This window comes from Miscanthus floridulus, chromosome 17 (assembly GCF_019320115.1).
Source record: "Miscanthus floridulus cultivar M001 chromosome 17, ASM1932011v1, whole genome shotgun sequence".
In the NCBI taxonomy this organism is placed as follows: domain Eukaryota; kingdom Viridiplantae; phylum Streptophyta; class Magnoliopsida; order Poales; family Poaceae; genus Miscanthus; species Miscanthus floridulus.
In genome coordinates this window covers 102,428,290-102,499,083 of record NC_089596.1, presented here as the reverse complement: position 1 = coordinate 102,499,083, position 70,794 = coordinate 102,428,290, and the positions used below count along the sequence as shown (strand labels likewise).

The 70,794-nt window shown below is 45.0% G+C and overlaps 5 protein-coding genes and 1 pseudogene across 5 annotated transcripts; 3 read left to right on the top strand and 3 right to left on the bottom strand.

Annotated features, from left to right (window-relative positions):
* The first annotated feature begins 4,228 nt into the window (after nucleotides 1-4,228).
* Nucleotides 4,229-7,678, top strand: LOC136516589 (probable ribosome biogenesis protein RLP24). Its single transcript, XM_066510026.1, has 4 exons — nucleotides 4,229-4,495; nucleotides 6,787-6,900; nucleotides 6,998-7,134; nucleotides 7,216-7,678. The coding sequence occupies exons 1-4, from the start codon at nucleotides 4,415-4,417 to the stop codon at nucleotides 7,382-7,384; spliced, it is 501 nt and encodes a 166-aa protein (XP_066366123.1). The 5' UTR covers nucleotides 4,229-4,414; the 3' UTR covers nucleotides 7,385-7,678.
* A 3,078-nt stretch (nucleotides 7,679-10,756) lies between these two features.
* LOC136514972 (E3 SUMO-protein ligase MMS21-like) lies at nucleotides 10,757-13,549 on the top strand (annotated as a pseudogene).
* A 1,077-nt stretch (nucleotides 13,550-14,626) lies between these two features.
* LOC136514971 (auxin response factor 15-like) lies at nucleotides 14,627-20,242 on the bottom strand. The gene is given in 15 exon segments (XM_066508669.1): nucleotides 14,627-14,930; nucleotides 15,048-15,142; nucleotides 15,216-15,332; nucleotides 15,334-15,639; nucleotides 15,641-16,083; nucleotides 16,191-16,341; nucleotides 17,410-17,482; nucleotides 17,557-17,676; nucleotides 18,245-18,409; nucleotides 18,486-18,576; nucleotides 19,095-19,131; nucleotides 19,133-19,180; nucleotides 19,276-19,467; nucleotides 19,593-19,649; nucleotides 19,772-20,242. Coding segments are annotated over 14 exon segments (2,187 nt in total). The 5' UTR covers nucleotides 20,093-20,242; the 3' UTR covers nucleotides 14,627-14,930; nucleotides 15,048-15,076.
* Nucleotides 20,243-45,597: 25,355 nt separating this feature from the next.
* Nucleotides 45,598-52,871, top strand: LOC136517425 (uncharacterized). The gene is made up of 14 exons (XM_066510986.1): nucleotides 45,598-45,974; nucleotides 47,649-47,810; nucleotides 48,082-48,147; nucleotides 48,275-48,418; nucleotides 48,591-48,704; nucleotides 48,802-48,903; nucleotides 49,444-49,629; nucleotides 49,746-49,835; nucleotides 49,916-50,050; nucleotides 50,213-50,335; nucleotides 50,436-50,521; nucleotides 50,622-51,234; nucleotides 51,404-51,481; nucleotides 51,554-52,871. The coding sequence occupies exons 1-14, from the start codon at nucleotides 45,723-45,725 to the stop codon at nucleotides 52,556-52,558; spliced, it is 3,156 nt and encodes a 1,051-aa protein (XP_066367083.1). The 5' UTR covers nucleotides 45,598-45,722; the 3' UTR covers nucleotides 52,559-52,871.
* A 504-nt stretch (nucleotides 52,872-53,375) lies between these two features.
* Nucleotides 53,376-54,984, bottom strand: LOC136517249 (NAC domain-containing protein 73-like). Its single transcript, XM_066510786.1, has 3 exons — nucleotides 54,769-54,984; nucleotides 54,472-54,667; nucleotides 53,376-54,338 (listed from the first exon to the last, which is right to left on the bottom strand). Exons 1-3 carry the CDS (start codon nucleotides 54,919-54,921, stop codon nucleotides 53,716-53,718), a joined length of 972 nt encoding a protein of 323 aa, XP_066366883.1. The 5' UTR covers nucleotides 54,922-54,984; the 3' UTR covers nucleotides 53,376-53,715.
* A 12,170-nt stretch (nucleotides 54,985-67,154) lies between these two features.
* LOC136516107 (uncharacterized) lies at nucleotides 67,155-67,580 on the bottom strand. The gene has a single exon (XM_066509501.1). It carries the CDS (start codon nucleotides 67,578-67,580, stop codon nucleotides 67,155-67,157), a length of 426 nt encoding a protein of 141 aa, XP_066365598.1.
* Nucleotides 67,581-70,794: the final 3,214 nt, after the last annotated feature.

The following is a 70,794-nucleotide window of genomic DNA, read 5'->3' as shown; positions in this document are numbered from 1 at the left end:
CATGTTGAAGGCTGTTTTCGATTTTTCTATTTCATTTGTGATGGCACTTGTTTCATATTGTCTCAAATATCATTTAAAGCCCAGACTGAAATGCATTCTTTTGTGGCCTTTCTATGCATTTTATAACATTGAGACTATTTTTTTTTGGGTGATTACTTATTTGATTTAACTTTTTGTGGCGGCCATACGTGACTACTTTTGTATAGCTTTTTCTTATACTCAAAACCACAAAAATGTTTGCGCTCAGGTTTTGAGCATAGAAAACAATATTACATGACAATGTGTTGTAAATTTCATTGGTATTTATGTGAACCAAAAAGATGAAAATCTTGATCAACCTATACAGTGGTAGGTAGGTTCGCGCAACAACATAAAAATATCAATATTAATCCCATTTATTTTCACCTTTTTGTTTTTCATTTTTTTCCCTTCCCCGTTGTACTTGTTCTTATGATCTAGCATCTAAAATGTTTTGAGCTCGGCCTAATAAATTGACAACAGGCTCTGGCATCGAATTAACCTTTTTAATTGCTTACTCATTGCTACTTGGTTCTCATGTGATGATCACGACATGATTGTCTAATAGCCATGACAACACCTAGATGTGATGCATGTGTCGCCTATGAATAGGAAGGTCCACATATGCATGTTTCTTTGTAACATTTGGACTGTAACATTATTTTGTGTTGCTCCCTGGCATATATTTGTAACACATCTTATATGTTCCATTTATGTGTTACAACATAGTACACTTTTGTAACATTTTGCTTATAACATTAATTCTGTGTTACTATAATTATTGTTAGTAACACATTTTTATAAAAAAAATGTTTTGTGTTACAACCGAAATATGTAACACACTATTTTGTGTTACTATGAAATTTCACTGGAACATATTGATGAATATGTTACAAGAAAGTGCTATAATATTCTTGTTTTGTAGTAGTGAAATGCTGACATGTCACATGAGGTTGTGGATGGGCACGCGAATTGCATGCAAAGGCATGGTGGTTCATCCATCCGCCGACGGCAGGCTGGATGGAAGTCGCCTTGTGCGATGTCATGGAGGCATGGAGACCCCACGGCATGTTCCCCAGTAGAAGACCCACTGTCCTAGCTGTGCAGTGCAGCTTGATCCATATATATGCCTTCAATTCAAGCCATGTACGTACGTCCAGGCTTGCGGCGAGAAGGATCAGGTGGTCGGTCACATGAACGCCACGTCAGCTCTGGACGTTCAGATCCAGTGCTCAGCATTTCTCGGGACGGGCCTGACATAGCATATGGTCATGTCTAGCCACCCTTGACCGGTTACAGCCGCGTGATTAGTTAGACCTGAGCAAAAGTTAGGCCACGGCGTGTTTGGGTGAAGCCTACAAAAAGGCCAACTGGGCAGCAATCTAGCCGACTGCAAGTGAAAGTTACACTCCACTGCTCAGGTCTACTTGTGATATGAGTTTCGAGGAAACGAACATCTGAGAAAAGCCCAAGCGACCTTTGTACGTAACGTAAATCCTACCCGCGGCCATGAGTTGCTTTCCACTCTACGAGCATCTCCAAGAGTTTTGGAAACCCACCTCCAATCTTGATTTTTTTAGCAAGATTAAATAAAAACACTGCTTCCCAAGAACTCCCTGTTTCATCTCCCGATCTTTATGCACTCGGAAAATCAAACGATCGCGCGGAAATATACACACGGTTATTAATTGGCCAAATTGGAGGTAGAAGAACGTGGAGAAGAATAAAGAGTAGAACAGAGTTTCCAATGCAAATGTGTAAGGTAGAAAATATAAAAGTGATTAGGCTGATTTTGGAAATAGTTCAGGATTCTAAATGCAAAATTGCATCTATATTTAAGGAGCAAGATTTTAGAAACAATCGGAAAAACAAAATGTGCTACCAATTTTTAAGCGAGATGGAAAACACATTGATTTACAACGATTTTTCCAGGAATTATTAGACATGCTCCGGTCTAAGCTAGCCTCACGCAGCCTATGTTTTGTGGCTCCTTACTTAGGGTTCACCATATATTTCCGGCCTTACCTAGGGATGCAAATCGCCAAATTGAACTATGGTTAGAATTACCTAAATAATTAATTAAACTAAACATATTTAATAAAAAATATTTAAATTAGTCATATGTTCGTTTAAAATTATACTCCCTCTGTCATAGAAAATAGAGACCTTATAATTCAGTTAAAGTCAAATTATTGTAAATTTGATTAAATTTATAGAAAATATATCGGCATTTATGATATCAAATCGATACAATTCAATTTACCATGTAATATAGTTTCATATATCTAACTTGTGTAATAAACATTGGTATTATTCTCTATAAATTCATTCTTTATTCAACTCTGACTAAACTGGTAAACTGTTCGGTGGTCCGCTTTCGGTACCTTTAAGGGCGTGTTTGGTTTGCATCTTCTAAAGTTTAGTCATCTAAATCAGCTCCTAAACTTTAGGCTGTGTTTTTTTCTCTGAGCAAAAGTTTAGCTCTGTCACATCGAATCTTTGATACCAATTAGGAGTATTAAACATATACTAATTACAAAACTAATTACATAGATTGAGGCTAATTTGCGAGACAAATCTATTAAGTCTAATTAGTCCATGGTTTGACAATGTTGTGCTACGATAAACATTTGCTATTTATGGGTTACTTAGGCTTAATATACTTGTCTCGCTAATTAGTCTACTCCTGTGCAATTAGTTTTATAGTTAGCTCATGTTTAGTCCTCCTAGTTAGCATCCGAACTTCCGATATGACACGACTAAACTTTAGCCCCTGACACAAACCTAGTCACCATCTATTTGGTTTGATGGACTAAAAGAGAGTAAAAGAGGTCTTTTAGTCCCTTTTAATCAGGGTGTTAGGCTCCAAAGTGACTAAAATGTGAGACAGCTTGAGTAAAAGGTGAGGTTTAGTCCTATTTAACAACATTTGAGTGACTAGTTAGCTAAAGCTTATTTAGTCCTATTTAGTTAAAATATTTGTGTAGAAAATGATTAAATGAGACTTGATTTAGGAGGTGAAGAGTGACCTCAACACCCGTAAGCATTAGCCTACGCTACTACTGTTTTTTTTAGAAAAGGGTTGGATTTTTATTAATATAGGAAAAGAACTAATACATCCAGCACCCATAAAGGGCACCCCTCAAGAAAATAAAAATTACAGCTAAGTCCTCTGGAGCACCCCGCAGCCTTCGCCGTCGCCGACCGATGTTGCAGCAAGCCGGTCCTTCTCCACCTCCCGCAATGAAGAAGACACGGAATGAAGCTCATGGCCGAATTCCGGATCGACGAAGAATCTTCATCAAAGTTTAAGGAGCCCATAAAAAACACGCCGAAGGCGTGCTGTTGATTCGTTGAACGCACCGGCCAAAGGCAAGCTGCCATCTCCTCGTCGTTGCCGGGATCTGACGCCAATTGCCTCACCATCCAACCCCAGACGACGACCAGCAAACCCACGAGGGGGATCTGAATACACCAACCCGAACACACAGGAAGGTGGATAGCTAACCTCACGAGGAAACTTCTGACGCGACCACCAGAATTTCCTTGAGGGACAAAAGATGGATGGATGACACCCCACCCCCATCGATACGTCCACCAAAACTCCTCCACGTACCCGCCGCCATACAATGGCTTACGAGACCAGCATCGACGATGAAGGCATGGGCATCGCCGACACAGAGGAATCGAACACCAACGCAAAGGAATACATCGATGGCATACCCGTCACTGTCGAATCCCCTGCAAAAGATGCTGGCGCCGAGCACCACGCACCCACCAGCCACCACCGAGACTCGCTCACCATGGAAGGAGACGAAAGCAGAGAAGCTGAGGAAGAACCAAAAGAGACCCGACGATTTTCTCACCTGGACAAAACCCAACCCTAAACTACCCTAATAAGAGGGGATATGTACACTGCCCGTCGGATCCGCAGGCCCCCCAGCTCACCGGTGCCACCGAGGCCGCCGGAGGCAAGGGAAAGCCGGCCAATCCGGCGGCAGAACCGCAAACTCCTCGGAGTCGCCCTTGCGAAGAGTCGGGAAGAGACGAGAGGTATCTGGAGCCTAGCGAATGCCTACGCTACTACTGCTCAATCAGCGGCATTTCCTTCCAAGTTCCTCCTGGCCCAGCCCCACGTTGCGGTATCGGCCTGGCCCAAAGGGGCAGCCCAAAGTTTCGGCCCACCATGCGAGCAACATAAGCCACGCTCTCCAGCGCCGTCACGCAAACCCTAGCGGCCGCAGTCGGCCAGTTGCGCGTGCTCTCCGCCGCTCACCAACCGCCGGCTCCCCCAACGCCGCTCGTCGCCCGCCCGCCTGCAGTCGCGTATCACCAAACCTCCTGTTTTCGCTGCCGATCGGGGGGCCCGTAAGACGTTACCAAGGAAGGCGGCATCATGAGGTTGGAGAAGTGCTGGTTCTGCTCCTCCACTATCTACCCCGGCCATGGAATCCAGTTCGTCCGCAACGATGCCAAGGTGCTTCTCTTCTTCTTGTTTCCTCGTAGGTTTCCTTGATTGATTGACACAAGGAGCGCGCCCTGGGTTTCATTTATTTCTTGGAATTCAATTACTTTGTACAACTTCATACATGCTTTGTTTGGTGGTGTCATGTAACCATTACTGAGTCCAAACTGTTAGCTGCTTGTGTTGAATCAATTTCTTGCCTGGGTTATATTTGGGAGACCGTGTTAGTTTCTGTTGCCCAATCGCATATTTTAGTTTCTGGCTCACGACGTTGGATGGACCATGCCCCTGACTTTGTATCAGTCTGGGGATATATCCGGCACTACAGGTTAAATGGAAATATGGTTCCTATAAAAATCTTACTGTATGTCTTTGATTGGTGAGCTGATGTAAGAAGTTATTACTTAACAGTGTAAATATATAAATAATGGATTGCTGTGTCTTCCTGTCAAGAACTGGCTCCTTAGCATTTCCTTATCTGCTGTAGAACTGCTAAGCAAGTTCGAGAACCTTTTGCCCTTTTCTTTTTCCAGTTCATCATTATGAAGCGAACCTTCTATTAAAAACGAAATTTAGGGATGAACTGATAATGGTGATCATTTTGTTTGTGCGGGAGTCAAACAGAAAATTAGGCAAATGGTGCCTGTCCCTCTTCAGAGAATTGATAGTTTGATACTGTCACCTGGTTAGATATGTTAGTAGAAAAATTTTAACGGTGCTAATTAGATGTAAATGGAAATCACGTGGCATGGCATTTCTTGATGCATAGGATTGCCTTGTTGTAAGCACTGAACACTGCATAAAAGATGTTAGAACCAAAATCTGGTCTTCACTTGAGGAACTTGGCCTAATTATTTGGCTTAGAAGCTGCAGCTTACATGCATGGTAACTGCAGCATTGATTTGTGGTTTTAGCTATTCCCTCCACTTCATTTTATAAAGGCTCATGTGCATTAAATTCAGCGCAAGCTTGTGCGCATTAAGCCGGACTTTGTAATCTTCAACCAACAATTAGCCTCAACAGATTTTCATTTTGTTGGTGTGAAAATGATATAATTGGATTCACGTTTTACTGCATTTTCTTATGGTTATAATTTTGTTTCTGCAAGCACCGCATTATAAGAAATTAAGAGTCGATATCTAGTTTTCGAGACCATGCCTCGAAGTCTATCAATGCCTTAAGTTTTGCAATGTAGGGACTACCAGCTATAACTCCTTAGTTACCTGCTTTGTTTGTGAGACAGTTCGGCATAAGAGTTCTTTGCTCCTTGTCCAGTGGGGTTTTCCATACTCCTGTTGTTGTTTCTTGATGGATGTAGTCAGTGAATTTAGTACTGTATAGTGACAAACAGAGCACTAGACTGTATTTTTATCTGTTTAATTTCAGATTTAGAATCTACTAGAAGATATGCAATTGTGGCATAATGCTTACAATAACTCAATGTTCTGTAGACTAGGTAACTTAATTTTACTTTAAAGAAAACTAAGATCTAACTAAATAGTATCTTTTGTACTGTTCCAGCATGCGTAGTTCTGTTTTCTATATCATTTTGCATGTAATTTCTAGTTAATTCATTGTGTTATCCTGGATTCCTGGTTATTCAGTAATGCTTATTCGTACTGTTTCTGATTCCCATAAATGTTATTATTGTATTCTGTGAACGGTGGCCTCCTTGATGAATTCAAGGAAAATATAAAATACCGCATTGCTTGGTCTGCAATAGAAGAACATGTAGGCTTGCTTGTTAGATCTTTGTAATGTGTATCTGTTAGGAGCGGCCAGTGTTCTTTAAGGAACAATATGGTATTTTGGTACATGCGACAACACACCTTTGAAAATTTTATTGGCCTAGAATGTAAAGTTGGATCTTTTGTCTTCTGGCTATATGTAAATGAAACTGCTTCATTTTATATACTTTACAAATATTCTTCGTTAGCCGTGTTTAAATATGACCCATCAGTTGTACATTCTTTTGTTGATTGATGATTATCCTTATTAAGATGTTTAGGGGTTCTATTTTTCTTCTAGATTAAAATTGATAGGTAAAATATGTCGCTGTAATTTTCTTTTGACTGATATGTTATGTCTGCCCCCCATGAATTACGATTTTTAGTTTTAAATGTTCAAATTTATCTTCTTTCTAGACTGTTAAAGTGTTTATTGCGAATATTGGTTTGCATGAATACTTCAGAGCAATATAAGGCAATGCATATGCTTTTCTTGCCTTTAAAGTAATTTTTGTAGTTTCTATTTTGTATCTTGTTGGTACCCTGTAAGAGTGATTGGGTAATTCTTCTTGCCAGATCTTCCGCTTTTGCCGGTCAAAGTGTCATAAAAATTTTAAGATGAAGAGAAATCCTCGTAAGGTTAAGTGGACAAAAGCATACAGGCAATTGCATGGCAAAGACATGACAAAGGTTAGTAAGCACTTTGTTGTTTCTGATATCATGTAATAATCAGAGGTCATATTTCTTCCTATTGAAACCATGACTGGTATTCTTTGAAATTTACCAGGATACAACCTTTGAGTTTGAGAGGAAGAGGAACAGGCCTGAGCGCTATGACCGCAATTTGACGGAGCAAACTCTGAAGGCCATCCCACTTATTACAAAGATTAGGCATGACCGCCTGGAGAAGCACATTTCTAACAGGTTCGTTCTTGTACTCCAACTTGTCGTCTGTGTAATTTTGCAAGGATTTTCATGTCTGACATGGAGTACATCTTTTGACAGACATAAACCTGGTAAACGCAAGGAGATGGAGAAAGATTCTAAGGAGCTGGATCAGGACATCGGCATGCTTCCGAAGAAGCTTATTAGCAACGAGCTCGCAGCCGAGAAAACAAAGGTCAAGGTCAAAGTTGTTCAGCAGCAGACAGAAGATAATGCTATGGAAGAGTAGTGCGTGGCATTGTGTCGCCTGTGTTCTTGCCCGATGCAGATCTTTTTGTATTTACCTATTATGAAGTTGATGAAAGATGTTTAGACAATATATGCATGGAGTGAGTATCAGCAAGTTTTCCGTGTGGTTCCTGATACCTACACTGGAGTTGGTATGTGAGATAAATTTTGATAGGAGTCTTCTGTCTTCCAGCTCGGTCTAAACTCTGTAACTGTACCTGCTCATGACATTTACCTATTATAGGTGTAACTTTGTTCGAGAAAAAAAAAACTTATTGGTGAAACTTTAAGTAAACGAATACTCTTCTTGCAAAAACACGTTCTGACCTATTTTTGTCAGCCTAGGATTTCAACCTTTGTTGGGCCCCGAGAAGTTGTTTAATCACCCGAGGTTGTTTGCATTCTTGCTTCTACTTTTGTAATTTCAGGTTATTTGAAAAACACTGAAGGCAAGACACGCTGCATCATCACAAATCAGATCAGAGGCTCTTTCTGCTTCACTCGATCAACTAGTGGAAGAGTAAAATGCTTTGGTAGGAGCTATGATAGTGGAAGAGTAAAAACAGCTCGTGAAATAGTTTTTTATTCGTTTCAGCACCGATGCTTCTACATGCCAGAGTTTTCTGGCTCTAGCATCAATGTGTTGCATCGATGCTGAATTCTTCTCTCTCTTCGTTTCAACATTTGATACACTGTCCTTGTTTCAGCATCGATATTTGATACTGTGGGTAATCTTACAGTGGTTGGCGGAGGGAAGCTGGTACTTCGGCTGTCTTTGGCAGGGCTCTTGCCGAGCGGCTCCGGCTCTGTCTCCCCTGCCCGCGCGCTACTGTGCAGGCTCCGGCTTCGTGTAGCATGAGAGGAGAGCCGGAGGAGCACAACAGTGCCGGAGCGGGAGCCGGCCAGAGCCCCGCCAAACACGGCCTTCAAGGTACATTTACTTGTGAAATTTTCTGGCCATTGATCTGTGGAAGGTAATTAGTCAATAGAATTTATTTAATCAAGGCATATTAGTAATCGCAAACTTTGCGTCCGTAATTTGTTTACAGCCGAATTCTCCCATTAATCAGCCCGCACAATTTACTCTTTCAATTACAGTATCTACACTGCCACCGCGCTCGGATCGGCATGCTGAGGCCGCCTCTGTTGCCGCTTGCTTACCTCGACACCACTGCCACCTCCGGTCTTGGTGTTGAAGGCCTCCTTCGGGTTAGGCCCCGTGGATGATCTGATGCTGAACTAGCGTGGAGTGCAGACCGATAGGAAGGCAACTGATTCGCGTAGTGTTATGACCGGACGACAGTACTCTACGCGGTCGAAGCCAGGCCAGGATGTGGCGTGCGGCGAGCTCGGCCAGGTCATGATTCGCATAGTTTGTTAGGATTAAGATTGTTTTATTAGCAGTAGATCAGGTTGTTAGCAGTTGGTCTATTTATTTGGAGGATTATTGTGATGAGAAGTCAAGGAATAGATTGATCTTCTTTACCCTCGCTCTCTATCCCATTAATTCTCTCTTTCTCTTTCCCCAAACCGTTAAATGAATAAGTGATAATTCATCACCAAACCATTAAATGAATATTAGTACTCCCTCCATGTTCCTAAAAAAAGTTGTATTGAGGTTGTCTTAAGTCAAATATTTTAAACTTTGACTACAAATACATTCTTTTGGGTTGATTTTGAAAATATGAAAGTGATGTAAGTAGATTTATCTCGAAATGTAGTTTTTATAAAAGTATATATATTGACTATATTCTATAAATATTTTATAGCAAAAAGTAATGGTCAAAGTTGTTGTTTTTTAAGATTGTGTCGATGTATTCAACACGATTTTTTTTCAATATTAAAAGGTTCATTCCCTTTCTTGAAATTAAGTAAATCATATAAGTTGTTAATGCTCATTCCCTTTCTGAACACTTGCATGAAAGGGTCAAATTTTCAATACTCTAGCTCTTCTACAAGTTCAGCATCGCATATATTTAGGTTCGTACGAAACTATATTATATGGCAATGAGAAGTTTGAGTCCACTAGTCCAGTATCACGTTTCATATTAGCTATAAACTGTTGGTACTTTCAGCTTGTTCTTACCAACATCTAAAGAGTATCACTGCATCCTATTAACTATGGTATATAAAACATAGTGTTGTACCTGTGAACCGATGAGTACAACCTATTTTCTCCATGTTATACTGAAATAGTCTCTCCGAACATCCCATTGGTGAAACAGATTTGCATGCAGCTAGAGACATTGTTGGGCAAGAAATCGAGGATGGCATAGGAAAACTCAACATATGCCAGTGAAAACTGCATCCTGATGTTGTCTCGTTGGATGGCAGACAACATGGAAGACAATGAATCTGAAGAAGACAGCAACCTCATCTATGCTGAAAAAGTTTTGCCCGTGGCTGAAGAAAATTCAGCAGACGAACGCCACCACCCTGTCCTCTCTAGGCCTGAATCCCTGATGGGCAGCCGGGGCGAAGAATCATCACCCAAATGCAGCAATTTTCATAATGCCTCAAAGCCAGATGCATGAGCATCTTGTTCACAAAAAAAAAAGATGCATGAGCATCTGAGTTAGCTTGACGTGTGTGACTTTACCGTCTTGCATGGCCCTATTTAGTTTCCAAAAATTTTCACCCTAAAATGTCACATCGAATCTTGCGACACATGCATGGAGTACTAAATATAGACGAAAAAAAACTAATTGCATAGTTCTCGGCAAAATCGCGAGACGAATCTTTTAAGCCTAATTAGTCCATAAAAAGCCTTAAGTGCTACAGTAACCCACATGTGCTAATGACCGATTAATTAATATCATTAGATTCGTCTCTTAGTTTCCTGATGGGGTAATTTGTTTTTTATTAGTATCCAAAAACCCCTCCTGACATCCTTCCGACACATCGATGTGACACAAAAAAAAAAAAAAAATTCATTTCACGAACTAAACATCCAGATACCGAGCAGTAACGTAAATGGAAACAAGTACCACCGCTACCTGTTGCATGCAATGGAAAACGTTAATTTGTTTGGCTGGTTATAAGATATCCTTGATCCATTCCCGTTGCTCGGCGTAAACAGTTAAGGCCTAGAGGTGGGCGGTAACGACGTTTCACGTATCCAGATTCGATTCCTCCGTGAACGGCTCCGCTGCTGCTGAAACAAACACGTAGCAACAGGAACTAATAGCAGCGCAAACAGTTACCGGGTGGAAAACGTCGAAACAAACAGCACCGGAGTCCAGAGGTTAATCCATGGAAAAATGACAAACACCGACGGTGACACAAGTGACCTGCAACTGATGGAACTTGACATAGGTCATCATTGAGCTGATCCGCAATTGTTGTCGCGTGATAAGCTTAATTCACCTGCTATTTGCGGCGAATCCTAGATAGAAAAAAAAAATCTCAGGCTGAGCCTGGCTAAGACTCAGGTGTGGGCGTGCGGCTTGTATACACGCCGACACCGCACAACGGGCCACAGCCCACAGCCCAACTCACGCCTATGCGGCCCAACGCGACGCACACTTGTCCTCTGTCTTCCAGCTCGGTCTAAACTCTGTAGCGTAGCTTCTTCCGAGCCGCGCTCTCCTTGAACGGAAGTTCGAAAGACATTGCCGGAGATGTCGTCGATGGCCACCAAGCTCGTCAACACCGCCGAGGTCGCCTCGTCGGACGCGCAAACCCTAGTCGCGGTAAACCCCTCCGCCACCCACCTCTCTTCCCCCCTTCCCCGCTTCCGCCGCCCGCAAAACCCTAACCCTCCGTCGTCGATTCCCCGCAGGACATGCGGAAGGCAATCAGCACCATGAAGTCCCTCGCCGTAGACTTCGAGAGGGACGGCAAGTCCGACAAGGCAAGCGAACGCCACTGTTTAATCCCCATCCGACCTCGCCTCTAAACCCCCCTAACACCCCCAACGGCACGGGCATTTTTCATTTCAGGTGAAGAAGCTTGAGGAGATGGTTCTGGAGATGGTGGCTGCGTACGAGGACTGCGCGGCCATGGCCCAGGCGATTAAGGCGGTGCCTGGAGTGTATCAGCCGTCTGATCAGGTGGGGTGCTGCCTGCCGTCCGGATTCAAGCGATTTAGGGCCTTTGAAATTGGAGTAATTTTGTCTGACTCTTCTTGGCCTTGTTGTTTTGATTCCGTCTCCACTCGAAGCCAACGGATTTCAAAACATTGATCGAGGTGGAGGTTAGCAAGATTAAGGGAGCGTCATCAGCATCACAACAGAACCACCCACTCTTTCGGCAGTTCAGGGAGACTGTCTGGGTATGTGTTACAGAGTAGCGTGCTAATGGTCATTTGATGATCTTCAGGATTATGCATTCTAAATGTGCTCCCTGCATTAGCTAGTTGCTCCCATATGATTACAATAGCTAGAATGTGAATTTGGGAACAGAAATGATATGTTTGTGTAATTTTGCAAAATGTCTTATCTTCTGATGTCTTGTGTTGTTTTGTGCAGAATGTTCACCATGCTGGTCAACCTATGCCTGGTGAGGAACAGGAGGACATTGTCATGACAAGCACTCAGATGAGCATCTTAAATGTCACATGCCCATTAACAGGAAAGCCTGTGATTGAATTGATAGATCCAGTTCGCTGGTATGAGTATAATTCTATTCTGTACTTCTGTATCTCATTGAACATTCTTCGTGGGGTTTTCTAACTCAATAAGTGAAGGTTGAGCGTAACACTTTTCAACCTGGCAAAATTGACGGAATATTTTATGCACTGTCATGCTAAAAGAGAATGATCATTCACAATATTATTTTCAACCGATGAAGATAGAGCGGAAATTGTAGATACAAGAAACATGTTTCAACAGCTCTTTGAATTATGTTTGTTGAGTACTATATTTGGTCCTGTATCCTTTCGGTGACTTGCTGAAATCTGGATTTTCCTGGTCTCATTTGATATGGTATTCATGTCAGTAGAATGATTTGTTCTCAGCTCCCTGTCTCCCTGATGGAGCTACTAGTTTGCCATTGTCAATAGTGTAACAGTCTTCTACACCAGATATCTGGTGCTACATATACAACCCTTTCTGGCAACCTGATGTACTTTGAGACAGTCGAAAAGTAATAATTTCCTTTCTGTCACCATGGAGTACTATGATACAACCATGTGCCATTTTTGGCTGATAAATCCCCAAGTGGTTATTACTCCATGACATACTTGTTTCTTTAGTATAAAGATTTGACTGACAATTTATACATTGGTTTTTCATTTATGTGATAAAGAATCATAAAATTTCTTATATGAATATAATAAGATCAATTTTGTGTCACAAAAGTTATGTGTTAATAACATTTTTTTTTGTCAAAGGCTTGCCATATTAAAAAGAAATATACCTTGTAAAGATAAACAGATGGAATAGAGGGGATTGCTAGTTACTACTTCCTCTATTACAAATTATAGTTCACTTTAGCTTTGTCCTAAATCAAACGTATCTAACTTTGACCAAGTTTTAAAAAAGCATTAACATCTGCAACGTCAAATTAGTTTCATTAAGTTCTCCATGTAATATTTCTTGATAATGCATTTATGTGAATTTGTAAATGATATACTGTATTTTTCTAAAAATTGAGTCAAATTTATAGAATTATAGTTTGAAATGGGGTAGTACTTAGGCATTTGAATGTTATCTGTTAGTATAGATGTAGATATAATTCATTGTCCTGAACTGATGATAATTTCCTATGCAGTGTGGATTGCAAGCACATATATGAAAAGGACCCGAGTAATGCAATATATAAGGACCAAAAAAACCACCACAGTGCCCTATTGCAGGTATATCATTGCTCCCTGGCCATTCCTTGGTGCTTCCTTTTCATGAGGTGCTCACTTTGTTTTTTCTTCATCAATCAGGCTGTCCTAGAGTCCTAGAAAGAGGGAAGGTTATCTGTGATCCCCTCCTCCGTATTGAAATCGAAGAGCTGCGTTCATCAGAGACCGGTGCTCCAAATGCTACAAACATAGACGATTTGACCGATCGAATTGACGATGACGAGGAGTGAGGAGAAGGCCTGTTAGAGGGGTGTTGACAGACTTATTGTTTAGGAGGATAGGGTTTAGTATGTTTAGGAATCAGGATACACTGTCTTGTTGGATTCTGTAGGTTGATGGGTTTTAGTATGCTCAGGTTGCACTCTTTTGTCTTGTTCGGGTTCTGCATCTGATCACTTTGATATGTTCCATGGCGAATGTGACTTTAGTGTTTGGGTGAAGTAACCTAACTTTGCAGTTATGGAAGTGGTATAACGCTGGCAGACTATTCTGCACTTTATGGCAATATATTCTCCTGTATCAAACTGCCTTTTGTCCTATTGGGTTGATTGCCACCAGGAAATGCGCACGTTGCCTTCCGGACGTGATGAGTAACATGTAACATGATCAGCGACCAGGGAAGAGGAAGACCGATTGTTATCCTTTTGGGTTGACAAACTCTTTTCTAGGTGAAACCTTGTAGCAGATTTTGATTATATTTTTTGTTAAACATGTTCATTCAGTCTTCATTAGTTTTCCAACCCATGATTATGTTTTTATAGTGACACACCTCGCTCGAAATTTCAGGTATTCGGAGGAAAGATGAAACAGAAGCCACCACGGAGGTCAAGGTTCGCAGGCGACACTACATAACATAATCGTAAAGAGGCGGTGTCGCGACGGCAACTCTCGTGCGAAGAGAAACAGGTGTTGGCGAGGAAGTGCGGCATGCTTTCAGAGCGGCGGTGGTTTGGCGGACCTCGGGCGCAAGGCACGGTCACGGGCGGACGACCAAAGTCCAAGACGTTGGCACCGACAGAGACAACTATGTCTATGCAAGGACGTGCAGAATCTGCACAACTGTCTGGGCTTCTCGTCGAGAACTACGACTCGACTTGCAAACACGCGCTCGCTGCGGACACATCACCGAGCTGAAGGCCTGCCTCACCAGGCTGGGACCTGAAAGGTGCTCCCTGTCCGACCTATTTCAGTTTTCACAACCATATTTTATGTCCTGGGATTTTGCTACCACTCTCGCTATAGGAGGATGGCTATGAACCGCACTTGTTCTAACAAGATAACAAATCAAGTGCCGACATGTACATGACAAATGAGCTGGCAGACTGCTCTAAACATGACATCTAGGACTAGTAGCACAACTAACCTCTCAGATCATTGGCACCGCCGTTAATCTGTTGCCAGCATACAGCCTACTTTGATCGACATGCCAACTTGAATGTCAGAACGATATGGGGGTGGGGCAGAGGCGTCAAGCGGCCCCAAGAAATTTGTTCTCATAATAATACTTTATAGTCTAGAACTGTGCCAATGCAAACAAACCCTCTATAAATGGGTTTGCCATAGCATACGGCTTATAAACATAGAGGCAAGTTGTAAGCAGCAACAAATGCTGAAAACACGGAGCACTGACGGTTGTCATACAAAGTGCTCTAACAACTACAACTAGGATACAAGTTTGGTCAGCATCCTCGATCCATCCACCTTCATGATACCGAATCAACCACCTGAGACTATCCACACTACGCAACACAGCCTGCAAAAATACAACGCAAAAATACAACGCAACAATAAGCGCATGAGGACAAGAACAGTCAACTTATATGCTTTGAGTGTCACTAACATGAAGACAAAGGTACTAGTATATCTTCACCTCCAGGACAAGGCAATTTTACTAACAGATCAGATCATCATATCCACTGTTGAAACATCAATCACCCTACCAACAACAGGCCTCTGCTCATGAATCTGCAGGATTTTATAGTTCAAAAGGAAGGTAACTCTAGAATGACATCAAGGTTACAGGGTGTAGAGTACTCACAGTGGCACAACTGTTGCCCAGCGATTTCGGCACTTGTTGCTTCAAAGACAGGAAGGAGGATGGATAGTTGGTATCACCACAGTCCTTCTCTTTGATTGCTGGAACCTTCTCAGTCAAAGGATATGCCAAATATTTTGCAACTATTTTTACTAACTTCCCTGTTATCTGATCCGTCTTTTCCAACAGCAATAGTGGGGTGAAATTTCTCGATGGTCACATCTCTATTTCCCATTCCTCCAGAAACATGAGCCTGGAGCATCATCGTTCGCTCAGTTCCTCCAATACCTCCAGCATGGCCAAACATTTCACGTCTATCCTCATTCTTATCCAAGTGACAATGCGCAAATTCAAACGGGGACAACTTTGGATTATCTCGTTGAAACATTAGGACAGATGGTGGAGATGAGGATTGAGATGGAATAGCCTGGTGCTTGTGGCCCACGAAAAGCACATCCATGAAGCTGTGGATGCCACTTACTCGCTTGAGTAGGCACATGAGAACCACCTTGCTGATGAAAGCCGCTATTTATCAAACTTGCATCGACTAGAGTTCCTCTGTAGGGATGAAATACTTCTTGACCTTGCAAGACCTTTTGGAATCTTGGAGACTCCCCAAAGCCTGAGCAATGGTAGGAAAACCTAGGGTTTCCTAGTGGTGTTCTGACACCAATTCTCGGAACCCCTGGGATACTGTTACTCACATTATTGGAGCAACTTCGCTCATCAATGTGCTGCATGTTCCTTGCTTCACATGGCTGAGAAGTTGCAACAGCAGCATTATCATGAGTTCTATAACCCAATAATTCTTGACCTTGCAAGACCTTGTGGAATTGGGCAGATTCCGCAAAATCAGGACAACCACTTCCATCTACCAAAATGAAAATATTACTCATGAAGGAAGATAACAACATAACCATTAAGTGGGCAGTTTTATTATTATTCTTTTTGGGGGCTGGGGGGGGAGAACAGACATACTTGGAACTAGGTAGTCTGGGGGAAGACATGGTTTCAGTCTCTTTGCATTTGGTGCAGACATATGGGATCCTGAAACTGAACTAGTCAGCTCAATCTCCCAAGGAGAAATCCTGTTCGGTCGACGAAAATCTACATCATCATCCCATCGGACCTGCAAAAACGAATAACTGGTTAATATAAACCTGGCTTACTAAGTCAAGAGAGAGTATTAAGTGCCCCCGCAATGTGCACTCAGGGTAATAAGAAACCAAAATGAAATAAACTTATTTATGTTGTGAAATAAGTGCCTCTTCAAGATGCCTCTACAAATAGACACCTCTTCATGAGAGATCTCATCAAAAGATTAGAGTAGGCACTAGTAAGTGTATTAGGTGGTTACCATAGCCACCAAAGGGCATGTCCTTTGGCACAGAGAGTGGAAATGGTTGCCATATCCTATCGAGACAAGACACCCTTTCACCAGACTACTTCACCATGTATATATTTCCATGATCAGATCAATGCAAAACAAGTTCTACCAATTTTATCATTCCACTTACATTTCATACTTTAACGATTTACTTAGAAGTGCCCTGATCAAGGAAACCAGGCTGGCACAAGGCAAGCCTCTTCTTTAGATATAGACACAACATGCCTCTAAACTGATGCTCATCAAAGAATGTGCTCTGGAGAAAACTTACGTAAAAAAATAATGTCATTTTCGATCAGCCTTCTACATCAAACAGAGAGCACAGGATGCATAGTAGGCAGCAAATTGCAATCCTCAACATTGGATGTGCATTGTATTACTGAATAGATGTGGAAGATTGCTTATTGGCTTATTAGCAAGCAAATAGTGCAAATAGGTGGCAAAGGCAACTACACGATGCAAATGCTTAGTGTCCTGTATAAAGATACAGGTTATATTCTATATGTATCTGTAAGAGAGAAGAACTAGAGAGAATCACTCAACTTCCATTACTTTCAGACGAGGTACATATACATGAACCAGAGCTTAGGCCAACCAACGTGACTAGCAGCCGATCCTACAATCTAGGCGTCATGGGAACGTTGAGGCCGTTGGCCCATTCAGTTACAACAGATAGAAACAAACTCTGAAGAATCTTCCTAGGCTATGTCGCTGGCAGTATCTAACACGGATTATTTTCATATGTAACTAAACTTTACCACCAGAAAAGTTATACAGAAAGTGAAGCATTAAAACTTAAGGCAACATTACCATCAAACATTTCCACTTCGAACCACGCCACATGGGGTCAGCATCACCAATTCCTGCTATGATCCCTGTGCATCTGCATAGAACTCTGATGTGTCAAACCATAATAAATCCGTGTAAAGATGAGAACAACTTTTGGAGCACACCAACCTTCTTTCAGAAGCATCATCACTCTCATATCTCATTTTGAACCTCAAACCGGCAGAAAATTGTTGACTGAAGCTCTTCATAAACTTCGAATATGGTATAATGAATTCAGATTGGCTTAATCTGTAAGGTTTTTGGAAAGCAGTAATTGCCATCAGGGCCATAATTGTTGGTAGACAAAAAGGCAAGGCTTGCAGCAAAGCTCATGTATATTTCCATTTTTTAGAGAATATTTACACTTTCTAATTTACCACATCAGGATCCAAGAAGGTAAAAATGCACATGAGATACATAAGAACCAAAGGTCACTCACTACTTGTGTACTTGTCATAATATCAAAAAAAAGATTTGTGGAACTAGATTTTTGATTGAAAGGGTCCAAATGCAGGTGGCAACATCAATTCAAAGAGCAATAATATCACTTAATGTTGGATTCCAGTAAGAGTCTTGAATTACTAGATGAATTATGTCATGGTAAATGGGTAGCACTTGGAACTAATGTAATGGGACTTGCTGTGCTACATGAAACAGCTCAGGAAATGATATCACACATGATTTCAAATCCTCGTCAACCAGCAATAAATAGTTATTGCATTGTAGCTAAAAATCACATTTTAGTTCATATTATCTAAGATCAGCATCAACATGAACATGCAAAGCATTAAACAGAAACAGCTATATTCATCATCACCTGGGGTTGTAGTAGATGTGGAACACACTTTTTGTGGCCACAGCATGTGCTATGTTAGCTAGTGAACCAAGATTTGAACACTGATCATAAAGAGCTGGAAAAGCAGATCCATTTTTTAGCTGAGCTGCACGGCGCACTCCAAGTCTTAGCTCCCCATCATCACCCCTGAAAATTATGAGGAATCCTCAGAAAGGACCAACACCAACATGTGATAATTATCTCCATGTTCGCGGTGGCCTACCTCAAAAATAGTACGGCGTCCCCTGAGACAAGCTTCTTCTTATTGACAAATGCACTCCATCCAGTGGTTAAAAGGTGCCTGCGGGGCTGGCCTGCATCACATTCAGGTGCAGATTCATCAGAAATCAAGGACCACACACATGACATATAACTTCTCATGTTTGTCCTTTACATCCCTTAAAATGGGACCATAACTTTCCGAACAAAAAATCAGATGATTTTCATGAGCAAAACCGGTAAATTTTAAGTACAACTGCAATAACTAACCAATGACATGAGAAATGCAGAGCATAGCACACAAGATAGCAATGCAGAGAGCAGGAAGCATTGGCATAGTTTGTACAACCCACAACATGTAATCATTACTAGTTCTGATCATAATGGTGACATATATAGCCAAAGGGTGACTGAGGAATCATGGCTTCAAATCCTGGACTACGTGAACAGAGATGAACATTTCCACTGTGCTCAATCCAAACAAGAAATGCAAGTCATATAAAACACTAATCACCGATTGAAGTGCAACCATTCAACATCATTCACAGATACTGAATGATTCAGGGTCAACAAGTACAGAAGCCTGCTGATATCTCAGTATTTGTTCATGTACCTCGATAAATGTGGCGGAACCTCCACTCTGTTCCGTAGCAAATCCTTGGCGAAAAGCTCCTGCGAGGGCCGCTGCTGGCTGTGGTCCTGCACGCCCCAAGAGCAGATGATTCAGAATCGCAGTTGAGAGCACCAACCGGGCACCGAAAAGGTCGAAGCTTTCCAAGGCAGCGCAAGCGAACCAGAGGCGGGAAGCAGTCCTCGGCGGCGCGGCGCGGCACGGAGAAGCCGCCGTGCGTGCTGGTATCGGAGGCCGTGAGCGTCTTGCAGAACATGTGCGGCATCCGCGAGAACCGCTGCTTCACGGTCTCCCCGTCGTCGCCGTCCCCGGCGCTCCCGTCCTCGGACCCTCCGCGCAGCCGCCTCGCGACATCCTGCACGACGCGCCGGAAGTAAGCGCCCCAAGAAACACAAATCAGACCAAAATCCCGTCTTAATGGACGCAACAGAGAAATCAATCCGAATCCAATGCCGCTGGTGCACTGTAGCTTCCGCGAACCTCGTTCTCGGCGAGGAGGGCGAGCTGGGCGTACACCTCGTCCGTGGACGCGTCCGCCTGCAACGAGCGCAAGAGGAGGACAAGTCAATGGATGCCGCACCGGCACGGGCAACCCACGCACGCAGGCACACACACACACACATTGAGGAGCTCGCGGAGGCAGGAACCGGCGCACGCACATGGAGAGTGACGTCGACGACGCGGCAGAAGACGTGGGGCGGCAGGGCGGCGGGTGCCGGCGCGCCTCCGCCGGCGGCGTCGCCGAGGTGCTCGAGGTGTCCCTGAGGGAGGTACACCACGACGCTCCCTTTCCGCGGCAGCGGCGCGACGGGACCCGCGCAGGCGTGCCACAGCTCGAGGCACACCGCGGCGCCCGGCCTCGGCTGGGGCGGCGGGGGCGTGGCCGCGGAGCTGGTCCGGCTCTGCTGGGAGCAGGCGTTGCCGGGCTCCGCCTCCTCCTCGTCCTCCTCCACGGTGTCGTTGAGGTCGATCCCCGCCATGGCGGCTGCGGGCGAGGCACGGGCTTGGAGCACGAGAAGGGGAGCGGCACGCAGGGAGCAGGAAGGAGGCAGGGAGCTAGCAAGTGATTAATGAGGAGGGTGGGGGCGGAGGCTGCAGGGCAAGAAGGCGAAGAAAGAACCACCAGGGAGAGGGAGGGAGAGGGGGAGGGGTTAGCAGGGAGGCAGCATCGGAGAGGGCGGTGTGGTGGGGCGACACATCGTGGTAGGGGGGGGGGGGTATGGAGGCCGAGGCTATAGGCAGCTACAACCAAGCTACCCTCCTACTCCTCCCCACAGACCACCTATCCAGCTATAGCTAGGAGGGAGGGTAGAGGGAGACGAGGACAGAGAGGGCGGGGGTTGCGTGGCTGTCACTGTAGCTGTGAGCCCAGCCAGCCAGCACCGGCTGCAACCGGAAAAGACGCAGGGTGCGTGAGGGGGGCGCCCGTGCCCGTGCCCGTGCCCGTGCCCGTGCCGTGTGTGCCAGTAGAAATCAACACTTGTTGGAGTATACCCTGCAGTCCTGCTCCACTGCCGCGCTGCGTTGAGTTCTTCGAGACGTTCGGCTGTAATGCTTCCCGTTTATTTCAGCTTATTTTAGCTTATCTTCTCTCACAGAATACTATTCAACCATTCGAAATATTCCAAAATTCACTATTCCACCTTCCAGCGAACGCCCTTCTTGCCTTTGGCGACCGTGGAGTGGTAGTACTGTAGTAAAAAAATGGGGAGAGCGCCGGAGCGGTGTGGTGGTCACTGGTCAGCTGCCGGCCTGCCGCTGCAGCTGTTAAGAGAGATGGGCCGGGAAGGTTGAAAGAAGAGAGCGGACGATGCGGGAGGCGCGCACAGTGATGGCTGGCGGCAGAGGAGAGAGACGTGCATGGATGCGGACAGTAGCAACAGTGGAGTGCTCTGCAAACCACCACCACACTTGTACTGCAGCAAGGAACAGGAGTATTTATTTTATTTGGTACGGTAACTGAGGCACTTGTACACATCAATTTTTGGACGTATGTATGGAGTATTAAATATAGATAAAAAATAACTAATTGTACAGTTTGGTTGTAAATCATGAGATGAATCTTTTGAGCCTAGTTAGCCTATGATCGAACAAAGTTTGTCAAATATAAACGAAACGTACTACAATATTCAGATTGCAAAAATTTACAATCTAAACAAGCGTGACGATGCCACTTGCATTTTCTTCCACTGCTACTGGACTCGAGAGCAGTATAGGGCCTAGTTTAGATTGTAAGTTTTTTTACTCTTTTTATCACATTAAATATTTGAACATATGTATAAAATATTAAATATAGATAAAAAAATAATTAATTATATAGTTTAATTGTAAATTACGAGACGAATTTTTTAAGCCTAGTTAAGTTATAATTAGACAATAATTATCGAATACAAATAAAAATACTACGATACCAAATATTAATTCCTAACTTCAATCTAAACCAGAAGGATACTGTAGACGCACCTGTCCGTCCGTGTACACGCAGGCGGCAGGTGGAACGGTGGTAGGCTGCCTATCGGGGTCGAACAAGATAAACGTGACATCAACACATGTACTGTGCTCTAAGTCCAAGGTGGTGTAGAATCCGGTGATTAAAATTTAGTAGGTGTGTAGAAAGAATGTTAGATGGGATATTTAATACTAATAAAAAAATAAATTACATAGTGTGTCAGTACCCAGCGAGATAAATTTTTTAAGCCTAATCAATCTGTCATTAGCATATGTTACTGTAGCACAACATTATCAAATCATAGACTAATTAGATTTACAAAATTCATCTTTTAAATTAGTCACAAACTATATAATTAATTTCGTAATTAATCTATATTTAATACTAGTTTCATGTGTCAAACATTTCATGCCAACCAAACACGACCTAAAACGCCCTCTTCATTCATTCATAATACAGTAAACGTGTCGTAGTCCCTGTACAACTATGCACAGACAAGCATTGTACTCTGTCGCTGGGTAGGCGTCGTCAAGTGTCATTGCTAGTCCGTACTCGCGCGGCCCGGGTCAGGCGTCCATTACTATCAACTCCCTGTAGCCATTTGCGCGTGTCGCTGTCCCTGTCACTCTGTCTCCCGCCCCTGTGGCTGGCTCGCTACACTACGGAAGGAGTAGTATGCTACAGCCACGTCATCTACGGTCAATCTTAATACTAGTTCACTCGGGTAATAATAGTTAGATCTCGATGCGTATCACTATTACTAGTAAATTAGTGATATCAACTAAATAAAAATAACGATTTTGCTATTGAAATAAAGGAAAAAAGAGGAGGAAATGTTTTTAGACAACAAACAGTGTCCACACAGTAACTAAGATACGAAGATACATAGGTAGAGAGAGAGACACGAGAAGACACGCGACTGGATAGAAAAACATTTTGAACAAAACCATCCATTTTATTTTTATGTATAATACTGGTTTGTATGTATAATGGCCCCGTTCGCTGGTCTGAAACTTGGCTGAAACTGGCTGAAAAACACTGGTCTAACTGAATTGTTGTGAGAGAGAAATACTGTTTCAGCTGAAAAAAGAAGCCGAACAAGTTGAATATGGGGTAAGCCGAACAAGACCAATAATGTCTACATGACTTGACAACTATAGAAACTATATTCTATATTTTATTTTTTAGGACTTCTCTAGGGCTCTGTTTGGTTAATGGACTAAAATTTAGTCACTTTTTAATCACCCCTTGGAGACTAATAAAGGGGATTAAATTATTTTAGTCACCTTTTATTTCACCCATTTTGCATTTTAGGGAGTAAAAGTGACTACAATTTGTACATATAGTTTAATCACTCCAAACCAAACAAGCCCTCAGTGATCTATGAGAGGGCAAATCATGAGATAGTTCCTAAATTTAAAAAGTCATATAGAGTTTCCAATTTACCAAAGTCATATGTACATGCTACATAAAGAAATTATTTTTTCCTACAGATGCTTTCTTAAAAGTAGAATTGATCTAACCACAAATTTTGTCTCTCCTATCATGTACTCACGTCTCTTTCTATCCTGATTCTCATGTAGACATAATTTCTTGTATAAAAAACTTTACATTCCTTCTTCCTTTGTTCTATTGCCACACTATTATTTTGTTTGGTTGATGCTTTTACTTAAATGTCATTCAAACCGTCCTAGTTTGTACATCCTGGTTTGTGGATTAAAGGCTGCCCATGTACTACTTGCGTTCAGTCATTTTTGCGTTTTAGTTTAGGACCTCTTTTTTGCTGAAACAAAACCAGCCAGCCAGACTCTAGTTGCGGTTGAGGGCGAGGTTGATGTCCGTGCGTTGGCACGACACCTCACCAATCGTGTCGCCTCGCCGAGGTGGTCCACACGCCGCCGCGCACCGCATCTGATGTAACGGAGCGTTCGGCTGGCTGCCGCGGGTGCTAATTTGCATGGATGATTTTTTTTTTAGAGAAAAATATTGTATCATAGCTTATAAACCAACGAATAAGCTGACTAATAAGATTAGCCGAACACTGACTACGACCACAACATCTGGAGTACTTTAGCCTATTTATTTGCTCGTATCTGGCTTACAAGTCATGGCTTATTAGCTAATGAACAATATTTTTTCTTTCACATTAAACCGACCAGACTTATAAGCCAAACCAGCCCAAACCAATAGGCTGCTAGTCTTTCTCTTTTGTAAATAAATTCCTTCTTGCTAATATCGAGTAAAATTTATGAGCGGTGTCTATACTTCCACGATGACATTATTTGAGTTTCTAACTCTTGATTTTTGATATTCAAGTCCCTAAGCTTGTACAGTGTTGTTACTCATGTCTCCAACTCTCGATTTTCGATATTTATATCCCAAAACTTGTAGAATAGCGCCTTCTGAACTCACGGCTCAACACACAATTATCGTGCTTCGTTAGTAGCATCTGTGTGCAAGTTTGGGACCTGGATGACATTGTCGTACAACTATCAACTATGAGAATCCAAATATCAAAAATTGAGAGTTATGGACCAGAATAACACCACAATATAACTTTAGGGACTCAAATATGTAAAATCGAGAGTTAAGGATCCAGATAACATCATCACTGCAATGCAGGGTTGGAAGAATCGATATCCTACCTAGCATCGTTTTTTACCTCACGGTATGGGATTATAGTATCAAAGTTCAGATCCAATTTAATTTTGTAAATTATAGATTATAGATTTAAGAGATTTGTATTTGTGATTTCTATTAAATCACCTTTTTAAATTTAAAAGTACACTTCTTGACATTTCTTCAACTAAAACATTTTTAGACCCTACGCAACACAGCTTAAGTGTATTTGGTTCTTTAAACTTCTATTTTCAACTATAATTGCTCCCACAAATATTATTTAGTCGGATATACATATAAATGGCCACGAAAGAGTTTTTGTATGAATATTATTTTTCTATCTTCAATTGTGGGTGGTTTTGGAGCTAGCGAGGTGCAACAGTGCAGCATTCCACATAGAACATAGTCAAAGTTGAGTTAAAAATAGAAGTTTAAAGAACCAAATACACTTTGATAGTCTATAAACGAAATTGAGCTCAAAATATAAAGTTTAAGGACTAAAATGATCATCTTCATAGTTCTAGTACGAATTTACGCCTAAAAGTAGAGTTTAAGGACTAAAACGGCTGTTTTGAAAATTCAAGAACGAAACTGAGCCTCGAGTAATAAGGGACTAAAATGGCTATTCTGTCGAAAATAAACGTCTGCGAAATGCTCCAGTGGATCAACAATCACGTGCGTGCCACGCTTGGCACGAATATGGGCAGATTCACTTTCACGTGTCGTGGACTCATGGTAGCAGTAGAGTACTGTTTACTAATTTATTATGAGAGAAAAATATTATTCACGTGACTGATAAGCTAGGCTAAACAGGACGGTTCGCTGGTTTATCGTGAAAATTGTTCGCTGGTTTATCGTGAAAATTGTTCGCGAAACGCGCAAATTTGAGGGTTGAAGCCGGAAATCCTCCAGGCAGAGATAAATATAGAAAGTTACTACTATTATTATTTGAGATGTCTAGATGTTACATTATTATAGTAGTAGTAGAATGTAGAACGGTAGAAGTGAAACAGATACTACGAGTAGGAGTACGAGTACGTACTACTCCTGTGGCACTACAGTATTCTGTCTCCCCCCATGCAGAGCGTGTGACTATTGACGCGGCTGCCCCACTGGGGCCGCGCCGCTTCCAAATTTGATGGTGCTGTCGCTGCCACTTGCCACCGCTCCGGCTCGTACCGGCCAGTGTACAAACAAGAAACAACGGGCGTTGGGCGGAAACCACCAAAAGCAGCGCACAGTCACCGCGCCAGATAGCAGTATACAGGCAGCCACCCATGCGTACACAATGCCCGTAGCCCATGCCGAGCCACTCATTCGAGTAGAGATCGATCGCCTCTTCTCTACTGTACTGTAATCCGATGCTAGTCCTACTCCTGCTCGCCAGAGCGGTTAGAGGCAGTAAACGTAAACGATTGTGTATTATTTATCGTTGGTTAGTTTGATGTGAGAGGAAAATATTATTCTTAGGCCACGTTTAGATTGAAAGTTTTTTCAACCTGATGAATAGTACCACTTTTGTCTTATTTGACAAATATTGTCCAATCGTGGACCAACTAGGCTCAAAAGATTCATCTCGTGATTTCTAACTAAACTGTGTAATTAGTTATTTTTTTACCTATATTTAATACTCCATACAAGCGGCTAAAAATTAATGTGATGGAAAGAGAGTGAAAAAACTTGGAATTTTCAAAGGAACTAAACAAGGCCTTAACTAAAAATTCACTACGAGCAAGCGAAGAGGCTGGAAAACGGATGGCACTGGCAGGGCGTGGAGGAGGGGCGTAGGCTGAGCAGTGAGCTGCGACTGCGTGGAGAGGGGCTCGTAGGGCGTAGGTCTGGCAACACGGCAGTGAGACCGAAGCGTCCCACCCCAACTTTCTCCTCGCTTTTATCGGGCGTGTGTGGGTCAGAGTCAGAGCTGCTGCCTCGGCGCCCTGCTGCTGCGCTGCTGCGTGCAGTGCTCAGGTCAGGTCTGGGGCTCTGGGCGGCAGCCTCCACTCGTCGCCTCTCCTCCACATGGCCCGCTGCCACCGCGCCTGGGGACCTGCTGCGTGCTGCCGACATGGGCTGGGGCTCCGGGGGCTGTAGGCTGTTTGTGTTTCCATCCCCGCGGATCGCGTATCCACCCGCATTGCTCCATGCGTCGTCGTCGTCACCCCGATTCGACCTGCCTCACGAGCTCCTGCGCTGCGCTGCCCGCCGGGACCAGTGGCACCGTGGCGGACTGGCCACGGTGAAAACTCAAAACTACTACTACTCCATTGCTCCAGGAGGCGCTATTCCACTAGCTTTGCTGGAGTAGTTTCAGGCTTTGCTGGTACACGAAAAAGGACGGGCTCGAGCTCACGCCATGTTTGCCCAATTTGCCAGGTATCAGGCCTGTGATTGCGACCTGAGCAGCTCCAGCCGCCGCCACCGCGCCACGTGCTCAGGTTAGCGAAGAAGATGTTTAGTAGTAGATTTTTCCAGCTGCTGTAACTGTAAGCAGTGGATGGCAATGGCATCCGGCCGGACTACAGACCACACGGGCAGCGGCAGCGGCAGCGCCAAGCGAGCGACAGCGCTGTCCCTGTTCCGGTGTTCCCCCGTGCCGCAACCGCACCTGCGCACCTCTCGCTTCGGTGGTCTGGTGGTCAGGGTCAGGCCGCGCCTGGGAGGCCCAGGGCTACGGGCCCATCGGGGTAGCCGATCAAAAGACGTGGCTGTGTTTACTTTGGGAAATTCGTGAATTTGGCTACTCTAGTATTTTCGTTTTTATTTGGTAATTAGTGTTCAATCATGAATTAATTAGGCTCAAAACGTTCGTCTCGCGATTTTGAACCAAACTATGTAATTAGTTTTTTTTCGTTTATATTTAATGCTTCATACACGTATCACAACATTCGATGTGATGGCTACTATAGCGATTTTTGGAAACTAAACACAGCCGTACTAGGAGTACCACTGCGTGAACAGTGAGGAACCTTTGTTGGCTTGCGACGAGAGGCTAGCTGCTGCTAGTACCCCGCTAGCTACTCTCTAGCTGCAAGTTTAATGGCGAAACAGACGCCTCCAAAGGGTGACAAGACGTGGACGGGGGAGACGCCGCTCTGCTTTTCCGGGGGCGAGCGGCCGAGCCACCAGCAGTGAACAGTGCTGTGAGGCTGTGACCGCTGAGGCTTGCTTTGCGCTTGCGCAGCCGGTCTGGTGTGGTCGTCTCGTCTGCGTGCGTGACTCGCTCGGTCACTGCGTCCACTGTTGGCTTCCGCTTGTTGGGGACCCGCCCGTGCACGGCCCTCGGCACCGAGCGAGCAGGAGCAGGAGCAGGAGCAGAAGCAGGCAGAGATTGCTGAGGGGCTGTGGCCTTTGTACGCACTCTGAGCCGCGGGGCCCTGTTGTCGGCTGGGTCGGCTTTTCCGGTTGACTGGAGCTTTGTGTGCCGGCACCAGTGCATGATACGGAGTACGAGTACAAAACTACGGACTGGCGTTCCCTGGTCACGAAGACCAAAGACATGGACACTCGTCTCTCACGTCGGCCTCTCTTGTACTGTGCCAGTACTGCTCCGTGTACTCGAGTACGTACGTACGAGTACTAGTAGGACGGCTTTATTGGGCCTGTTTGCTGGTCGGTGCTGGTGCTAGTTTAGTCTGACTGATGCTGATTTTTTTTAGAGAAAAACACTGTTGGATGGCTGATTTGGGCTGGCTGAAACCAACAAACGATTGAGTGTCTGTGGCGTGACTACTAAAACGATTTTGTTATCACGATTTTGCGGCCTGAGTAGGATTTATTGAGTTTGTGGCGTGAACATACCCTCGACGAGTTCACCGACCTCACGATAGCATGTGTTCTACAGTAGTAACCCTAATAGGCCGGCTTACCCATGTCCAGCTTGTTCGCTTGTTTTTTTAGTCGGAACAGTATTTTTCTCTTACAACAATTCAGCCAGAACAGTGTTTTTCAACTAAGATTCAGCAAATCAAATGGGCCTATCTATGGTCTACTGTTTCTGTGGTAAGACTACTCTCAAGTCACTCGGAAAAAAAGCAATTCTAGCAAAGTGTTATGGTTTCGATCTTAATCTCGATCGATTATAGATAAAGGAAATATCAATATTTATGATATTAAATAAATATTACTCGTATTAGATAATGATGAAATATATTTTTATAATAAACTATTTTACAGCCCTAAATATAAATAGTAACGTACTATTGTTGACACGAAAGGGAGTAGCTATAAAAAAAGAAGAGAAGGCCTACTAGCAGTTGTAGAACAAGTCGTACGTGGTTATCAGTGCCGGTCAAGACTCAAAGACTAATTAATGAACGACAGGACCTGGCAGACAATTTGTCCCCCTGGTGGCTGGTGTGATCGATCGTGTACTAGTATTGGTCCTTTGTGTGTCCTTAAATTTGTTTGATCTGTTTTTTTATCTAGGATAGTATTTTTCTTTCATAAATCTCCCAGCGAACGACACCATTATTTGCTGTTACTCCATTCGGTGCAATATATAAAACGTCACGCTAATCGCCCGTGTCCAACACTAATACTCACGCGAGCGTAGACGTATTACTGCTGGGCTGTCGAACGCGGAACCTTGGAGATCACGACGTCTCGTTCGGTCCGCCGCAGCATTCGACTCTGGTAGTCTCGTACCGTACCACGGGCCACGGCGCGCGCGTCAGCCGTCGCCGTCGCAAGTGGGCGGGGCAGCAAAACAGCTGCGGCGGCGGCGCACGCGGCCACGCAAAGCAGGACACTCATCTGGGCTGTACTGGACGGATATTCGGATTCTCGCTGGTCTGGTCGTTGCACGTCCACGTACGCGTCGCGCCGAGCCGAGCCGCCGAGGGCCGGGCAGGCAGAGGCAGGTAAAGGAAACGAGACGAGCAAGAGCGGCAGGCAGTCCCCGCGCCCGCGTGGGGCGGGGGCCGCCTGCCTGATGCGACCAGGCGAACGCGACGCCCGAAGCGCGCGGCGCGCGGGTGGGGGTGGGGGGAGCCGCCGAGCCGGGGAGCGGAGGGCACCATGATTCGTTGCGCGACCGGTTTGCGTGTCCCGTGTCGTACCACGCGTCTCGCTCCCCTCTCTGCTCCTGTTCCGTCCCGTGTCCCGTGCCCGCCGTGAGGTCTGGTTTGGGGAGCCGCCAGCATGGGCAGAGAGAGAGAGACGCTGGGGAAAACCATTCACGAGCACACCAACGTACACGCGCGTCATGCCCGGTGCAGGAGGCTGGCCGGTTTATCCCAGCCGTGTGTATCATTGCCGCGTACGGGTTCATGTTCATCGTGCACAGCCAGGGCTGGGCGACTGGCTGGCTGGCTAACGACACATTTGTACTACGGAGTACAGTGTAGAGTATGGGCGTGAACCCCCTCCCCGGCTCGTAGGTTCGCTTTTCCATGGTTTTCGTTGCTGCCATTTCGACGCTTTTGTCAAAGCCTCAACGGGCAACAAAAGCGTACGGGTATCGCCATGGACATTTGGGGAATATTTTCGCCGAGAAAAGCGTGCCTCCGACCGCACGCTCACTGGAGTGCCGCCTACGTTTTTTTTTCTTTTTTGCACGGATAAATGCCACGGCGCGAGCACGAGCGGAGAATCACGATTCGCACATCCTGAGTGCATGGTACTCCGTACTCAAAAGTGTCGCCTTCCTCTGCGTTCAAGACGAAAGGCCCGAGCTTTTATTTTTTCAAGTCACAACTCACTAGGGCCTCGTTTAGTTCGCGGCAAAGTTGGCGTTTGTACATGGTTTGATGTGATGGCGAACACTGTAGCACTTTCGTCTGTATTTATGAATTATTGTCCAAACATTGACTAATTAGGCTCAAAAGATTCGTCTCGTAAAGTTCAACCAAACTGTACAATTAGTTTTTTATTGCATCTACATTTAGTACTCCATACATGTACCGCAAGTTTGATGTGACGGGGAATCTTCTTTTTATATAGTGTCAAAGTTGGGAGTTTTGGAGTAACTAAACATGGCCTAGAGCCGAGCACACACTGACCCTGCCCTGCTGGTGGCTGTTGCTGGCTTGCTGCCCGTGGTGAAATTTTCGTATTTTGGTCTCTTTTAAAAATAATTTTTAGAAAAATACCAACGCCAAAACATTTTCTGAAAATAGACTATTTTTAGGCGTCTTTGCACATGACGCCGAGATATGAGGCTCGGCGTCGTGTCACTCGACGCCGAGGTATTGCCACGTCACGGACGACCGGGGTCGTCGTCGACACGTTGGCGCGTGGGTCCGAGACGTCGGCGTCGTGTCAGTCGATGCCAAGTCCCCAACCTCGGCGCGGTTGGACTGCGCGCCGAGCTCTGACCCCATCCGGAGCGCGGCCCAGGCGGCCCAACAAAGCACGGTGGCCCAGAAGCTCGACGTTGGGTCACTTAACGCCGAGCCTCCCGACCTCGGCGTGACCCGACTCAACGCCGAGGTCTGGACCCTTTAGGCCGCGCCGAGGCCCCTTCTTCTTCCTCCCTCCATTCTGAAACCGCCGACCTCCCTCTCTTTCTCTTCTCCCCCGTGCCGCCAGCAAACCCTAACCTCCAAAATCGACCTCCGGTGCCACGATCTCGGCTCCCGAAGCTTCCTCGAGGTAATGGTCCCTCCCCTCCATTCTATCCGCGTAGATGTGCTTACATTGTCCCGAATCATATTGAATCATGGATGTTTGGTGATTTGGTATATTTGTGTTTGCATTTGCAAAATGTATGGCTTAGGATGATTGAGTGCATTGTTGTTTAACTGTTTTATGTGATGAACATGTTAGGTTAGTTTGGTTTCTAGTTATTTTGGTCATTAGGGTTATTTGTTTATTGTATGTGTCATTTAGGTTAGTTATTTGTTGGTCATTAGGGTTACTATGTATTTTATTTATTTGTTGGTCATTACATTTCAATTTGTTATGACTAAAAATGATTATGTTGTTGGCGTTGAAAAACGATGAAATGATATATTTTAGTTTATACCTATTGAATTGAAACTCGCATGATATATTCATATATTACACTACTTGTTGTGTGATGGCTGTAGATGGATAAATTAGTGAGGTTGCATCATGGAGGCCGTATTGTTAGGACAAGAGATGATAGTTTGGAATTTCTAGACATGTGTGAGGAGTTGTTGATTTTTTCTGAAACACCATCTTTGACCCAGTTAGTGGAGCGAGTGAAGGTTATGTTAGGCTAGAATGAAGGAGACATGCATGTTCAGTTTGAAGGTGTCATAGATGTTGGGTCATCGAAGGGTCCTCGGATCAAGCGGTTGCTCAAAATTACAAGTAAGACTGAATGGAATGATTACAAGGCAGTTGTATTGGCCTCAGAAGTGCGATCTTTGGATTTAGTAGTAAGTAAGGAGTCCAGCTTAGGAAATGATAACTTTGAAGCATGGCCATCTTTCCCCGCTCACATAGGTTATGGTCCTTTGCCTGAAGAAGAAATACTTATCACACAACTAGGCTACGGTGGAGATGAGGAAGAGAATCCGGTTGCCGATGGTGAGGGCAATCATGATAGTGATGAAGAGGATGATGATTATGTAATTGTTGATGCAGAAGAAGGTTTGGACGACGCTAGCAGAGACTTCTCTATTGAGGATGAGCTTAGCGACGAAGATGATCTAGTAGTGAAGAAGACTTTGGTGATGCTAGGGCTATGAACCGTTTTGACATGGAGATAGCTGGAGATGATGAGTCCTTCGTAGAGGAGATAGCCGAAGACTCTGATGACGATCGCCCTGTTGGTCGTCTGAATTTTAGGGAAATAGAGATATTATCTAGGGTCTTGCCTTGGAGAGATCCACTAGTTGGTGATTTCGAGGACCTTAGCCATGGTCATAGGGCAGTAGCTGATGGTGGGCCAAGTGATACAACTGTGTCTGATGTTAGCGGTTGCCTCATCATACGGAAGGGCATATTGTTTGCTACCATGGATGAGTTGAAATCATGGTTGCAAGAGTACTCCATTGTACACAACAAACGTAATAAAGCAAAATTATACAAGTTTCTACTACAATTCAATGTTTTTTCTTAACAAAAGTGATTAACATTCATGTTTCCACTATTTTTTTGCAGATTTGGATGTGGGAGAGGCTTCCAGTTGGGAGACCGTATCAGCTTGATCCCCTACAACCTTGGTTTTCTCAAGGAGACGCAGTTGTCGCCCCTACCGTGGCACACCTCTACGAGCGAGCCCACGGAACATACCACGTGTCACGCCACGCGTACATCAGCTTCACCAACGAGCTGGACACCCTTTTGCCACAGCATGTAAGTTTCCCACCCTTTTGTCCTAATCGAGGATATGTGCACAAATTGAGTGTCGACTAGTTGATGACGACGTTGTGTACAGGTTCAATGGAGCCCATATCGGCGGATGCAAGTAACGGATCTCAACTTGAGCGCCTTGTGCATGGTAGACGAGGACGTCTGGACGATGAAGACCCCCCTTATTTGTTTCTATGCAGTGGAGTACCATCTCCCTCACCGTGTAGCACGGCAGTTTGGTAGGCTGCAGCCTTCTCCGCCCGATGATCCGATGATTTCTCCACCGATTGGCAGCTCCACAAGTACGTAACATACAATATTTTGTTCGTTTCACATGAAAGAATCATTGAGTAGGCCTTCATATTGCCGATTTGGTGTAAAATTTGCAGGCTCAACAGACAAAAAAATAAGAAGATCACCAACTGGCAGCTGAAGCACCAGCGCTATATTGATGAGTGGATGTTGATGGAGCAGAACAACATGGGCATCCACGCCGTCCATCGTGACAAGGCATTCCATGATTACCTTGTTTGGTTTGGTCAACGAACAAGGCTTCAATTGAGACCCGCTTGGACGGAGCAAGACATTGCTGACATTGCGAGTGAGGATGAGGGCAACAACCCATATGACCAAGCTACCCAAGAAGGCAGGCAAGTTGAGATCGCCCCTGTGTTAGCCAGAGCTGTGAGTGATACAACTATTTCTATCTCTGAGGTCTTTACTGTGATGGAGACTTAAATTATTGTTTTTGTTGCATAGAGCATGGAGATAATGAGGACAGTGGCCGACCAAGGAAGGGCATTGATGATTCCTGTGGGTGATCCTGATGAGGCCTCCATGTTACGACATCACATTCAGGTAGTCTCCTCTCATTCAGTTGATGTTACATCTTTATATAGTTTTGCGACCAACCCCACTTACTAATAGTGCTTTCAAAATGCAGCGTGCCATGCATCGCCTACGAAAGGTAGCTGCACGCCTTGGATGTAGACGTTCCCCGGTTGTGGCAGTCCCACAACAGCTTGGTGCTGGACCTTCTACTGCACATGTTGGAGGGACTTCATCTTCACATGGTGCACATGGTGGCAGGACTTCTTCTTCACATGGTGCAACAACTACTACAGAGGGTGGTCAAGGACATGGTCATTATGATGATGAAGATGATGAAGGACAGGGAGAGTACTATGACCATGAGTATGATGAGATTGGCATGTCCCAGCTTGGAGATGCACCCCAAGGAACTCAAGGCCCCTCCGGTTCTGGACGTTCACATAGGACGCTCAGACCAGTGGACAGGTACACTCCAGGTACCTATCCGTTTGGGAGGGGAAAGCGTTACGCTCGCCGTCCACGTTAAGGTACAAGGAGCGATAAAAGATCCAAAGACTTCATATGCTTTATTTTGTGCATGGACTATGTATGCATTGGACCTTGTACTATGTTTGGACTATGTTTGTTGATTGATGAAGCATATGTATGGACTATGTTGGATGTTGAATGTGTTGGACTATGTTGGATGCTTAATGTGTTGGACCTTATGTATGTATGGATGTTGAATGAATGTGTCTGTCGGTGTGGTCATGTGTTATGTGAATGTGTGGAACGTCGCCATGTTTCATGTTTCCAGCTATTAAGGGCCTCAGTCGCAACTCACAAGGAAGAAGGGGTGTCATCATCCCCATCCTCCATGTTACGATCAACCTCTGTTGGATCCACGGTGACATGGCAAGCACGCAAAGGGGACGAAGCGGCTTAGGAGAGTCGGGGAGCTAGCGAGCTCAGGTCCGTTGTTGGCACAAGGTCATCGTCGGCTGATTAGAGTAGTGGGCAATAGTGAAGCAAATCAAAGAAGAGATGATATATTTTGGTGAACCCAGGGGCTCGATGTTTAGTCATTGGACGCCGACCCCTGGTACATACTGGAAAACATTTCATCGAAGCGCCGAGGTGCCCAACCTCGACGTTTAGTCATTTCACGCCGAACCCTGGTACATACTGGAAACCCTTGTGTCGAAGCGCCAAGGTGCCCAAGCTCGGCGTGCGGTAAATTGACGCCGAGCCATGAACCTCGGCGTGTTACGACTAAGCGCCGAGGTTCGGCCTAAACCGGGCCACGGCCGTTGCCAAACCCTAGGGTTGGCATGGGCCGACTCGACGCCGAGCCTCAGCCCAACTCGCAAACGGCTGAGCCAAACCCTAGGGTCGGCGTGGGACGACTAAACGCCGAGCCTCAGCCCACCTCACACACGGCGGAGCCAAACCCTAGGGTCGGCGTGGGCCTACTCAACGCCGAGCCTCAGCCCAACACGTAAACGCCGACCCAAACCATTTGGTATATGTTGCGATCCTATTTGCATGATTCAAATGGAAAATCTTTCTCAACGATTCCTCTTCGACTAACGAGTTATACTAATAAGAGTAGAGACCATTACCTCGAGGAAGCTTCGGGAGACAAGATCCGGACACCGGGGGTCGATTTTGGAGGTTAGAGTTTCGTGGGGGCCATGGAGGAATGGAGGAGGGGAGGGAAGAAGAAGAAGGGGGCCTCGGTGCGGCCTAAAGGGTCCAGACCTCGGCGTTGAGTCGGGTCACGCCGAGGTCTGGAGGCTCGGCGTTAAGTGACCCAACGCCGAGCTTCTGGGCCACCGTGCTTTGTTGGGCCGCCTGGGCCGCGCTCCGGATGGGGCCAGAGCTCGGCGCGCAGTCCAACCGCGTCGAGGTTGGGGACTTGGCGTCGGCTGACACGACGCCGACGTCTCGGAGCCACGCGCCAACGTGTCGACGACGACCCCGGTCGTCCGTGACGTGGCAATACCTCGGCGTTGAGTGACACGACGCCGAGCCTCATATCTCGGCGTCATGTGCTAAGACGCCTAAAAATGGTCTATTTTCAAAAAATATTTTGACGTTGGTATTTTTCTAAAAATTATTTTCAAAAAGACCAAAATACGAAAATTTCACCTGGCCGTGAGATGGTGACAAAGCACTTTTATGTCGCAGGCATCCACGCCCAACGCTGCCTTTTCTTGCTCGGCACTTGTCACCGGCTCGGGCTCACCGCACAACGCCCGCTGTGACTGTGAGGGCTGAAGCAAAAGCAATGGGGGGGGGGGGGATTTCGGGGCGGCAGAATCTTGGCCAGAAACGTGAAAACAGTCAGACAGACGCGGACGACGACACGCACAGCGACGGCCACCCACCAACCAGGGTGAAAAATCCTCGCCCGCGGGCGCTGCGGCGTGCGAATTCTTGTGGTCCCAGAACCCAACTTCGCCAGACGGATCCCATGATCATTGTTAGAAGTAGGGACAAGAGCGGGAAAACTTTCAGGTAACGTGTGCACACGATCGACACGTCGTTCTGGTTTTATTTACAGATCCCCATGTCCCCGGCCCGGGCAAACAACGGAGGGAGCACACGCAAACCACCCCACTAGGCAGGGGGGAGACCGCGATCAGACCGACGCGTACGTCCACCGCCCGCCGGTTCCGTGCGATCCGCTGGCGGGCGCGCGGCCGGGCGGATCAGCAGTACGCGTCCACCGTCGTGGGGTCACCATGAATACGTCGCCATAAATCAGACTGCGGACTGCCGGGAGAATCGTCGGCGAAAGATCTCGCTCGCTATCAGTCGGCTGGCTCAGACGACAGACCTGGCTGCGGCTGCGGGCGGCATTAAGGCGGTTAATGGCACATCAGAGGCTTTTGATGCCGTTGCAAGGAGGCGAAGTAATATAACGTCGAACAGTACGTAGTATATCTGGAGAGTAGTATGAAGATGCATGCATGGTACCACTGGCTGCTTGCTGTAGTACAGAAAAAGATACGAGCTGCTACTGATGCACTGCACTGCACATGTGAGAGCTTTTAGGGCGTCCCCAGCGGTACCAGCGAAGTCGCTGGCTGACGTGGCTTAGACAAAAAAAAAAAATGCTGACATCCATGTATTTAGAGGGTGTTAGGTTTCCTGGACTAAATTTTAGTCCATGTCATATCAGACGTTCGGATGCTATTTAGGAGAACTAAATATGAGTTAATTATAAAACTAATTACATAGATGGAGACTAATTTACGAGACGAATTTATTAAGCCTAATTAATCCGCCATTAGCACATATTTACTGTAGCACAACATTGTCAAATCATGGACTAATTAGGCTTAAAAAATTCGTCTCGCAAATTAGCCACAATCTATACAATTAGTTATTTTTTTCGTCTATATTTAATACTTCATGCATGTGTCCAAACATTCGATGGGACATGGACTAAAATTTTCCTGTAGGAACCAAACACCCCCTTAAGCGAAAGATCAGAAGAGAGCAGAGACTAAGCGGTTCCTGGAAGAGTGCGATGCGAGCCTAGCGACTGTTGGCTCGCTAGCGAGATGTAGCCTGTTCGGGAGGCCGTATCGTATCGTGGATTATTTACTGCTGGCTGGTTTGGTGTGAGAGAAAAATACTATTCCCGACTGAAAATTTACGATCGTTTACGAGCAAACGAACGGGATGATAATTTTTGAAACTCTCTTTCTTCCACGTTGGGCTGAGCCGGCGACGTCGTCGACCCGTTGGGGACGCCCTCAGGCCCGGCATGTCTCGCTTCTTCGGAGAGTGGATGCCCGAAGGACACGGCAACCTAGGACAATGAATAGACGAGGATAGAACAGGGAGGCCGTCGTTGGTGCTGCATGCACGCTGCGCCATCAGTAGTGCTCGATCTCTTTTGGGCAGTGATTTGTGACGAGTAAAAGGATCCTCCTCTCTAGCGTTAGCATAGGCTTCTACTCCTACACTGGTGGTATGTGTGGACTCTGCTGGCACCAAGGAGACTTGGGTCGTCGTGTCGAAGCCGTTACCATTCGAGTTCTCCTAGGGCCTGTTTAGATGCCGAAATTTTTTTTTTTTGGCAAAATGACACTGTAGCAGTTCGTTGTTATTTGATAATTAGTGTCCAATTATAGTCTAATTAGGCTTAAAAGATTCGTCTCGTGGATTTCGTCTAAACTGTGTAATTAGTTTTATTTTTTATTTATATTTAATACTTTATACATATGTCTAAAGATTCGATGTGACGAGGAAACTTAAAAAGTTTAGTATTTTGGGAGGAAACTAAACTGGATCCTAGTGGAAAAGGAGTACGATTGGATCACTCTACTGCGCAATTTAGGGCTATAGCATTGTTAGCCTGGAGGGCTATGCGCACAGCTATATACAGTATAGTGCATGCCTACATGGAGAAAGAGGCTGCGGAAGCCTAAGGACCGGCCGCAAAAGCGAAAAAAGATGTGAGCTGATCGATGGATGCATAAACTAGTTTACGCAAAAGGAGCATCTTTCTAGTACCTGTCAAAGTCACCAAAGTGGCAAAGTTGCTTCACGGAAACAATTTATGCACTCGGTTTAAATCCAGGGATAAAGTGTCGGAGTGTCATGTCGGGTGTTACACGAAGGTATTGAATATGGTGTTCAGATATTAATAAAAAATAAATTATAGAATTCGTCAGTAAACCACGAGACGAATTTATTAAGTCTAATTAATCCGTCATTAATACATATGTTTTGTAGCACCATATTATCAAATCATGGATTTATTAAGCTTAAAAGATTTGTCTGGCAGAGTAGTCGTAATTTGTACAATTAATTATTTTTTAGTCTATATTTAATAATATATGCATATGTCTAAATATTCAATAGAATAACGTATAAACTTTTAAGGAGAAACTAGAGAAGGCCATATATACTACCAACAGCTCGATTTTGTAGTTGCCCGCAGGAGATCCACGAGACCACGAAATGCAACGCCTCTCTATTTTGCCGCTAGCTAAGTCTGGCTATCACACAATCATATGTTTTATGCGGTTTTAATACATAAATTTTTTATATTAAAGGATTAAGATCCAATAGCCTCCGTCTTTCTTCTACCTTCAGCCTACAGCCTTCTTCTATCTCCAGACAATCACAAATCACAAGATCACAGATCATAAGAAATATTTTTTTTCTATTAAAGAACAAATCGCAGATCGCAGAGGTATTTATGTGTTTGTTATGACACGTGGGCCCAGACATCATAGATATAAAAAAATCCATGTGTTTTTTTTGTGCTAAAACACATGTGTGGTTTATAGCATTTCTAAACTATTATAGAGTAAAAGTTTTGCCGATCCGCTTATTCAGTTTGAGCGTACGTGCTTATGAACGCTTGGCGATTAAGCTCGCCATTGTGTTCTGACCCCACCCAAAGAGTTAGGCACGCAGGTATGTTTCGGCCCTTTGGTTTACCTAGAAACCAGCTTGTTTTTTTAGTCGGAACAGTATTTTTTTCATAATAATTCAGTCAGAACAGTATTTTTCAATCAATTTCAGTCAAGTTTTAGCAAGCCAAATGAAGCCATAGGAAAAGGCTCCTTGGCTAATGCAAGCTTTGGTAACCACCCCAGCTGCAGCCGGCTTCATGATTCCGGACCGATACCCGGCTTAGGAAAAGGCTCCTTGGCTAATGCACGCACTTTTAGCTTTATCAGATGCTGGAGCCGGGATAAAAAGACGTTCACAGTTCACTCATTGCTTCATTTGTATCCCCACTCTGGCTCCGCTCTGCCCAGCTTATATATAATGAAAGCCAAAAGGAACCAGGGACGCAGCATCAAACACAGGCCGGTGAGGCGGTGACCACCGTAGTGATGGCAGTGATGATGAAGCATTATACATTGATCTGCTTCTCTAATCTGTCTACCTACTCGGTGCAAGGACTGGGACACGCATATCCTGTGCTATGCTTATGCCTAGACCAGACAGGCCCTAACTAATCCAGATTACTGGCAACGTTCTCATGAGGCCCAAAACCCAGAGCACGGATTTCCTGGGACATGCATGGAAGAAACACGCAACCATTTCACTGACCAAACTGTATCGCTACAGGTTCGTTTGATCGTATTTGGCTTATAAGCCATGACTTATTAGATAGTATTTTTCTCTCACACCAAATTAGTACTTTCAACCATATCTTATAAGTCATGGTTTATCAGTCAACGAACATTATTTTTTTCTTACACTAAACTAGTATTTTCAGTCATGGTTTATAAGCCAAACAAAACTCAAACGAACGGGGCGTATACTTCTACTACACCCATTCACCAATATCGTAGGAGTACTACTAGTACTCTACTGCCTCTATCACAGGTACAGCAGCAGAGTTGGTTCGTTCTGGGAGTCTGGCATGCACGATGCATCTCTGATCGAGAAGACCCAAACGCACTTGCTCTCCCGATCTTCGCCATTTAAGACGCGTCGATCGGGGCCGACGGTGGGGGAAAATAATGGTTGCAGCGTGGGTCGTCTTCTCCTCGACGGCTTGATGATCGGCCAATTGGCCAGTGAATTCGTGTCCATCCAGAGCAGTAGTCTTCTTGCTCGGCATAATTATTTGTAGCGGTCCATGCGTCCGCTATGTGTTTCTCTCAATTTTACAAATTTTTTCAAGATTTTCCATCACATCGAATCTTTGGACGCATACATAAAGCATTAAATATAAATAAAAAATAAAACTAATTACACAGTTTAGACGAAATTCACGAGACGAATCTTTTAAGCCTAATTAGACTATGATTGGACACTAATGACCAAATAACAACGACGGTGCTACAGTACCATTTTCAAAAAAAATCGCCAACTAAACGAGACCTCAGCCCGTGTGTTGCTTCGCTTGGTTCCATCTGCTATGGGATATTCTTAATCCAAGTGTTTTGAGTGGCCTTTTTTTTCGGATGGAGTGTTTTGATGACATACGGCCAATGCAAGGCAGCAGCATGCTTGTATGGAACACCTTATAGGTGTCCTGTACTGGTAGTATTTCACTATTAAAGAAACAGTTTTGCTGTTGGAAATCCTCTCTCCAACGTTTGATTTCTTTTAGTTTCTTCTTCCTAGATACTAGTATACATGGAAGTGAATAAAACTAAGATTCATGTGAAAATCTGCTTTCCCATGCCTCAATTTTATTTACTGTCAACTTATATTAGGTTTGTACTCAGACTTTTACTAGAGTTACGGTAATTGTTTTAGTATAATTTTTAGATAAAATCGATGTAACTGAACATCAATCGTGGGAAATAACATTTCATCCATATTCTTACAACATCTTTAATTTGCCTGTGGAATTTCTCTAAAACACCCGAATTTTCGAGGTGACAGATAGAGTTTTTCACCAGGACAATTCCTAAAGAAATGTTCGTTAAAAAATTGTTGAATAACCAAAGGTCAACTGAAAAAGAGAATCGAATTCAGGAACAGTTCTCCTTTTATCGGAATGAATTCAGGAACAGCTGAATGCAAGTACTATAATCATGAATCAATAAAGCATAACATGCAAATGCATAGCACCAGGGTTCAGGGGTCTACAGAACCAGCACAGATATCAATCTAGCTTTGCTCCCACGAACGAACCGATTTTTCCTAGAGAAAAGATTTTAGAATCTGGATGTTTAATTTGGCGTCATCGATGTTGACGCTGAGCTAATACGTCTCGGCGTCAGGACGCCAGGGTGAATGGCGTCGAGCCTTAATTATGTATGGGCCTTAATCCTTTCTCTCTTCCTCCCCCTCTCTCTCCCTCTCGCATCTCCCTCGCTCGAGGCGAGCAGAGCACCGTCGCCGTCGCGCCCGGAGCCCGCCACTGGCCACCTGAGCCCACGTGGCCTCGCCCTCACCCTCGTCGGAGCCCGCCACCGGCCGCCTGCGCCGCGTCGCCACCGAGCCCACCCCACGGCCACGCCGGCCCCGCGCCATCCCTGAGCCCGCGGCGCTGCCCGTGCCTGCGCCGGCTGCCCTTCCCCGTTTCCTCGGCCGCGGCCACGCTGGCCACGCGCCCACGCCTCGCCCGCGTCGCGCTGCGCCGGCCCCGTGCCACCGCCGGCCACGCCCGCCTTGCGCGCGCCGCGCCGTGCCCGCCGTGCAGTGACCGCGCCGTGGCCACGTCGCGCCCGCGCCGTGCCGTGCCGCCCACGCCCGGCCTCGCCTAATTGGCTGCCCGTGCCGACGTCCGCGGATTAGTTGTTGCAAATGTAAAAATTGTGAATATACAATATACTTACTTAGTTGGTATTTGTTATTTACTAGTTAATGTGATGACTTAGGTAGTTAATTTAGTTAGTGATCTAGTGAGATATATATATGTAGATAGATAGAAACATAGATACATAGGTACATAGATATAGTTAGATAGCTACTTAGATAGGTAGTTACATATTTAGTTAACTAAATAAGACCAAACTATTTAGTTAGTACACTGTATCTCTGTATGTAGTTGTTATCTTATTTACACATCCAAACAAGCTACAGTGTCTTAATTAGTAGCATACTTACACAAATAAAGAAAAAAGATAGTAGAAATAATTTCTTATATTAAAACGACTGCATGTGTAGAAGCACAGTGTCGCTGTGTCCGGATGTTTTGATTGAAAAACATGGACCAAAAAACCACGGTCACAGTTAGGGACAGGGAGGTCAGGAGGGACGGAGGCATCTTTGCTAGATGCGTCGGGGTATAATTCTCGAGGACGACCCCGTTTTCGTCAAAACTCCTCCCGAAACATTTCTTGCATCTAACAAAATGGATATAATTTAACAAACATAAATAAAACATTACAAATAAATATCAATGAGAATTATAACTACAATACAACGAATTTCGTTCTAAGAACCGGAAGCAATTAACATTAAACCCTAAACCTAGGGTTTCCCATTTGATGCACAATAATAAACCCATAACATAACTACATGCGCCTAGGTTTGCTAGCTTTTCCACGTATTGACATCATCCTACGGTTGTATAATACAAATATTGAGGGATAGAATGAAACCCTAAGTAATGACGATTCTTAGGTTGAAAAATCCGACTAATATATATCGTATCGATACGAAAAAAAACTAGGAGTGGAGCGATGATACCTTGCTCTCGAAGAGCTACAAATCAAATCAAAGTTTTCAAGATCCAATATGCCGATTCGTGAGGTAGGGCGAAGTGGAAAGAGAAAAAACCCGAGAGGGAGGAGAAAGATGAGGAAGAAGGCTCGGGCAGGAAGGTTGGAGCCGAGGTTAAAACACAAGCTCGGCGCCATTCACCCTGGCGCCGAGCTCCCTGCCATGTCACCTCCACGTGGGTCTCGAGCCCAAGAGCTCGGTGTCAGGGACGCTGACGTCGAGACGTGTTATCTCGACGTCAGCATCGATAGCGCCAAGCTAAAAGTCCAGATTCTGAAATCTTTTATCCAGAGACGTATTTGTGAAAAACTAAAAAAAAAAGCTAAAAATGGAAAATTCGGACGAACGAAACGTAGCAATCTAACTAAGCTAGGTTAAACTTTTTCTCGTACTACTCTACTTGTTATCACTTATAAGCAGGAGGGCTTGAGGTGTGTGAAGGGAGGTAAGTGCTCTAGGAATATTGGCCTACTACACACTTCACTTTCCTTTTCAGCTGCATGCTTTGAGAATTTTTTTTCCTTTTCAGCTGAACCTTTTGTTCGGTAGCATCTTGCTTTCACCTCCTTTCCAATATTGGCCTACTACACACTTCACTTTCCCGGCTTATAAGGATCAACTAGTAATCAAATATACTCCTACTCTAGTGTCCCCTTGTAAAACAGCTCGGCGCTGTCGCCGTTTGTCTCCAATCGGTACTGCAAACCCACTTGCTACAGCATTTGCTTGCTGTTTCACTTTCTCTGGTGCTTGCCTGCTGAACTGTTGGGTTCAGACAGATACAGTGTTTCTATGCTTTAATCAGTACTAGTGGCTGAAGAAGTAGCATCGTCAATTAATCTTCAGAATCTTTGACAGCAGATAAAAATAAAATGCAAGACTGGTTGAGTTGAAAGTTCTACAACAGCCGCTGCTGCAATTTGTTTTTCTTTCTTTTTTTCTTTTTTAAGGAAGAACGGGCGTGGTCGCATCCGTCCGACCAAGCGGCGCCTGTAAGATTCTGTCGCGAACGGCGTCGCACAAAAGAGGGAACGGCAGTGCAATTCTGGCACGGCCACGTGAGCCATCAGAGATCAGCTTTTGCTAATCTGGTATGGATGGGACGTGCCTGTGATTCAGACAGGTTTGCTTTGCAGATACGGCGAACCAATAGTGGACGTGCTCGTCAACAGGTGCGCTGTCTGCAGAAATGCTACTAGTAGTACTCCTACACCCGGAAGACGTATTTTCAGACGCAAGCATTGCTTGCTACTAGTAGGATCCGTTTAGAGATGATCTGATGATATGTGCAGCGCTGGGTGCTTTGTGGAGCATAATAGTGGTTCCTGAATGGAATTTCGCCTTTCTGGTTCCTGACAGACAGACAGCAGAGGCCGCCCAAGACTTCGTGATAGAAGGCTAAAGCGGCCCATGGATCAAATTGTGAAGTCCAGAGAGGACCACGAAGAAAATACGACTAGTAGTTCTGGCACCCTTTTCAAGGCCCATCTTGATCGTATTGACCGTGCCCCCGTCTCTGAGGTTTATCAATTTTGCGTCCAGGTTTCCTCCTTTAACTTTAAGAGATATTTACATGTATGGCTTTCGAAAAACTGTGTCTTCCTTCCATGGTCTCTTTTTTTACTTACCCGTATTGCCCAAAAACGAATATCTCTTCCTTCTATGGCCTTCCTGATTTCTAATATTTTATTTAGGTTTTACGTGTCCCAATCTATTTTTACCATTTTCTTGAAATATTTAGAAACTTGGAGATATTTTTGGTTGTTTAAAACCCTATTATATGTTTGTCAGAGTTTTTAAAAATTAAAAATGACAAACTACATTGAAATCGACCTATCTAGAGGGAGATCATATCCACTTTTGTAGTTTAAGGAAGAAACTTTGACTATGACTAATTCGCAAAAGGAAAAAAACTTGGACTATGACTTGAAGACAAAAGGTTTCATATATATATATATATATTCAGTAGCCGGCTACAAAATAAGTTATTCTGTAGCCACCTTCATTTACGATAATTTTATATACTAATTTACGATAATGTCAATACATATTTACGATAGTTGGGTTACTGTAACACATGGAGATATTTACCATAACGTTATAGTAAACCACTTAGTAAGGAGTTACTATAATCTCATAAATTAACATAGTAATTACCGTAACTCAAAGTGGCTACAGAATAAGTTATTTTGTAGCTAGCTATATGGTAGTATATATATATATATATATATATATATATATATACATGATATACATTGCTCAGGGTGATGAGTCATGACGACAAAGGACAGTACAATCATTCATTAACGCCTCTAAAATTGACTTGCAATCCTTATAACAAAAACTTGGGCCATGTTTAGTTCACTCAAATTTCAGAATTTGGCACTATGCAAAAAGAAGATTCCCCGTCACATCAAACTTGCGGTACATGCATGGAGTACTAAATGTTGACGAAATCAAAAACTAATTACACAGTTTGGTTGTACTTTGCGAGACGAACGTTTTGAGCCTAATTAGTTAACGATGGGACAATTATTACCAAATAAAAACAAAACACTACAATAGCTACAGTGTACCGACCAAATTCGGCGGCGCCGATTCAGTGGGCATCTAAACACGACCTTGACTTACAAACAAACATTTAATTCTCGCGGCAAGAACCAAATCTTGGTTCACGCCGCGTTTAGTTCGGCCACCGAATTGGCGCCGGCTGATTCGGGTCGGTACTGTAGCTACTGTAGCGTTTTGTTTTTATTTGGTAATAATTGTTCAATCGTTGACTAATTAGACTCAAAACGTTTGTCTCGTAAAGTACAACCAAACTGTGTAATTAGTTTTTGATTTCGTCAACATATAGTACTCCATGTATGTACCGCAAATTTGATGTGATGGAGAATCTTCTTTTTGCATAGTGCTAAATTCTGGAATTTGGGGCAACTAAACATGGCCTCATTCACTTCATTGTTAAAGACAAAAGATGGAATAGAAAAACAAGTCCAGCTCACTGCTCAGCACCGACCTGCTTTCTGCACCGACCAAGGCCCAACGGTCCAGCTCAGCACAGGGACGCAGGGCGTGAAGCCCACTAAGGCAGCCGCGTGGCCCGCGCCGTTCCAGCGCAGCGGCGGGAACCGACCGACTCCATCCGCCGCCAAGCAACCGCGTCGCTTCGGCGCTTTTCCTTAAGCCTTTCGAGGGAGGGCATTCGTGATCCCCGATTGGCCGATTCTCTTTTTCCCTCTCCACATTTTTGAAAGCAGAAAACGCAGGCTCACGGGACCCGTGCCGTCGGCGGCGACCTCGCGATGCTGCAGATGCTGGGCCTCCGCGGGGGGAGCGCCAGCCCCAGCGCCAGCGACGCGGCCCCCGCCATGAGCGAGGACGGCGGCGCGGCCGCGGGTCCCGCGCGCCCGCTGCGCCTGGCGTACTGCGACGAGAAGGGCAAGTTCGTGATGGACCCCGAGGCGGTGGCGGCGCTGCAGCTTGTCAAGGGCCCCGTCGGGGTCGTCTCCGTCTGCGGCCGCGCGCGCCAGGGCAAGAGCTTCATCCTCAACCAGGTACGGCGCGCGACGGGGCGAGCTTAGGTTTTTGGGTAACGCCGCCTGGGTTCGCGCATCGGTGGTGCGGTGCGCGACTAGGGTTTCGGCGTTCATTTTTCTGAGATAATATATGCCCGGCTGGTTTATTTGGGGGCTTCGTGCGGACCTTTGAAAGTTCAAGTGATAGTTTTTGCAACTTGTTTTGTAGGGTTTGTTAGGTAACATCTTGGATTCTAGGGTTTATTTACTGGTGGAATTGTAGCTTTTGCCCGCAATTTGGAAATATGTTGCGGGTTGACAATGTGTTTGTCAGAAGCATTATGTTACTAGAACTCAACATGCGTGCAACTTTCAGAGAAAGGGAATTGAAATTTAAGGATTAAGCAATGTGGGTGGCTTAATTCTTGATGAAATGGTTAAGGGTGAAAAGTTCTGTTCATACATTAGGTGTGTGGTTTTTGTTAGCAAAATCAGTGTTCCAAACGAAGTTGATGCACTTAAACTACAGTTTGGCCACCTTATAGGATTGTGATATATCGTGGTATTAGAATAGTGTATTACACTTTTATTAGGAAGTGAATGCTTTGCCTTGATTGTAGGAGTATTGGGTTTTTGGTTGTAGGTGTGTTCTCACCTTTTGAGGATTAGTATGGTTGTCATCGTGCAACTAGTTTGGTGAACCTTGTTTATATTTTGGAATCATATGAACGTTACATTTGCATGCATGGTTAGTGCTTTAAGCATAGGATTCTGCAAAATCATACGGAGAATTGCTTGAGATTGTGCGACAATAATAATTGACAAAAGCTTCACAAGTCATTGGTTAGCAGTTCTTCGGTGCCTATGTTCAAGAACCACACTATGTAGGATGTGAAAAAATGTAGGAAATAGGAACACATAAGTTTGGTTAAACATCACTATGGGCCTCAACTCGCTGTTGAAACAGTGATTTGATTTAGGCTTGTAAAAGTGAGGTGGGAATGTGTGACACAAATTGACAAGGAGTGAAGATTACTTTTAATTTTAAATGGCATATACTGGCATGAAGTCTTTAAATGTCTTCAGGAATTTTGTGGTTTTAATTAAAGTATGGGAAAATTTCTGTTGCTTCCTGATATTCTAGGTTCTAGATTCTAAAAAAACTCGACCTGCTGGGGGTTATGACGGCCCCTGGGTTTCCCTTTAAGAAGAAGATCTTCTCACACAGATCGAGAAAACCCCCAAACCCCCGCCCCCATCCTGACGCAGGAGGTGCCATAACCCTGTGAGAACCGGGCCGGAGCCTTCCACTGCGCTTTGGCACATGGGGACGGGCGAGGGGATTTTTTTAACCTCAGCCTGAAATTCGTCCCCACGGGGAGTCGAACCCAGGACCTGAGGAGTGCCGCTGGGTCACCTAACCGTTTGAGCTAGGCGCCCTTTGGCTAGGTTCTAGATTCTAGACTTTCCCATTTCCTATTTTTGTGTTTGTAGATGGTTTTAAGTGTGCACGCTAATGCTTTTCAGCTTCTGTAAGCGCATTTGGATCCATGAAATGAAATTTGGAAAGTATTAGTAATTTGAGATGAGGTGGCACTCTTCTGTGTTACTATATACCCCATACCCAGCTTTAATATAAGTTGATTTTCTTTTATTGTGCATTATTTCTGTTTAATCCTCTGCCTTACTTGATAAAATCTGCCCTCTATGTAGCTTCTTGGGCGAAGCAGCGGTTTTCAAGTGGCTTCAACACATCGTCCTTGCACCAAGGGACTTTGGATGTGGAGTACGCCTTTGAAGAGAACTGGTCTGGATGGAACTGAATACAGTCTTGTGTTGTTGGATACTGAAGGAATTGATGCTTATGACCAAACGGTATGTATTAGCGGCTTACCCTTGAATTAACGGCCTATCATTCAGACATTGACAATGATATGTGTTTATTGAAATTAACAATTATGATATTTTGTAATTGGATCTACACCTTTTTTTTTTTGCTGAGCCGCACTTTTGAGTGAGTCAGCAATGAGGAGTGTTGACTATCGTTTACTTTTCTGGTGATTTTATTTGGTTGTTTTTGTGTAATACTACGTATGTTTGTAATTTCTGCAATGTTGTTTCATTCGTACTCTTTCCCTTTTGGCAGGGGACCTATAGCATCCAAATATTTTCCTTGGCTGTTCTGTTATCGAGCATGTTCATCTACAACCAGGTACATATTTCTGAATGAATTAATTAGTCATCTTGGAACATGGAAGGAAAGACTGATACTTAGGTGCTTCACTTGTATTTTTTTCATATTGAAGGACGCTAACCTCTGAGCCTTCTGCTTTTTCTAGATGGGAGGTATAGATGAAGCTGCGTTGGATCGTCTCTCGCTTGTCACGGAGATGACAAAGCACATACGTGTCAGGGCCTCAGGTGGAAGGTCCACTGCATCTGAACTTGGGCAGTTCTCCCCTGTCTTTGTTTGGTTGTTGCGAGTAAGACATTTCATTCCTTTTATCCTGATATATTAATTATGTCTGTTAATGTTGAATGCTTTGACTGTTCCCTAGCTGTGTGTCATCTTATAATTCGTCAAACATGACCTTAGGCCCTATTATGCATCAGACACCTTTGGTATGCGATGACATTGTGCTTCCTTTCCTACAGGACTTCTACCTGGATTTGACAGAAGACAACAGAAAAATTACTCCACGGGATTACCTAGAACTAGCACTGAGGCCTGTTCAAGGTGGAGGAAGGGACGTATCTGCAAAGAATGCGGTATGGTAGACTTTTATAGGTGAAATGTAGTTATGTACTTCTGCTTAGGTAACTTGATATATGGACTATCCTTATACTTCTTTTGTTGTTCTGGAAGATACGGGAGTCCATCCGTGCACTTTTTCCAGATAGGGAATGCTTTACACTTGTGCGACCTGTGAACGATGAGAAAGATCTCCAACGTCTCGATCAACTTCCTGTAAGTATTTTTTCCTTCTTTGGACTAGAATGAATGTCTGCTATTGGTGGCCTTGTACTTAAAATGCTCAACACATATCATACGTCGTAGGTAGAGTCAAACTTTTCCTAAGCTCTCCATTCACACAAGTACCCACATGACATTGTTATATATAGTGAAACTATATTATTCTGTGCATTTTCCCAGTAACTACACATTTTTGTCATGGTAATAATAATATACACTTACACGGTACAGTGCAAGAAGGCAGTCTTTTACACAACTTCAATCATTGATATGCATTGTGATATTTTTGTTAAACCTGTAAATTTAACTCTATGAAAGTGCGCTCTTGAAACAAATCGATACTTATTGTGTTATATGTTCTATCTCAATATTCACATGGATAAGATACCAATAGCCAAAGTTCAAACAATTTGACTGCATGTACAAATTATTTTTGTCCCTTCAAGAGTTAGAATCGTAATCCACGTTCTGGCGTAATCATATTGTTCTAACAGATTGATAATGATGCATTTTTTCCTAATTTCTATGTTGCAGCCGAGTAATTTCCGGCCACAGTTCAGATCTGGTCTGGATGCTTTCACGAAATTTGTTCTTGACCGAACAAGACCAAAACAACTTGGAGCTAGTACAATGACAGGCCCTATCCTTGCTGGATTGACGCAATCATTTCTTGATGCCATTAATAGTGGTGCTGTCCCTACAATATCTTCATCATGGCAGGTAGGTTAAGATTATAATTACAGCAATGTGGCTTATGTCGGTTAAACCATTATTAAGATATCGGGTTTCTCTTTGGATTAAAGTTATCTTGATTATTTTATTTATTTATTATGCAGAGCGTGGAGGAGGCAGAATGTCGGAGGGCATTTGATTCTGCTGTGGGCACTTACAATTCTTCTTTTGACCACAAAAAACATATAGAAGAGGTAGGGTTGCTAATAAGTGAGTTGCTGGATGCTCTCATTTGAATTTTCTGGAATTTATTTTGTCTTGTTGGCGTTTGCAGGACTCTTTGAGAGAAGCACATGAAGATGCTATGAGAAAGGCTATCAGTGCTTTTAATGCTTCTGCTGTTGGTGCTGGGGCAGCTCGTACAAAATTCGAAAAGCTTCTTCACAGTTCTCTCAAAAAGGCCTTTGAGGTGGCGTTATTATTACCATCAACTGGTTTTGAGTCATCATGCCCACTAACTATTTTCTTCCACATGAACCATTGATTAATGCCTGCCAATTGCTGAAGTAAATTACTTGTCAATTACAATCTTTATGCATGGGTAGGCTAACTCTGAAGCACATGAATGCAGGACTACAAAAGGAATGCTTTTCTGGAAGCTGACTTGCAATGTTCAAATAAAGTACAGAAAATGGAATCAAAGCTGCGAGCAGTATGTAACCGTCCAGATGCACAGTTAGATGACGTAGTCACGGTAACACAGCGTAAACTTCTTTGCTGCTGTAATTAATTGTCAAGAACCTTATCCTTCATTATTGTTTATGGTAATGTCCTTGTTACTTGATTAACTGCAGCTCCTTGATGGCCTGCTCACAGAGTATGAGTCAACGGCCTATGGTCCTGTAAAATGGAAAAGGCTAGCCACATTCTTACAGCAGTGGTATTCACCTCTTCAATTGTCCTGTTGTTGGTTGATGTGGAATGATTATCTCATTATCTCACGTAATCATTTTATTCTTTTGTTGGAACGATCACTGCAGTTTGGCTGGCCCCGTTCTAGACCTTTTCAGAAGACATTTGGAGCATATAGATGCTGAAAGGAATGCCCTTAGATTGAAATGCAATTCAAGCGATGATAAATTAGCATTGCTTAGGAAGCAGCTTGAAGCAAGTGAGGGTCATAGAGCTGAGTACGTGAGGCGCTATGAGGAAGTTCTGAATGATAAACAGAAAATTTCGAAGGACTACTCTATTCGTATAACTGAACTTCAGACCAAGAGTAGCAAGTTGGAAGAACGGTGCTTGAGCTTGTCTTCTTCTCTTGAAACTGCAAAACGGGAATGCAATGATTGGAAGAGCAAATATGATCATGGTATTCTGCAGCAAAAGGCAGATGAGAGTAAGTTAAAATCCCAAATTGCTTCTCTGGAGTCTAGGGTGAGTATCAGTGAAGGCAGATTGTCGGCAACACGTGAACAAGCTGATTCTGCTCAAGAGGAAGCATCAGAGTGGAGACGCAAATATGAAGTTGCTATTAGCGAGGCCAAAACAGCTCTGCAGAGAGCGGCTGTAGCACAGGAACGCACAAATAAGAAAGTGCAAGAGAGGGAAGATGCTTTGAGGGCAGAGCTTGCTAACCAACTATCTGAGAAGGTAATCATTTCTCTCAATGTTATGGCGCGCACTCTTTCTCTCAATGTTATGGCGCACACTCTCTCAATGCTCAGGAAAAGAAAATTATGGTATATTCAATGTTATTTTTCTTCCAAGTCTTGTTATGTGCTTCTTGGTCACTTTGTATTTGCTTGTTATGTATAAACAGGAAGAGGAAATTTCAAGATTACATGCAAAACTTAGTCAAACGGAAATTCATGCTACAAGTTTGATCTCGAGGCTTGAGGTATGTCTCTCTCCAATCTCCTCCCTCTCCCTACCTCTCAACATAATCTCATATTGCAATAAACAAATTCAGGCCACTGAAGCAAAGTTGAAGAGCCACGAGTCAGATTCTTTGGCTTTGAAGGAGGAGATCAGATCACTGACTGATAACCTGGAGTCTATTAGAAGTGAAGCTCTGTCACGTGAGAAGGAAGTCAGGATCCTGGAACAGGAAAAGAACCATCTTGAGGAGAAGTATCTGTCACAGTGCAAAAAGTTTGATGAGACAGACATTAGATGCAAGGAAGCTGAAAGGGAAGCGAGACGAGCAACGGAATTGGCTGATGTAGCTCGTGCAGAAGCTTCTGCTTCTCAAAAGGATAAGGGGGAAGCTGAACGGCTCGCAATGGAGAGGCTTGCACTGATAGAAAGAATGGAGCGACAGGTTGAAGCTCTAGAAAGGGACAAGGCTAAGATGGTCGAAGAGATTGAGAGACTTCATCAGTCAGAGAAGGATGCTGTGTCCAAGGTCGCATTGCTCGAAAGAAGTGTTGATGAGCGGGAAAAAGAAATTGATGAGATGTTGAAGCGGAATAACCAGCAAAGGTCCAGCACCGTTCAAGTGCTTGAGGGTCTGCTCGCATCAGAACGTGAAGCATGCGCTGAAGCCAATAAGAGGGCAGAGGACCTGTCATTGATGTTGCAAGCGACTCAAGGCAAACTGGACATGCTCCAACAAGAAACCACACTTGATAGCAAGCTCAAGACCTCTGCAAGGCGCTTAAGGGATGAAGCTACAGAGTCTGTACACGATATGGATATCGATGAGGATAGTGTGAGGCGACGGAAACGATCAAAAAGCACAAGCAGCCCTTTCAAGAGCAATCACACAGAGGACGGTGGTTCTGTGTTTATTGGTGAAGATACTCACAACGGGAGTCAGCAGGGGACAGAAACCGAAGACTATACCAAATTCACTGTGATTAAACTGAAGCAGGAACTCACCAAGCACGGATTTGGTGCTCAACTCCTCCAGTTGAAAAATCCCAACAAGAAGGATATTGTTGCCTTGTATGAAAAGCATGTCGTCGGCAAGTAGTAGTTCCTCAGCAATACTTGTATGCTTACTCTTTATGCTTTCCAGACTTTCCTGTAGCGGTGAAGCTTGAGTTGACACGATCGAGATTGAAGCGAAACGTGCATGTAACTTAATTTAAAACTCTGGTTTTGTGTATTTCTCCAATGGTGTTGTTCATTTTAGCATGCATCATCGGCAAGCACTTGTATCAGTTTGCAATTAGGAGTCGTGATTGAAATGCGTATCTTTTATTATGTGCTACTGTAGAGAACAGAAGGCTGGTGAGACTGAACCAGCCGAAGTTCAAACTTGAAGGAATGAACTGATTGAAATATCCGGAGCAGCATAAGCCTTTTCTTTTTCGTATATGTGGGTGGTTTGAATAATCGAGTAACAAAAAAGCAAAGATCTCATTCCAAAATGTAGGGCATGTTACGCAGAGCCAAGCTTTTTTTTCTTCTTTTAATAAGTTAATATAACTTCAGCTATAGGTTTGCATTTCACATGTTTTCTATAAGATGTTGGTTTGAAATTAGTATGCGTATTTCACTTAGTTTGGATAATACTTTGACTAGCAGTTATGTCATTTAGTATGCATTGAATTGTTTTCATATGAACGGAGTAATTGATAAATCACGTTGAGCCAGCTCGGTGGCTCGATCCAAAAAATGCTCCGATTGAATAGTTTTTCTTTTAATATAAAAATGAGCTGATTTTGAGTGACTTTCGATTTTGGCTTGGCTCATTAGGCTCGGCTCGTTAAGCTTGGCTTGAAGTTGGGTCTTAAGCAATTCAGGAGACCACGATATAAAAGATTATGTCAATTTCGAAAAAAGCTCGAAAAAAGTGTACTTGGCTTGATATCCAGCCCTGATCATTACAATGAAAATTAGTACTCAAAATACAGCTTGTAGATTTGCTCAAATCCTTGCACGCCTTAAAAGGGAGGATCGGAGTTCGTAAATGAACTTAAGGGAGGAGTTTGTAAATGAACGTAGTTAGAGGGCAAGAACATGATATCTTTATACAGTCCCAGCACAACTTGGAAATTATGATGTAGTTTCAGGTCCTGGGGGTTTGGCCTGATGACACGATGACCTGCTCCTAAATGCCTATTTAGCCGGTAAATTTGATAGAATGTGTATAAATCTCTTGTCCTGAATTCTTGAGATGATGATTCAAGGACCAAAGCTAGCCCTTGCTGCATGCACAGCAAAGTTAGGCATGAAGTGGGGAGCCGCAACAGGGGCAGGAGGTGCCCTGTTACTTGGTGGGAGCCCCTGGTCATACCCCATCATTGCTCCTGGGCTGTAGAACTGATCGACTCCGCCGTTTGCATCCCTGAGGACGCCACCACCACCCTGGTGATGGCCGCCGGCAATAAATGCGTCGCTGCTGCCGGTGACGGCGACGGCGGCAGGGAAGACGACGGCGGCCTCCTTGGCCATGGAGCCGCACTGCCTGGGCTGCGTCTGGAAGAAGACCTTGGAGACGACGAGCTCGCCGTCGCGCTCCTCCTCGTCGGAGCCGAGGTGGTACTGGTGCATCACCCAGTTGGTCTTCTCGGGCTTGCGCTGCTTGCCGTAGTTTGTGTAGAGCACCAGGATCTTCTTGTACCCGCGGGGCCTTCCGTTGGACAGCACCGGCCTGGTCTTGCCCGTCTTGTGCCACCGCGTCTCCCCTCCGCCGCCGCCGTCGTCGCCGTCGCCGCTGTGCACCTTCCGCCGCTTCCTTGTACCAGTCGTGTACGCCCTGGACGGCCGGTGGAAGAAGTGCCGGACAAGACCGTCCTTTCTCACACCTGAAATTAATGATATAAAGAGTAAGGTCGCTCGAATGATCACTGATTATTGCAATCCCAGGCAGCACATCGATCGATCGATCATCATGCATATGCATGCAGATCCAAAACAAAACATACGGTACGTACGTACCGGGGAGCCTCTCCGGGTGAGTGTAGCAGATGCCGTTCTCGCCGTCGATGGTGGGGATGAACTCGTCCACGAGGGGGTGGAGCTTCCAGGTGTCGGGCCTCGCCTTGCCCTCCAAGTGCTCCAGCAGCTCCTGGTCCGTCGGGTCGAACTTCACGCCGGCCGGCAGCCCCGGCAAGTTCTGGATCGTCGTGCTCTCCTGACGACCACACATTATATTATTTGTTCATCGATCGAGCCCTCCATCAGCAATTAAGCAGCATGACATGGAAGAGTGATGCATATTGGGCGCCTACGTACCTGCTCATATTGGGCGCGGTGGCCGCAGGAGGGGCACATCTTGACCAGGACGGCGAGCGACGCCGCCGCCTTCTTGCCCACGGCGGCGGCGGCCGGGGACAGGCTGCTCTCCACGGCGGCGCGCACGTCGTTGAAACCATTGCACCACGTCATAATAACAACCCTTAGTTTCCTTCTCGATCCACAACGAAGCGCGCGACGACTACCAGTAACTATCTAGATCGACATCTCCATCTCCATGAGGACAGCAGGCAATTAAACAAAGCTAACAAGAGCGCCCGGCCGGAGAGGAGGAGTGCTAGCTGCCGCAGGGTTAAAACAAGACGACGACGATGACGACGAAGTGAGAGAAATAAAGAGAGGGAGACGGCGACGACAGGGATCGGAGAGGGAACAGCAAACAAAAGGGGGTTGGTCAAGGAAAGAGAGCTGAGGGCGAGAAAAGAAGGAAGCTACAAGCTGCTAGATAGATAGCTTGTCCCTGTTAAAAGCTACCCGCGATCACACACCACCGTACAACACTGTCTACCTAGTCTCGCAGTGCAGTGATCTCTCCATTGATCCCGGTCCAGCCAGACGGTAGTACACAGACAGCGTACCATGCATCACATCCACATCGCGCATGCAAACACATCTACTTTTCGATCCACGATCACGGTGGTTTCGATCTCAAGACGGCGATCGAGAGCTGCAGGCACTAGTTTTTCTCCTCGCTCTCTTATTACGTTGCTTGGGCCGGGACAAGCAGTACGTACGCACCATCTAGCCAGTGTGTGTAGAACGAAGGTAAGAAACACACAAGCAAGCAAGCAAGAAAGGTAGCTAGGTTCCATACACAGTAGGTAGATGATGGCATGTTGCTTAGTCCTCACGTATAGGCACCACAAATTCTTCCGTATACGTGAGAAGGAAACCAGGGCCGGCCGGCCGGCGTCTGGCGGATTCTCTGCGCCGGGCAAAGTACATGAAACATGCGTGCATGCATGCACCGAACCTATTATTTGTTAGTTCCAATGTTTCTATGCATGCATTTGGAAAATATGAGAAACATGCGTGCGTGCGTGAATGAGATCGATCGATCGAGGTTGTTGACATGAGCCCTTCCCGTGTACTTTTCGCCCGTGTTAAGAGCAAACACGGCACGCATGACGATTGATATGAACACTACCTTCTGCGTATCCTCTCTTGTCACCTTATTATGTATTCCATCCGTTCTAAATTATAAGTCACCTTGATTTTTTTAATATATTTATCTTGCTATGTATCTATATATATAATATTATGTTTAGATACATACTAAAATGGATAAACCAAAATAGTCAACGCGACTTATAATTTAGAACGGAGACAATACTTATTACTGGCTTGTGGCCGTGACTGTCCATGCATGGAGGCCGTGCATTCAGGTTACTGTACACTAGTCCCTCGATCGGTCCTAAAAAGAATGTGAGTCTAGAACTGCCGAAGTCAAACTATTTTTATTTTACCTAAATTTCTAAAAAACAACAACGTACAGTTATGGTTCTAAATAAATATATAAAATAAAACATATTCCTTTTGATGAATCGAATAATACTTATTTTTGAACGTAATAGCAGGAGCTCTGCTTTTCAATTAAGAGAAAAAAATAAGCTTCATGTACAAAGAGTGGTGAGGGCAGAGAAGAAAGGACACACACATCCGTAAGATGGCACACCAGCCTATAATACAGGGGCGGGGGTACAGCACGAATAGAAAACACCCATCCCTATTCTGAGAGCCCTTCTGTATTGCTCTAAATTTTTTCTTTGTTTCGTTTGACCACCTGAATGATAGTAGAATATTTCATAATATATAAATGGACATTTTCGTTGAAGGCATGTCTCTTCTCTTTAAAATTGAGTACGGAGCCGTTTTCCACCAATTGGCTATGATGTCCATTGTCCAAGCTTGCCTAGAGGGCTGATTGGAGGTCCCCAAAGCTCTCCCTGCAAGAAGCAACTTTGCTCCAGAGTCCAGACTCCTTGCATTCGGTGAAGGGGTATGTGAGGCAAAGGTGACCCGTTTCAAGCGGGCCGTTGCAGAGGACACGTACACATATCTTGATGAGGCCAACGGAGAAGCAAGCATGCACCATGGCTACAGTTGTTTTCTTTTTCTGAGATGGAAGGAGTATATGAAAATAGCTGAATCTTAGCAGTTCCATGCATGTGGCGAATATATAGTAGAACTGTCGAAGATATATATGCGTGCATGCATGCGTGAACGCGATCGAGCTTGTTGGTTTATATTGGACGCCGGCCTGGTACTTCCGCCCGTGTGTTATTCTCTTTTCTGAGTACAGCCTGGGTGACCACACGTCCACACACCAGCAGCGACGCCGTGCATGGCATGCAGTGATGCAGTGGCAGGTGCTGTAGAGATCAGATGAGATGAAAATATCTAAATCTGAAACCTGGTTGGTTGCCTAGATCAGCAATTCTCCGATCCCTTCACGCATCGATCGACCACATATATGGAGCCAGCGAGAGTACGTATACATTGGCAATTGACATCACATCGAATTATCGATTGATCTCGGTTAGGTGCATACATGCGTACTGTATAATTTGGAATGACTTGACTCACTAAAAAAGTTAGAATAACTTATAATTTGGAACGGAGCGATTACAGAGTTTCTGGCGACGCCTCTCGTACGTGTTATCAGCAGCAGCAGGTCCAGAATACTGTCTGTCCTGCATAGGATTTGGACGGTTCAGGCTATATCTGCAATGACGCAAACCGCGTACACTCATCGTCAATAGCCTTATGATTTTATGATGGACCGATCGAGCGAGCTTTGTGCCCACCAGCAGCTAGGCCGATCGTGACACGACGTCGTGCGTTCGCGAGCGAGCGGGGAGCTGGAGATGGAGCAGGTACGGTGGAGTGGAGGCGGGGCAACCCGATGGATTCGCAGGACGACGTGACACCGCGCGCGCGCAGGCGGTCGAGGAAGGAAGGGAGGGTGCTGCTGCTGGGCGCGCTGGCTGGGAGCGGATGGATTCAGATGTGAGGTCGCCGTGGAGTGGGTTGCAAGGCAGATACGAGCACGCAGCCCTAGCAGGCAGAGTAGAGTCTCCGACCGATCAGGCCACTTCCAGGATACAAAAGGCCAGGCGAGCTGCGTGCTCCGCGTCAGTGAATATGCATGCATGTGTACGGTCAGATGATCGCTGCGCTGCTATAGCCAGTTTGGACTTTTAGTGGGTGTGCTTCGTTTATTTGGCTAGGCAAACTTTTGATGTTTTTCCTTTTCTGAACGAACCGGCATTGACACCACATGTTTATATTATATTGATATAGCAGAAATTTCAGATAGTCCCGCGAGGCTATGGAAAAAGAAAAGAAACACCACCGACAAGTAAAACTCAACAACTAGTAGTGGGACAAACAACTAAACACACCACGCGCCAGGGGCGGATCTATGTACATGCTAAGCGGGTGTGGCCACACCAGGATTGCTATCGGACAACCGCATGTTTCACTGACCCCCAGCAACCGGTTTTTTGACCGTGGATTTGCTTCCCCTGCCGCATGCGCGCCGTGGATCCTCCTCCGATTCCTCGCCTTCCCAGGAAATCACCTCGGCACAGCACCACCCCCGGCGGACGGATCCGGCTCATCACTGGCTCCTCCAGGCGCCGCGTACGAGATCCGCGGTGGAAGGGACGGAGCACCCCAGCGCGGCAGCACCTCGGACAGCCGGGAACCGGCTCATGCGTTCCTCCGAGCGCGGCGCACAAGATCTAGGTGTACGTGTACCCCGCCGCGGAAGAGCTGAAGCATGGACAACGGCGACGACGCGGGTGGCGGAGGCGGCAGTCAAGAAGCCCCGCACAAGGGCGGACGAGTGCGACCACATCAACTTGGGCCTTGTTTAGATGGTAAATTTGTGTAATCTGGACACTGTAGCACGTTTCGTTTGTATTTGACAAACTTTGTCCGATCATGGATTAACTAGGCTCAAAAGATTCGTCTCGTGATTTACAACCAAACTGTGCAATTAGTTATTTTTTTTACCTACATTTAATGCTCCATGCATACGTCCAAAAATTGATGTGATGGAGAGAGAGTGAAAAAACTTGGAATTTGGAGGTGATCTAAACAAGGCCTTGTTCGTGCTGCTGCCTGTCTTGTTCCTCGTCTCCCGTTCACAGATTGTTCATAATTTGTATTTTTTCTAAAAATTGTGAAAAAATTATGAACAATTTGATAACTTTTGTGAACAATTTGACATATATTTCTCTGGTATCTGGAATCCATATAAATTTTTTTTGAAAAATTTGGTATATATTTGTTTGAAATATGCAATTATCCCCAAATTACATCACTCTGTCCAATAAATTACACTGAAGAAATCATTGTAAATATAGTAATAAGACGGTGTAAATATAATTATAAGACAGTGTAAGTGTATGAAAAAAATCTGATTGTTAAAAGGGGCTAAAACAACTAGTTGTTGGCTAGATAGATTCAGAAACAAACAAATAAAAAGTCTATCTACAGGGCACTCGAGTGTTTTGAGGCCGAAAACACTCGATTTTTTCTTCACAGCTTCTTCTTCCTCAAGTCCGACGCGTTGTCGCTGCACACCGCCTCGCGTGGCACGGTAGGGTCTCATCGGAGCTCTGCCGCGGCGCCCGCACCTGCGGCGTCCTCCTTCTCCCCCCCCCCTCGCCGTCATGGCCATGGGCGCCCCGCCCCGACCTAGCACGACCGCTTCCTACGACACCGGAACCTTAACCACCACCCTCCCGACGTCTCTAGCCCCACCGTCTGGCCGACTTGCCTCCTTCGAGCCTCTTATAGGCCCGCCGGAGTTCAGGAAGAAGACGGGGAGAGAGACCGAAGATGGAGAAGAATGAGAGGGAGAGGAATCGAGTGTTGAGAGAGAGGAACACTCGAGTGTTATTTTTGGTATTTTTTTTAAAAAAGTGATTTATGATTAAATTTTCACCATATATGAACCCCTAAGATAAAAATCTAGGTATCTACTAGGCAAACGTAACTCCCTTAAATTTGCTCTGCGAGCATCCAGCATTAAATTTTCATCCAGATTAGCTAGTCGTTGTATCAACACACTCACACTGCAGCTACCATTTATGATATCGGATAAGTATCATTAAACTAGTCATGTACTCCGTAATACATTTTTAAGTAAACCTATTTATTAGAGATATAAATATTTATACTACTTAGTATGAATTTTGTCAAACTAAAAAAACTGATTTAACCTAAGCCTAGAGTAAAGAAGTGCAACCTTGGGGACAGCGTCAGCGTGTGTGCTGTGTACATCGATCGTGAATCGTCATGTCAGCGTGTCAGGTACTTATTGGGATTGGAGTATGAAGCTTGAAATACGACATGTTGGGAACTTGGGATTGGAGTTTGGTAGGCTGTCGTTGGGGTGCGGTGGCGTGGCAGGAACTGGTTGGTTATGACGACCCGGACTTTTTTTTTCTCTTGATCGGACATCTTGCCCGTATTTCATTAAGGCGAGGGGCCAGCACACAACCACCAGGGGCTGCCCTAAACTACAAGGTTTACATTGAACGGTTACATATTTATCTGTTGTCGCGACCACAAAGGGCAAAGTGCCGCTAAAGAGATAGACGACGTAGAAACTATGTTTCTTGGCGGCGCAAACGGGCCAACGAGCCCGCTGCTTCCTGACCGGTAAAAGCTCTAGTTTGGTTTTGGTGAAACCCTAAGTGCTAACCTAGTTTATCAAGTGATCATGAGATAGGTAGCACATTCCAAGTGGTGAAGCAAATGAAGATCATGACATGATGATGGTGATGCCATGGTGATGATTAAGTGATTGGACTTGAAAAGGAGAAAGAGAAAAACAAAAGGCTCAAGCCAAAGGTATAAATAGTAGGGGCTATTTTGTTTTGGTGATCAAGACACTTAGAGAGTGTGGTCACATTTAGGTTCGATAGCCGAAATATTAAGAGGGGGTGAAACTCGTATCGGAATATGGTTATCAAAGTGCCACCAGATGTTCTAACTCATTGCATATGTATTTAGGATCTAGTGAAGTGCTAACACCCTTGAAAATATTTGTGAAAATATGCTAACACATGTGCACAAGATGATACACTTGGTGGTTGGCACATTTGAGCAAGGGTTAGAAACTTCACCAGCGCCCTAAACTCAGGTGAACGTGGTCACTGTAAGTGATCGGACGCTGGTCTCTAAAGGACCGGCGCGTTCGGTTAGTAGCAGCAGAAAAAGCGCAGCGTCGGTCATCGACTGGACGCTGGCGCTAAAACAACCGGACGCTGGCTGGCTGCGTTCGGTCACACTGACATGGTGGTGCACAGAGGAGTCGCCGAGTGACCGGACGCTGGGTGTGTCCGGTCGAGCATGACCGGATGCCCAGCGGCGAGGGAGAGGCATACCGCGACGACTGCTGGAGCGCGCCGGCGAGCGCCCCCGCTTGGCCCCATCGAAGACAGGGCCATAGGGCAATTGCATGCGCAGTGACCTTCACGACGACAGGTGCAACAGCGCGACAAGAAACGGCAATCGACCTTGACATGGTCGTCCCCAAGGCAGTTGAAACAGAGCCCAACCAGATCTTCCGGCACCGGCCTGGGTAGGCGCAGTGGCAGCTTACGCCGCCAACGACGGTGATTGTGCACCTGGTGGAAGTCATCGGCATCAGGTTCGGTGGAGACCCGCGCCGGGTGGGCTACAGCAGAACGCGCCCGAGGATGCACATCCACCGCTGCCACATCGACGTTGAAGCTGCACCGCGCCGTGGCCATGAAGCCCTTCGGCGCACGTGGCCGACGACGCCGACGGCGGTGACGCCGACGGCGGGCACCCGCAACAATAGGTGCCTTGCCCCTATCATCAGGCGGCGGCGCCTCAGATCTGGAGTAGTCCTCCGAGTCAGAGAAGGACAGTCTCCCTCCAAGGTCAGATCCATGGCTGCCCGGAGAAGCACCAGCTACAAATGGTTCGGCGTTGGGGTTGAGGCCCGGAGAGGCATGGGTGGCCTCCTCCACCTCCACCTCGTCCGCCCAAGAGCGACGCGAAGGGGAGCCCCGCTCCATGGCTATGAGGAGGGGCACCGGAGAGTGGGGGTGGGATTTGGTGGGCGCCGAGGCCAGAATGGCCGACGACGATGGCTTGGTGGCCGGCGGGGCCGGGGTGGCCATTTGCGCTAGTAGGGGAAAATTGTCGAGTTTAACCCGGGATCTTCGATTGGCCCTTAAGCTAGCTAATAGGTTTCAGCCATGAGCCTAGCTTTCAGGTGAGGCGAACTACCGCAAGTTAGGCCCATGATCGCTGTTGTACGCTTTGATTGAGTCTGATCAGTCGTACGTGGCTGAATCCAGACCAAATGATCAAGTCAGATCAGAATGATTCATGTGTCTTGTGTGCTCATAACTGTGATCGGTAACAGGGACCTAGCTAGGGTTTATAGTTTGGTTTCGATGGATGATATTAGGTAGATAGATCGACTGGGACTCCGGGAGCGGATGCTACACCTTGTTCCGAAAATGACAGCGTACCCCTTCACAAGTAGCTCCATCCAAGGAGCCACAACTTAACATGTTTAAGTTGTCAACTTAGTGTGTGTTTGGTTTGAGGAATGCGAGGTGATCCATCATCTTCTTACTCATCATTTTTTATTCTGTTTGTGGAATGAAATGAGTTGATGCATGGTCACCTCATTTCTCACAAGCTAATAATTAGTATATGTAAGAGAAATATGCCGATTTCACCAAAATTCATGTGATGAACTCATGATGCATCACTACATGAAGCATGGGGACTCCACAAACCAAACACAGCATTGGCCTCTCTATAGATGAGCTTGTCGTTGCATGGTGAAGTCACGGTATAGTAGTCGGTAGTATGGTGTGGTTGAGCTGTAACATTTGACACAGATATGTATATGCAAGTATATATCTTTGCACGGTCATAATTGAATTGAACGGATGAGGCGTGATGGAACCTATTGAGAGGCCGCATGCAGAGCAAGTTGTTCGGAAAACACAAGTATGTCTAGCTATCTCGTTTTAGCGTGAAACGAACGTATGTGTTGGTGCTGATAGTGCTATATATGCAGATTAAATGTGCAGTAGTGTGCTATACAGATTAATTAAATGTGCACGTCCATGCTTATTAATCAGAAGACAAAAGTATGTCTATCTTGCTCGTTTTAGCGTGAAATTAAATGAACGAGCTGATTATTAATAAGCACGAACGTGCCTGTGATTAATCTTAATCAAGTAGTGCTTGATTGCTCAGTTGCCTTGCAGGGGAAGCTTAAGCATCCTCTTTCGTACCTGTTGAAAATGGTGACATCGTACTTCCTAAAAATTGGAATTGATTTCAGTGGTGTTGTATCAACTTTCAAGACGTGTGACTTGCTAGGAGTAGGAGGATGCAATCGCTTTCTTGTGTCTTGAGTTCAGGAAAAGAAAACCAGTTATTCTCTATGTTTTTTTCCTTTCACAGTGAGTGTTTCGTTTGCACCGTATTTGAATTATTTCCTCTATCAAGGAACATTAAAAGAGCAATATATTTTTCTACAGAAAAATTGGAGCTAGCGCTTGGTATTAAAATATAGACATAGATATGTTATAAGTTAAAAAAAAATCTAAAGTAATAGCTTACACATGACTTGTCATTGATAGTTTTAGAAAATTAATATATTAACATGGATGGTGTGTGTGTGACGGTTAAAGGGAAATATCTTTAATGGTCGTCAGACCATTATAATTACATGGTCATAGATCCTAAGCTATCCGGCATGGAAACATGATCTATATGACGCATATATACTTATTGGGATAAATGAAAAGCATGTATATGGGCACTGTTGAGTTATTTGACGTGGTTAATTTAGATGTTTCTCGTAACGACAAAGATGAGTAGTTTCATGTAAATTTTGGGTGTTACTATAGGTTTTATCATAATGACAAAGATGAGTAATTTAGATACAAATTAAATGGTTAATTTAGGTTACTTTTTGTAATGCTAGAAATAGTTATTTTATATGAAGATTATCTAACGGCCATGAATGGTTGCGTCTACAATATCATTGGCCAAATGTTTTGTTTTTGTCAAAATTTCTATGATTTCTCTATCTTTCTAACACGTCCCATGAAGATTAATATAAATGTTTCAATTAAACCTCTATAATAGTAAGATAGAGCAATTATTGGCCGAAGGCTTATCCTAACAAAATGAAAATAAGTCTTGCAATTCAAGTATGTCGTTTCGACGCGAAATGATTGTACGCATTGGTTCTGTGTACCAATTTGATATACCGGCCAGCTATTCATCAGTATATGGATGCGTCTATAATTTGTCTTAGTCAAGTGATTAATTAGCTTAGATGACTTGCAGGAAAAGCTTACCTTGGTCCTTCATATATTGTTGAAAATGTTGTCACCGTACTTCCTAATTGAAATTAATTGCAAGTTTTGTGGTGACATGTCAATCAGACATAGGCTCCCTCAGAGGCCCAGAGGTAGGAAGACTTTGTGGATGAAACCACTTCTTCTATCCATATCTTGTAATCCTAGTAAGATATTACTGCACAACTGAAAAAGAAAGTAAACGGTTTAAGTGGAAGTACTATTGTGGTATAAGGGCAATCCCAATGAGATGACTAGATGGTTTCTGTGGTGGCATTAGAATTAAGGAGGAGAGAGAAGAAAATAGTTTCTTATAGAAGAAACTATGTGTACATACAGTAGGAATCAAGATTTAAAAAACATATGTTAGGTGTAGATGATACAAAAGAGAAGATTTACGTCAAAACGATACATGAAAGAGAAGATAGTACGGGTTGGCTAAAAAATATTTTGTAGAAACCATCCATTGAGAATATACTCGATTAGTCAAAACAGTGCAATTCTAGTTTTGAACCAAGTCAATTTCCAAGCTTGACTAAATTTATAGAAAATAATATCAACGCTTATGACTCTATGTAAATAGATTTATTATGAAATTATATGTTATGACCAAGCTAATAATACTTACTTCCTTTATTCCAAATTATAAGACATTTTGTTTTTTCTAGATACATAGTTTTTACTATGCACCACACTATGTTTAGATATAGTAAAAGCATTGTATTTAAAAGAAGTCAGAAAATTATAATTTGAAATGGAGGAGTATTTGGTATCATGAATGTCAATATTTTTTATATAGATTTGGTCACATTTAAAATTATTTGACTACTTGAAAAATGTAAATTACATGAATGTGTTCGGCTGGTGCATTCAATAGTGAATTTTAGATGGTTTTGGATGATTGAATAATATTCTGTGAGAGAGAATAAGCTGAAACAAGCTGAAACAAGCTAGGAGTGTACCAGCCGAACGCTGTGATTCTTTATAAGATGGATGGAGTAGTTTCCATGTATAGTGTCTACATTACATGACATAAGTATGGAAATATTCCATGCGACTGCATCAGATACGTACAAAAATAGTGGCATGAGATAATTGGCTATAATTAAGTCACCACAACGTGAGACTTCACCAGATCGTCTATCTGAGCTCGTGAAACGAATTGAAAGTTCGGTCGATATTGGCTCTCATCCGTAGTGATTCTTCACCGCTGATTACAGCTGCATCACTCTCAAATCAAGCGGCCACAGGTCCAGCAGCCGCTGCAGAAGTGCTGCCGAGCACCCTCGCTAATTTACGTGAGTGCCTGCCAAGAAACCTTGTCACATCACATATGCACACCAGCGTGCAGTGTTTTGCTTATTCCGAACATAAGAAATGGGCACTAGCCTCTAGACTCTAGTCTAGGGCTAACTAGCCTAAGAGCTAAAGCTTTACAGTAAGTCTCACTGATCACGCTACGATGGATTCATTCATGCATGCTCATCAGGAAAAGGAACCACATGATCATAGGGTTTTGCTGTCGTCTCTCTTGCAGCTAGCTTTACAATGTTCTGTTGGTCGGGCCTGATCTGGTGGTTCGATCACGCTAATGCAGAAATAAAAAAGTTATTGGGCTGCCACTGTCAGCTGGTAAAGAGTGCTAGCTGCAGCCTACAGCGCAGGAGGCTTGTCTTGGCAAAAGCATCTTGCTTGCCGTAGCCTAAAGTGTTTTATTCCATCACTGATCACGATCCTTTCTGATCGCACATCAGCATATATAGATGCCATGCGATGTCTGTCTGTCCGTCTGTCTTGTTTCGGAATGTCGGAGAAGACGTGCAAGGAGAACACATGCATGATAGCCAAATGTGCATTGGGCTAGATTTTATTTGTACTAGTATTGATCCAAGTTTTTTTAGATCTAGTCTAGTATTAATCCAAGTAAGTTTGACAATTTTCTCCTTGAGTAAAATGCACAATGAGCCCTCAAACTTTTGTCACATTCCTATTTGAGTCCTCAAACTAAAAAAAAACGACCTTCTAGGTCCCTAATCTATTATCACCGTACACCAAAGGTTCAAAACACGCCACATCAGCGCTAGCATCCGATGTGGCCTTGTCACATAGGCACCTGTCCGCCACATCTGATTGCATACTGACCAGTGGAACTCGGCGACCATCTTCTTGGCGGCCGCCTGGGCGACGACACTGCTGCTGCTAGCTAAGGGCCTGTTTGGTTTGGAACAAAGGGACAAAAAATACATGAATGAGAGAAAACAGAGGAATAGGAAAGGAATGAAGGTGTAAAACAGATGATTGAAAAACATAGGAATTTTATAGGAACATGTGTTTAGAACACAGGAACATAACTGATATAGGAATTTTAGATTTAGCTGAAAACTCAATGCTTTAAATTAAAATTAATAGTAAATACTTTTCTTTTTTACAAATCTGGTACGTACATATCAAATAAAGCATGGAAGGGCCCCCACAAGTAGCATATGAAGAAGTGTAGCTCTGAATGACAACTCGATTAGTGCTCGGGCATGCAGCCACACTGCCACACACGCCCTAGCGCTGCAGGAAAATTTCCGTTAGCTGAGAGTGGATTCTTTCATTCTTCCAAAAGTACAGGCTTTTTCGTCGTTTCGGAGGAAAGTTTGGTGCTCGTTCCCGTATTCCAAACGCTGCTACAGTGAAAAACTATAGGAAGTGTATTCCTCTGTTTTTCCTACGTTCTTCATGTGAACAAAACAGGGCCTAATGGGTGGAGCGGCGTTGGCGGTCGGCGTCGTGCGGTGGTGTCGGCAGACGCGCGGCGGACCCAAGAGATGCGACGGGCGCGGGCCGCGACGCAAGGCATGCGGCGGGCCGCTGTCTCCACCAGCCGGCTCGCACACCGCGAATCCCTCTCTCGGACTCACATGCGATTGGTAGTATGCTGCTTCACGTCTGCCGCATCGGGCGCACCGAAACCGAGCCGCGTGGCGGTGGCCAGCTTTAGCATGGGTCCTCGTCCACGGCGTCCATTCGGCAGTGCGCGTCGAGCCCGCCCACGGCCGCGGCGAGTAGCTTCCACACGTGCGCGGGCAGCGCCTCGAGCCGCGTGGCGTGGCGCGCAGAGCTGTTGGCTGCGGCGCAGAGCCGGTCCACGTCCGCGGCAAACACCACGCAGTTGTGGCGCACAAGGGTGGCCGTCAGGAGGGAGTCTGGGAGGCTTGGTGGCATGTACCGCGTGAATTCGGCGTCCAGCGACGGGCTGTATCGCGGCCGGAAGAGCGAGGCCCGCTCGTGGTGAGGCTCCCATGCGATGCGGATCGGAGCAGCTCTGCACACGTGTTGGTTGGTGCCCCACAACAGCGCCAACCAGCCGCACGTGAACCGGACTAGCTGCAGCGCCGCCCCAGGCAGGGCTGTTTGGTTCATAGTCTGAGAAGCTGCCTGGCCCAGGCAAATCATCCCAGGCGTTCATTTTTCTATGCCTATGGACAGGATTGTTGCATGGCTGCTGAGCTGCCTGCCAGGCTGCAACCAAACAACTTATAACCAAACAGCTCAGCAGCCATGTTTTGATTAAGGGGGGTATGAGCGTTGCAGACGATAATGGTTCGCATTTTTTAGTGTAGAGAAGATGGCATAAGTGTAGTCCGAATCATGAAATTACATAGAAACTTCTTGTCCGGATCAAGCGCAAGGGGAGAAAGGCCACTGTAGCCCGTCCGGCAACAAGGCGCGTGATGTCTGAAGATGGCTGAGCATGAAGCGGTTGAAGTAAATGGGCCGTATTCGTTTGGTAAAGCTTGGCGGTTGTAACCCATTAGCTGTAGTCAGTTGGCTGGCTGAGATCGGGCAGTTTATAAGCCCTTGTAACCGTTCTTGGTAAGACATCGAACAACTGAACCCTGTTCTCTGAACTCTGAATAAACATTCGTCTGAAACCTTCCCCTACTGTTCTTCTGAACCGACCCCTGTTCTTGCTCATTCTTTCCCAAATTCCAATTCCACTCCAGTTATCTGTTGTATTCTAATCCGGAATACAACAATTGGTATCCAGAGCCGTTGATTGGGCTGAAATTTTTTCTTCCCAATCGATTCCTCGTCTATCGCTCGGCCGCAAGCCGACGAAGATTCAGGCGCAGATGGCCGCGTCGCTGGACGAACTCTCCGCCAAGTTCGACGACATGGCCAAGCAGTTGGACTCCTTCAGCGACATGGCGAAGCAGTTCACGGGCCTCCATGAGATGATGCGACAGACGCTCGACTCCGTCAACGGTATGGGGATTCGACAGACCTCCGTCGAGACGCTACTCGGTGATTTGCGTGACCAGTCAGAGGCGACGACAACCTCCATCCGTGACGCGGCGACCCGCATCGACAACTTGGTGCGGTGTGTCGATTCGTTGGAGGCGCCACGGGCTGCGGTCACCACCGGGCCCCAGGACCAGGCGTGCTGGGCGCGATTCCTCCGACCTCCACCACTGTGCCGCCTCTTACTCGAGCGCTGGATCTGAACTTTGCTCCGGCGATGTCCTCACGCTCACCTGTGGTGGACGCGGAGCGGCCCATGGGGCACGACGATCACAAGCGGCGAGTTCCAAGGAACTCGGTCGCAGTACTGCAATGAGGGTATGTCTGTCGAATCGCAGTCACCTGTTGATACTTCTTTGCGTCCTCCGCCTTTTTTAAACTTGAGTTTCCCATGTTTGATGGATCAAACTCATGCTTATGGCAAGATCATTGTACCATGTATTTCGAGGTATATGCTGTGCATCCGACGCTGAAGACGCACTTCGCCGCACAGAATTTTATTGGTACTGCAAAGACTTGGCTGCACACGGTGGAGAGGCACGGAAGGATCACTAATTGGTCAACTCTGTGCAAATTAGTGATGGAGCGTTTTGACAAGGATTAGTACCCATTGACCTTAAACAGTTTGAGGCCACAGCTCAGACAGCTTTGGTTTCGGAGTTTATTGCTGAGTTTGAGCAGGCTGCTCACAATTTGCTGCTTTACAACCCCAACTATGATGAGACTTATTTTGTTACTCATTTCCTTGCTGGCCTCAAGGAGGATATCTGCTCTGACATTGTCTTGCACCGACCACCAGATGTGGATACCACGAGTGCGTTGGCTCTTCTTCAAGAAGCAGAGCTGAGTCGTTGCAAGGCTAGGCCTTAAGGGAAAGATGGATTCAGAACTTCATTTAAAACCACGATTGAGAAGGTGAAGTTGGGTGTGGGGGAGAAGCATAAACAGCAGCCTCTGGTTACTGAAACTGAAGACAGACTTGCAACTCTTAAGAATTTTAGGCGCAAAAATGGCCTATGCTTCAAATGTGGCAACAAATGGGGTAAAGATCATAAGTGCCCACCTCAGGTTGCTCTCCATGTGATTGAAGAATTGTTGGATGCATTGGAAGATGAGGGCTTAGACTCTGAAGACCCTGATCCTAAAATTATGGAAGAAACTGTCATGGCAGTAGGACATTCAGAACACACTGATCAGATAAGGAGAAAGACAATGAAGTTGTGTGGTAACATTGGGAAGCATGAAGTGCTTATACTGGTTGATTCTGGCAGTGTGGCTTCTTTCATCAGTACAAGGCTTGCTGAATATGTTCAGTTATTTTCAGTACCTTGTCAGCCAACTATGTTTGTGGCAGCCGATGGCAGTCCCATGACTTGTTCTAGGCAAATTCAGAACATGCATTGGAGTGTGGGTGCTCATTCCTTCTCTTCCACAGTGGGTATTCTACCTCTCAAATGCTTTGACATGATTGTGGGAGAGGATTGGTTGGAGGAATGTAGTCCAATGTGGGTTCACTGGTCCAAGAAAATCATTAAAATCACTTATATGGGCAAGAGGATTGAATTACATGGTGTTCAGCAACAGATGTCCCACTTTGCTCCTATATCTGCTAGCTGTTTATAGAGTTTGATCAGTAGAGGCTGTGCAACATTGCTTACAGTTCAAATGGTGCAGTCCTCAGGAGCAACATTTGGTGGAACCCATGGAAGTGCTTGTGCATTCTATCAGTATGGATTCTTCAGGAGAGTTGCCTCATCAGATAAAATCCTTGCTGGACAGCTATGCTGGTTTATTTCAGGAGACCAATTCTCTGCCCCCACAAAGGCCTTTTGATCATCACATCAAACTGTTGCCAGGAGCACCACTAGTGAATATTAGACCCTATAGGTACTCTCCTACACAAAAGGATGAGATTGAAGGACCAGAACAGGCGACCAGAGGGGGGGGGGGTGAATGGGAGCTGATAAAAGTTTCTTCAATAAGAAAGCAATCAGCAGAATAATAAAACAAGTAAATAGGCAAACGTATGGATTTAACCGGAAGCCAAGATGTTGAGAATGGAGCAGCTGTTGCCAATGGCTTGACCCTGACAGCAGCTTGCTGGTGGCCGGCAAATAGCAGGTGCTGAACTCCCGTCCTGGCGTGCTCGACCAGCAGCAGCAGGGAACGGCAACAACACCCAGCGGAAGGCAGAAACTGGACTCCGCGATGGCGCGCGGGAGGTCCCTAGCGATGGCGGAACTGAGACCCCCAGGTGACAATCTGGAACAGTGTAGAACACAGAACCAAAAGCAAACACAACTACCCTGGCGGCGGACGGTAGGAAAAGTAG

What these genes read in the sequence shown, in the direction of transcription:
- LOC136517425 (XM_066510986.1), top strand. Translation starts at nt 45,723, where the DNA reads ATGCTGCAGATGCTGGGCCTCCGCGGGGGGAGCGCCAGCCCCAGCGCC. An exon ending in GCATGTTCATCTACAACCAG is followed by an intron (nt 48,148 to 48,274) that starts GTACATATTTCT and finishes TGCTTTTTCTAG; the next exon opens with ATGGGAGGTATAGATGAAGC. An exon ending in CTAACCAACTATCTGAGAAG is followed by an intron (nt 51,235 to 51,403) that starts GTAATCATTTCT and finishes ATGTATAAACAG; the next exon opens with GAAGAGGAAATTTCAAGATT.
- LOC136516107 (XM_066509501.1), bottom strand. Translation starts at nt 67,580, where the DNA reads ATGAACCAAACAGCCCTGCCTGGGGCGGCGCTGCAGCTAGTCCGGTTC.
- LOC136516589 (XM_066510026.1), top strand. Translation starts at nt 4,415, where the DNA reads ATGAGGTTGGAGAAGTGCTGGTTCTGCTCCTCCACTATCTACCCCGGC. An exon ending in TCGTCCGCAACGATGCCAAG is followed by an intron (nt 4,496 to 6,786) that starts GTGCTTCTCTTC and finishes TCTTCTTGCCAG; the next exon opens with ATCTTCCGCTTTTGCCGGTC. An exon ending in ATGGCAAAGACATGACAAAG is followed by an intron (nt 6,901 to 6,997) that starts GTTAGTAAGCAC and finishes GAAATTTACCAG; the next exon opens with GATACAACCTTTGAGTTTGA.
- LOC136517249 (XM_066510786.1), bottom strand. Translation starts at nt 54,921, where the DNA reads ATGACGTGGTGCAATGGTTTCAACGACGTGCGCGCCGCCGTGGAGAGC. An exon ending in ACCGCGCCCAATATGAGCAG is followed by an intron (nt 54,668 to 54,768) that starts GTACGTAGGCGC and finishes TGTGGTCGTCAG; the next exon opens with GAGAGCACGACGATCCAGAA. An exon ending in TCACCCGGAGAGGCTCCCCG is followed by an intron (nt 54,339 to 54,471) that starts GTACGTACGTAC and finishes CATTAATTTCAG; the next exon opens with GTGTGAGAAAGGACGGTCTT.